The sequence below is a fragment of the Nicotiana tabacum genome, chromosome 6, assembly GCF_000715075.1.
Source record: "Nicotiana tabacum cultivar K326 chromosome 6, ASM71507v2, whole genome shotgun sequence".
In the NCBI taxonomy this organism is placed as follows: Eukaryota; Viridiplantae; Streptophyta; class Magnoliopsida; order Solanales; family Solanaceae; genus Nicotiana; species Nicotiana tabacum.
This window is the reverse complement of record NC_134085.1, coordinates 177,716,885-177,788,973: the sequence shown is the minus strand read 5'-3', so window position 1 is coordinate 177,788,973 and position 72,089 is coordinate 177,716,885. Positions and strand designations below refer to the sequence as shown.

Below are 72,089 nucleotides of genomic sequence, written 5' to 3'. Positions count from 1 at the left end.
TTCTGGACTGTCATGCTAAGATAGTTACATTGGCTATACCGGGTGTGTCATGGATCGAGCGGCGAGGTGTGACTGATTATGTTCCTAGTAGAGTGATCTCATTCTTGAAATCCCAGTATATGGTTGGGAAGAGTTTTCTTTCATATCCAGCGTTTGTGAGGGATGTCGGAGCTGAGGATCCCAGTATTGATTTTGTTCCAGCTAGCATGATTTACAACACATTTACTTAATCATATGATAGATGTAGACATGTGATTTTTGACTCTCCCCAAGATTTTTCATATTTTAGCGCGTAAATATTTAATTTAGGCATAATATATATATTTTAAGTAATTTTGACTCTTTTACTTTTTTTTATTACAAGAAAACAAAAAAATCACAAAATAGGTTCATTAATGTTTTGTAGTCATTTTAATCTTAAAAAAAATCCTAAAAAATATATAAAAATAGTATCGTATTTTTATTTTAATATGATATTTGAAAATACCAAAAATAGATTTGTTTTAATGGTTAGTTTTATTTTAATAATTATTTGAATAGTATGATTAATTAGGGCCCGTATTTTTAATCTCGGAAAGAATAGAACTTGGGCTCGAACAACCCATTTTTAGGCCTAATTTTGGACCTATCCCATAATTTCCAAGCCCATAATTCCTAGGTCCATACCTCTTAACCTAAAACCCTACCAAAAACCTAGACTATAAAATAAAGAAAGAATGAAAGAGGTGGAAAAACAAAAAAAACTGACGAGCAGCTGCGCAGGGAACGAACCCCACCCCCATGCGTCGTCTTCTTCACGACCCCCCACCCCCTTGCGTCTATCTTCTTCAAACCACCCCCGTTCTTCCCCTTCTTCAACCTAACAGAAGAGTTCTAACGCCCAAAAGCTGAAAGAGAGAACGTTGAAGACGTAGAACCATACAGACCCCCCTGCGCGTCATCGTCTTCAACCTTGCCTCCCCCCCACTCGTTTCTGATCTGGTTTTCTTTCAACAACAGTACAAAATGACCCCCCAGCCAAGCTTCATCATCTTCCTCAAAGAAAACCCTAGAGAAACCCAATCTTGAAGACTTGAAGCAACCATTAAAGACACCAAACAAAGAGTCGTCGTCGCCGGACCTCCGTTCACTGTAAAGCTGCCATCTCCGGCGAAGCTTCACATCACAAACGACCAGCCTACACTATGAACAGCCATGCACGACAGTAGCTGATCTCCTCCTTTCCATGCTGTCACGAAAAACATGACACTCATCTCCCTCTTGCCGGAAAACACTTACACATAGCCACATCCACGCACAGAACAGGAAAGGGACAGTAGCGAACTCGTCGAGTTTTTGTGAGCATGAGAGGCACGTGAATGTGGTTTCAAGCTTTGCTTGGTTTATTACAGATATCGTCCATTCAATCTGTTTCGAAATCGCGATTAAGGTACTGTTGGAGGTGAGGTTGTTCGTCGAGGTCTTCGTACGCGGTCCGCGAGATCCAAACGATTTGTTGTTGTACATTTGAGGTCCAACTCTTGTTCTGTTCCTCTAATCTCTTTTATCGTGCTGCTTGATCTTATAAATGGCTTGAATATTGAAATTAAATGTGTTATCTCTGTTGGTTGCCCTAAGTATCTTGATGTCATGAATATGATATTTTAGTAGATTGGACATTATTTGGTTTTGACTTTGTAAAATTCCTTTATAATTGAAAGAACGTCCAGATAATTAGAAATTCCTAGTGACAGAATACTGATTCTAACTTTGTGTAATTGAGCTTCTTGAGTTGTTATTTTATGTGTGTTTAAAGTGCTCCATGGGGATCTTTCTAACATGTATTTTCTGTGGAGGAGGAAAAAGCCAATAAAGACAAGTAATTGACTCTGTTTGCTTGATAATTCCTCTTTGTAATTGACAGCAAATTGAGTGTAAAAGCTTGATGACATAGGGATAGTTTCTTTAAAATCAGATTCGTTCTTTGTTTTTTTATGCATTGGACTTAATGGCCATTGCATTCGATTCTGCTCCTTTTATTCTAGCTGAATGTTAATTGGCTATGTGACGATTTGATGTTGTGATCTATTCGGTTATTATTTCCAGTTTTGAGTTTGTTCACATAGTTATCTACTTCCATGTCACTCGAATTGGTTATAGCTGAGCATGACTTTGTCACGGTACAGAGATTGAGTTGTTATTCGTTGACTGAACTACGTCAAATTAGACTAAAGAGACTCGGGTGTGCATTTCATGTGACTCGACTCTAATTTCCAACAAGGTTAAATAAAGCGTGTCGTGAACCGCAGGTGCATTTCATGTAGCGTGACTTACGATGTGTTTTAGATAACCTTGAATTTTTACAAAAAAAAACATAAAGCGGTTTTTAAAGTTAAAATCGGCACATAGGTTCATAATTGACTAAAATCAGATAATTAAGCTGAATATAACAGTTGAGCGACCGTGCTAGAACCACGGAACCTGGGAATGACTAATACCTTCTCCCGGGTTAACAGAATTCCTTACTCAGATTTTTGGTTCGCGGACTGTTAAACAGAGTCAGTATTTTCCTCGATTCGGGATTCAACCGGTGACTTGGGACACGATAAATCTCCCTAGTGGCGACTCTGAATCTTTATAATAAATCACGTTTCGATTGTCCTTTAATTGGAAAAACTCCCCTATATTTATGCCCTTTATGGGGTGTGAGTAAAAATGAGGTGTGACAGCTCTGACGACTCTACTAGGGATCGAACCCAGAATCTATGGTTCAGGGTTCAAGAATTCGAGCTTAGAATAATTGTTATAGTTGGCTTCATCTGATTTTGTTACAAGATTTGGGCCTAATGTGCTAATTGATTGCTTTTATCGCTTTGATATTCCGTGAACTGTATATAAACTGTTGCGAAATTCTTCTTCTCTCTGAGTTTTCTAAATCATGAAGAAGTGTGCACTTTATATGACTTCTTTTCTGTTAGAGTCATATTCCAAATTTAGAACGAGATTCGGACAAGTTGCAAAGCCGGTGAAGCTTCTGTATTCCCGGTACACTGCCCCCCCTCGGCTCGAGCTGTCCGCTCGGGTAAGCCAGGTCTAGAACAATAAACCCAGGTTTTGAACCTAGTATAACAAGACCTCATGCCGGATCCCTAGTAGGAACGTTTGCTTGCATCACGTGCATTTGACTTTGGGGACTCAACACAGGGGTTGGGTCCGTCTAGGACAGGTGTACCAAAAATAACAGACCATCTTGATGCATCCTATGTGCTACATGTTGCATTTCTTCAAGGGTAAAAGGGTCATTTGGCGAACCAATGATAATTGAGGGCGAATGAAATAAAATAGAAAAAAAAAGAGAAAAAAAGAGAGGCTGAAGTGTGAGTATGAAGCGAGTAGGGCCCAATTATATTTTTGTTACATTTTATTAAGAAACAAAGAGCACGGAAACTTCAAAAAGATTTTGCACTCTTTATCATTTTTCAAAAATAAAAAAAATCGAAAAAAAAAGAAAAGAAAATCCAAAAAGATTTTATATGTTTCATCATTTTTCGAAAAAAGAAAAGAAAAAAATTGTGTTTTCTATATGTCAGTTGTTTTTTTTATTATTCTCGCCCGTATCCAATCTGCACGAACTACGCATACCTGATTCTCGTCTTTCGGGGCGTGATATGTAGGCAACCCACATAGGGTTCGGTCTTCCTAGTAAATCTTAGGTTCTTGGCTTTGCGGGGTCTTAGCAAGATTTTGCACTTCTAGCCATCTTTTGGCCAAATAAGCCATTTTGCAAAAATAGCCTCAATCGCGTCTTGCATGTGTCTTAGGGAATGTTATTGTCTCACATAGTGTTGGTTTAAAGTTTTCTCATACAGGTGTGGATTTATTTACCGAAGTTTGAGCATGGCAGACACCCCGTGACCATACGGTCAGGATCGCTCAGTCAGGAGTTGCTTAAAGAGATTTGTTTTATTTTTATGTTTTGAGTTTGTTCCTCATTTTATGTCGTCTTTTACTTTATACTTTTGTACAGTAATGTCAAGTCTTTTTATTATTGTTATTTTCTGTTTTATATTTGAAAAAAATCCAAAAAAAGAGATGTTGCATTTTATATTTCGTTATAAATTTTCTTTAGAATGCTAATTCTAGAAATGAGAAAATTTTGAGGTTGTTTTTCCTTTAGGCAATTAATATCTAGGACTTAAAATGAATTGTTTTTAAGTTTCCTTTAGTATATTGGGACCAAATTAAAAAAAAGAATTTTCTTTTAGTACTTCTTTAAAAGCTTTCTTTAGGGTGTTAATTCCAAAATCCAAAAAGATTTTCTTTGAGGTGTCTCTTTGGGAAATTAGTGAAAAACGAGGAAGAAAAATTCTTTTATTTTCATTAGAACTTTAGGATATTGTACATAGAAAAAATATTTTATCTTTTGTTCATCATTAGAATTTTTTTTAGGTAATCAAAATTGAAATCCAAAAATATTTTGTTTTATCTTTTTCATTGCTTGTTTCGAAACCTTGCATCAGAATATCAAATGAAAATTCTAAATATTTTTCTGTGGTTCACTCTTCAGATTTTCTTCCTAAAAAAAAAGGAATCAAAAAATATCTTTCCCTTCTAGAGTTTTTCCTTAATAGAGTATTTGTTTCAAAGAAAATCCGTTAAGCTTGAGTGTACAATAGGTTATAGAACATTAAGTTTAGAAAATTCAAAAAAAAAAAGATTTGCTTCATTTATTTCTCTTTTCTCATCAGAGTAGTCATTAAGGTAAAAAGAAAAAGAACGTTAGTTTGTTTCCTTTATTCCATAACTACGCAAAGATCTGATTTATGTGGCGTCATGATACGTAGGCAACTTGCGTAGGGTTCGATCAAATCATTTTTTTTACTGTTAAAAGAAAAAAAAAGGAAAAAGGAAAAAAAAGAAGGAAACAAAAAAAAGATGTGAAATTGTGGGATGTGAGATATGAGAGAAAGAAAAGAGTGATGATAAAAAAAAGAAAAATGAAGTAAAATGGGCAAGCCAAGAGGTACTAGGAAGGCAAAGAAAAGAAAGGATTGAAATGAACAAATTGGGATGATGCCAACTGACCGTTGTACCCTCGAAGTCATTTTAGAACCGATAATTGTGGCTAGGTGCATTGCACATAAAGTGAGATTATCTTATGTTAAATGCCCTAACGCTAACGTGATAGCTTCATTTTGTTATATTCATAGCAGAAGGGTGGTTGGTTTGTGGTTTTTTTTAAAAGTGGTAACTCTTCTCTACAACATAAGGTCAAAAGGCAATGGCAGACAACAACAGAACTGAGGTGGTTGATACCGGTGCCCGCAAGCAGTTGTTTGAACATGACAATGGGTTGGTTGAAGAGGTAAAGATGTTAAGACAACACATGGCGGACATGTATCAGGCTTGGATGACTGGGAAGGCACCACCGCCGCCACCACCTAGCTTCCTAAATACTACTCTTACCCAAACACCGGTCACAGTGCCAGATGATCCCCCATATTCTCCAGATCCACCCGCTTATCATGGATTTCCCAACCACCCTAGTAGATCCATCACTCATCTTCCAATTAACTTTCCCAAAAATTGCCTTCCTATCTTATCCACCATCCCCAACAATGAACACCCACTCAAAGCTCACGAGGCCCAATATTACCCCTCAGAGGTTGCCCACAAGGCTCCCAACTCATACAAGTCGGGTCCGCGGAATGGGCCTCATGTTGAAAATGAAAAGTTCACAGGAAGAAAAGGGCGAGATAAGATACCTAGGAGGCCAAAAGGCATAGAATAGTCCTTAAAGAACAAGCAAGGAATGTGAGACCAGGGTAGCATGACTTACAAAGAACTATCTGTGTCCCCTGATGTTCGTCTGCCCGCGGGATTCAAAGTGCCAAGATTTAACTTGTATGATGGGTGTGGAGATCCGGTAGCCTATTTGAGGGATTATTGCAGTGGAATGAGAAGTGTTGGCGAGAAAGATGATTTGTTGATGGCATACTTCAGTGAAAGCCTGACCGGGGTAGCTTTGGAATGGCATAATCGTCAAGATGTTAGTAAGTGGCCTACATTGGGTGACATGGCTCAAGATTTTGTTCGATACTTTCAATACAGATCAGGTGTTGTCCCAGACCACTCCTCCCTATCTCAAATGGATAAGAAACCCAAGAAAAGTTTTAGGGATTTTTGGCTCAGATGGAACGAACAAATTGCTCGGGATAGTCTTCCCATTGATAGAAAAGATGTTGGTGAGCCCCGCCGACGACAGGGTCCAGTGGCCGTTCTTGCTAAATGCTTTCAGCCTCAATGTCGACCTCCTGGATATACTTGTAATCCTCCCCAATGCTACTTCTCCCTACAGAACTCCCAAAGTCGTACATCACTTTCCCAGTACCTTGTCCACAATGCACCACCATATGCTCCACACCCACAAGGCTCGCAATGGCTCACACCACTTCCCTAAATGTCTTACCCACCCCCACGAGCCTGCCGAAAACCCCCTGGATCAGGTTTCCGGCCCAATCAAGCATTTAAAAATGAGAGGCTGCTGAAAAAAAGAAAAGGCTTTCACCCCTATTAGAGAATCATATGCCAGTTTGTTCCAAAAGTTGAAGCAATTGGACATGTTGAAGTCGATTCATAAAAAAATGCCAAACCCTCTTTCAAAGAGGTTGGATATTTCTCAAAGGTGCGCATATTGCTCAGATGCCCCGGGGCATGACATAGAGAAGTGTTGGAATTTGAAGAAAGCAATTTAGAAGCTTATTGATGCAGGTGACATTGTCGTGCAAAATCCAGATGCAGCAGACACTAGCCAAAGTTCATCGCATGTTCATAATGAGACGCATATGGTGAGTATGATTTGTTTTGAAAAAGAATATGAGAATTCTTCTGAGATCCTCGAAGGTCCACGCACTGCAAAGTTTTCATTGCTATCAGAGGTTGATCTTAAGAACGATCCAGCAAAGGGAACCCAAAAGCAATTTGTTAAGAGCAATGTGATGGAAGTTTGTGAAGGTCCTAGTAATGTTGATGCAGAATTCAGTGGCTAAGATGTCGAGCTTGGAAATTGGAAAGACGTTCCTATCTTGGTTAGCCAGGGAGGAGTTTTGGTGGTTTATTTTGTTGTCATTTCTGTTGTTCGGGTTATTTCAGGGTTGTAATCCAGACATTGTCTCGTGGCTCAAACTCTTCTATCCTTTTATCTTACCTAGTTTGTTTAGTCATAGTAGCTCGTTTAGTGTTGTCTAGGTTTGTGACCCCAATTTTGTTTGTTTTGTTGTCCAAACCCTTTCACCATCTGTCTTATGCAATTTTCCATTTTCTATAATTTCTAATCATTTTCATTTAGTTCTCTTTTCTTTTTATAGTTCTTTTCCTGATTGACTCTAGTGACATGACATGCACGCATAATTCTCAGCCTGGTTTTAAAAGTCAGTTTAGTCACAAAGCAACGAAAACAATGTTGAAGATGTAGGGACATTTGAGGGAAATAAGTGAAGGCATTTTGGGATCACTTCAAGCTCGAGTTGTGTGAAACTGGGGCAGATAGAACATAAAAATACACCATTAAAATGCATCATGCTACATCGGGTGAAGATAACGGCAAGTTTTCCCAAATTTGTAGGGGGTCGTTCGTGGTAATGAGAGTAAGAGTATTGTCCAATGGGGCTTGGTAACTAACAGATGTAGAAGGCAAATGCATGGATATGGTTATCAAATCTAGTGCAATCAAAAGATGTTACAAATGTTTTCCTTGGTTTGTTTAAATTGTGTAGTTTGCACTTGGCATGTTTGGGAGATTGGAACGACGAAGGCATTTTGTTCTGCTATCTAAACACTTTATCCTTTGTTACCCCTTTGAGCCTCATTTATTTTCTTTCATACCCCTCTTTCGGAATCAGTAGCAAAGATCAGAAACATAAGCGTGAAAGACAAGTAAAGGAAAAGGAGAAAAGAAAAGAACGAAAAGGGAGATAAGAAAAAATGAAAGAGAAGAAAAAAAAGATAAGAAAAGAAAAGAAGAGAGAAAGAGAAAAGAAAAATCACAACAATAGAGCAATTCCTATGTCATGAACTACGTTCGACCTGATTCTTTTTAAGGATACGTAGGCAGCCTCACGGTTCGGTCTCATCAAAATAAAAATCCAAAAGTCCCTAAGCAAGAAAGTGGGGCAGAAGTTGTGGTTGTTGTAAGAAATCTGATTTCGAAAGTTGTAATTTGGAACCCATGTGAATTGTTTTAAGCCTTTGATATCCTTTCTTTTTAACCCTATCCAAAAGCCCATGTTACGGTCCAAAGAAAGACCTTCCGATCAGTCTTCGAGAGATGCCAAGTCAAGCAAGGAGAGGTAATTCATATCAGGTGCAACACTCTGGTCCAAGCAGAAAAAATAATGAAAATGAGAGAGTCTTATTGGTGAAAACCCTCACGGACACCGTATGGCGATGAGAGCTAAGAGAAATCCAAAAATGAGAGAGTCATATTGGTGAAAACCCTCGCGGGCACTGTAAAGCGACGATAAGTTGACAGAAAGAACAGAATGAGAGAGGCTTGATGGTGAAAACCCTTCGGGCACTACAAGTCGAATAAGGATTGTGAATCAGATTGGATAATCGGAGCATTGAAGTCTAGTTTCACGGTTCAGGGATATAATAGGAGTTGAACATCAGACCTGCTTGACAGAATAGGCCACATGTGCATGTCATGGTCATTAGAGTTGGTATCCACATCTGATAGGTTTCTACTTTGTAGTTTTCTTGTTAGGAATCATCTCTTTCCTTTGTCCTTTACTCTGTTGCTTTTGTTTTGTTTACTTCTTCTTCCTGAGTCCGTTTGGTCAGAATAAGTGAGAAATGACTTCAAATTTGCCACCAGCTTTCCAATTGCACAAAACAGGATCTGGCCAGCACATCAAAGTGGCATTAGTTAGGAAAGAACAATAAGCGCACTGAGTTGGTAGCAATCAACATGTTTTGGGGTCCATGAGAAATACAAAGGTTTGGTATATTTCAATTCGTGAATAGTGCAACAGATGGAGGGTGTAGGGTGAACGGGTCAAAGGTATTTTTTATGATAAGATTGATAAAGAAAGTGGTTAACCAGTGATAAGCAAGGTCTTCCAAGCAGAAATCAAAATTATCATGGCAAGTGAAGGAGCAATAGACCTCAAGTCCAAGGCTAGTGGTTTAAGCAAGAAAAACATACGTACTGAGTGGGTGGCAATTGGCGCACTTTGGGATTCATGTGGGACACAAAGGTTTGGTAAATGTCAGTTCATGAGCAATGCAATAGATAGAAGGTATTGGGTCTGCACGGAGAAGAGGTATTTTCTGTGATAAGGATGACAGAGAAAGTGGTTAGCAAGGTCCTCGAGTGGAAATCAAAGTCATCATGGCAAGTGAAGGAGCAATAGACCTCAAGGCCAATGCTAGTGGGTTAAGTGAGGAAAGAACAACATGCACATTGAGTGGACGGTAATTGACGTGCTTTGGGATTCATGTGAAACACAAAGGTTGGTAAATGTCAGTCCATGAGCAATGCAACAGATAAAGGGAATTGGGTCTGAACGGAGAAGTGGTATTTTCCGTGATAAGGATGACAGAGAAAGTGGTTAGTCCATAAGCAAGCAAGGTCCTCGAGCGGAAATCAGTTATCATAGGAAGCGAAGGAGCAACCGCCCTCAAAGTCAAGGCCACAAACCAACCACCACATTTTTAAACTGATAAGATTTTTCTTTAATTTGAAACAGGGGCAGAAATCTCGTTTGTTTCGGAGAAACCCTCCGTGGAGAAAGGCAGTCATCAAACAGGTTTGATTTTTTATTTTCAGGACCCTCCTAGAAAATGGGACCTAGTTTAAATGTTTGAAATAGTATAATCTAGCATAAATGCATCCCAAAGGAATATAAGTTGGCTTAGAAGTTTGCATGTTTGAGATAGAATTCAATTAGGAGTTTTTTAGGACCCTCATGGATAATGGGACCTAGCTTTAAAATTTTGATTAGATAACAATATTTAGCGTAAAGTTTGCCGTATGGTAGTATAATTCAGCCAAAAAAGTTGTCACTCTTAAGATAAAACTTGACTTTTGATTTTCAGGACCCTCCTGGATAATGAGAAGTAGTTTAAAGACCCTCTTAGATAACAAGATTTAGCATAAGTCACACCTGTAGAAGATATAACTTAGATTTTAAATTGTCATTTAGCTAAGAGTTCTCAGTACCCCCCTGAATAATGGGACCTAGCTTTGAAATCATTAGTAATACTTGGTAATATGATTTAATTTTACAATCACATCTGTCCCCAGCCACCAAACTGGCTTCCCAAATTTTCTGTGTTTTTGTCTGTTTTGTTGAAGTCAGGAGCCCGCCTGGAGAGCAGGGAATACATTTCAAGTTAAAGTCAGGAGTCCGCCTAGAGAGCAGAGAATACATTCAAGCGTAGCAGTCAGGAGCCCGCCTAGAGAACAAGGGAGTACAATTTAAATTTTAGCTTTCAAATTCCTTGTTTTGTCTATTATGAAGTCAGGAGCCTGCTTGGAGAGCAGAGAATACATTTCAAGTTGAAGTCAGGAGCCCGCATGGAGAGCAGGAAATACATTCAAGCGTAGCAGTCAGGAGCCCGCCTGGAGAACAAGGGAGTACAATTTAAGTTTTAGCTTTCAAATTCTTTGTTTTGTCTATTTGAAGTCAGGAGCCCGCCTGGAGAGCAAGGAATACATTTCAAGTTGAAGTCAGGAGCCCACCTGGAGAGTAGGGAATACTTTCAAGTGCAGCAGTCAGGAGCCCGCCTAGAGAATAAGGGAGTACAATTTAAATTTTAGCTTTCAAATTCCTTGTTTTGTCTATTATGAAGTCAGGAGCCTGCCTGGAGAGCAGGGAATACATTTCCAGTTGAAGTCAGGAGCCCGCCTGGAGAGCAGGGAATACATTCAAGCGTAGCAGTCAGGAGCCCGCCTGGAGAACAAGGGAGTACAATTTAATTTTAGCTTTCAAATTCTTTGTTTTGTTTATGTTGAAGTCAGGAGCCCGCCTGGAGAACAAGGGAGTACAATTTAAATTTTAGCTTTCAAATTCTTTGTTTTGTCTATGTTGAAGTCAGGAGCCCGCCTGGAGAGTAGGGAATACTTTCAAGCCAGCAGTAAGGAGCCCGCCTGGAGAGAAGGGAATACTTTCAAGCGCAGCAGTCAGGAGCCCCCCTGGAGAACAAGGGAGTACAATTTAAATTTTATCTTTCAAATTCTTTGTTTTGTCGATGTTGAAGTCAGGAGCCCGTCTGGAGAGCAGGGAATACATTTCAAGTCAGCAGTCAGGAGCCCGCCTGGAGAGCAAGGAATACATTTCAAGTTAGCGGTCAGGAGCCCACCTGGAGAGCAGGGAATACATTTCAAGTTAGCAGTCAGGGAGCCCCACCTGAAGAATAGGGTTAGTTTTTACTTTAGTCAAGCTTAGTTTATAGTTTTCTTAGTTTATTCTTTAGTTTAATTTCATCATTGCATCAATAGTACAAGTGGTTTACAATTTTGCTAACAACTCACAAATCTTCCTTGTGCAAACTGGGGCAGAAAAATTTCTTTGCTTTGTCTATTTTGTTGTAATCAGGCGCCCACCTGGAGAACAAGGGGGAACAACTCAAGTTTCTAGGGAAAGCAGTTTCGAAGGAAAACAATTCAAGTTTCAGGGGAAAATGGTTCAATGTGCAGAGGAAAATAGTGTCAAGTAACAAGAGAAGACGGTTCGAGTTCAACAGTCAAGCGTCCACCTGAAGAAAAGGAAAAGCATCTCAGATTGCAATTCAAGTCAGCAACCAAAGAATATCGCGGCAAGAATGCGAGTCAACAGTCCGAGGTGATCAACAGAAGTTAGTCACAATAAAGAAAAGAGAGAAAGGCAAGAAGTGAATCCAAATGCAGAAGTTGATAAAAGATGTGAACTGCTTAAGACGTGGTGGAAGTCACAAGCACTACATGTCCGGTCCTGACCCAAAAGCTATAGAAGAACGAGCTAGCACCTGCAGCTAACAAGCGTCAAGGTTCAGATCTAAAGTCTGCATGAAGAACCATTCAAGACTCAAGATCAAGCTTCAGAAGACTTATAGATATGAATCTTGTAACTTGTAGTTGATAGGCTTAGCTAGTCTTTTTCATGTTTTGATTTTGATGTAATAGCAGGACTGCGAACCGGAACCTCGACAGAACGGCACCTCAACCGGCTCTCCACCTCGGTATACTCCATCACCTCACTCATCTCTGAACTACACGTGGCCTGATTCCTTTATAGCCAAGGATATGTAGGCAACCCAGATACCAAGGCTTGGTCACATTCCCCTTTTCTCTTAGTTTTAGTCTCTCCAAATAGGGGTTGGGTCAAAAACCTGTCTAGTCAGTCTTTGTCTGAAAACTCTGTACGTTTCTAGTCAAAGAGGGGCAGCTATAGACATGTGATTTTTGATCCTCCCCAAGGTTTTTCATATTTTAGCGCGTAAATATTTAATTTAGGCATAATATAGATATTTTAAGTAATTTTGACTCTTTTACTTTATTTTATTACAAGAAAACAAAAAAATCACAAAATAGGTTCATTAATGTTTTGTAGTCATTTTAATCTTAAAAAAATCCTAAAAAATATATATAAATAGTATCGTATTTTTATTTTAATATGATATTTGAAAATACCAAAAACAGATTTGTTTTAATGGTTAGTTTTATTTTAATAATTATTTGAATAGTAGAATTAATTAATAAATGGGTCTGTATTTTTAATCTCGGAAAGAATAGAACTTGGGCTCGAGCAACCCATTTTTAGGCCTAATTTTGGACATATCCCATAATTTCCAAGCCCATAATTCCTAGGCCCATACCTCCTAACCTGAAACCCTACCAAAAACCTAGACTATAAAATAAAAAAAAAGAACGAAAGAGGCGGAAAAACAAAAAAAGTTGACGAGCAGCTGCGCAGGGAACGAAACCCACCCCCCTGCATCGTCTTCTTCATGACCCACCACCCCCTTGCGTTTATCTTCTTCAAACCACCCCCGTTCTGCCCCTTCTTCAACCTAACAAAAGAGTTCTAACGCCCAAAAGCTGAAAGAGAGAACATTGAAGACACAGAACCATACAGACCCCCCTGCGCGTCATCGTCTTCAACCTTGCCTCCCCCCCACCCGTTTCTGATCTGGTTTTCTTTCCACAGCAGTACAAAACGACCCCCAGCCAAGCTTCATCATCTTCCTCAAAGAAAACCCTAGAGGACCCCAATCTTGAATACTTGAAGCAACCATTAGAGACACCAAACAAACAGTCGCCGTCGTCGGACCTCCGTTCACTGTAAAGCTGCCATCTCCGGCGAAGCTTCACGTCACAAACGACCAGCCTACACCATGAACAACCATGCACGATAGTAGCTGATCTCCTCCTTTCCATGCTGTCACGAAAAACAGGACACTCATTTCCCTCTCGGCGGAAAACACTTACACATAGCCACATCCACGCACAGAATGGGAAAGGGACAGTAGAGAACTCATCGAGTTTTTGTGAGCATGAGAGGCACGTGAATATGGTTTCAAGCTTCTCTTGGTTTATTACAGAATATCGTCCATTCAGTCTATTTTGAAATCGTGATTAAGGTATTGTCGGAGGTGAAGTTGTTCGTCGAGGTCTTCGTACGCGGTCCGCGAGATCCAAACGATTTGTTGCTGTACATTTGAGGTCCAACTCTTGCTCTGTTCCTCTAATCTCTTTTATCGTGCTGCTTGATCTTATAAATGGCTTGAATATTGAAATTAAATGTGTTATCTCTGTTGGTTGCCCAAAGTAGCTTGATGTCATGAATATGATATTTTAGTAGATTGGACATTATTTGGTTTTGACTTTGTGAAATTCCTTTATAATTGAAAGAATGTCCAAATAATTAGAAATTCCTAGTGACAGAATATTGATTCTAACTTTGTGTAATTGAGCTTCTTGAGTTGTTATTTTATGTGTGTTTAAAGTGCTCCATGGGGATCTTTCTAACGTGTATTTTCTGTGGAGGAGGAAAAAGCCAATAAAGACATGTAATTGACTCTGTTTTTTTGATAATTCCTCTTTGTAATTGACAGTAAATTGAGTGTAAAAGCTTGATGACATAGGGATAGTTTCTTTAAAATCAGATTTGTTCTTTGTTTTTTATGCATTGGACTTAATGGTCATTGCATTCGATTCTGCTCTTTTATTCTAGCTGAATGTTAATTCGCTATGTGACGATTTGATGTTGTGATCTATTCGGTTATTATTTTGTTTTGAGTTTGTTCACATAATTATCTACTTCCATGTCACTCGAATTGGTTATAGCTGAACATGACTTTGTCACGGTGCAGAGATTGGGTTGTTATTCATTGACTGAACTACGTCAAATTAGATTAAAGAGACTCAGGTGTGCATTTCATGTGACCCGACTCTAATTTCCAATAATGTTAAATAAATCGTGTCGTGAACCGCAGGTGCATTTCATGTAGCGTGACTTGCGATGTGTTTTAGATAACCTTGAATTTTCACAAAAAAAAAACATAAAGCGGTTTTTAAAGTTAAAATCGGCACATAGGTTCATAATTGACTAAAATCAGATAATTAAGCTGAATATAATAGTTGAGCGACCGTGCTAGAACCACGGAACCTGGGAATGCCTAATACCTTCTCTCGGGTTAACAGAATTCCTTACTCAGATTTCTGGTTCGTGGACTGTTAAATAGAGTCAGTATTTTCTTCGATTCGGGATTCAACCGGTGACTTGGGACACCATAAATCTCCCAAGTGGCGACTCTAAATCTTTATAATAAATCCCGTTTCTATTGTCCTTTAATTGGAAAAACTCCCCTATATTTATCCCTTTACGGGGTGTGAGTAAAAAGGAGGTGTGACACTACCGGACAAGGATATTGATTTTGGTATTGACATGGTGCCGAGCACTCAGCCCATTTCTATTCCTCCGTATCGTATGGCACCAACAGAGTTGAAGGAATTGAAAGAACAACTTCAGAAACTCCTTGATAAAGGGTTCATTCGGCCTAGTGTGTCACCTTGGGGTGCACCGGTTCTGTTTGTCAAGAAAAAGGATGGAAAAATGAGAATGTGCATTTATTATAGGCAATTAAACAAGGTAAAAATTAAGAACAAGTATCATTTGCCTCGTATTAATGATTTATTTGACCAGCTTCAGGGAGCGAGGGTGTTCTCCAAGATTGATCTCAGTTTGGTTATCACCAGTTGAAGATCAGGGATTCAGATATTCTTAAGACGGCTTTCAGTACCCGATATGGTCATTATGAGTTCTTGGTGATGTCTTTTCGCTGACCAATGCCCCAGCAACGTTCATGCATTTGATGAACAACGTATTTCGGCCTTATCTCGATTCATTTGTCATAGTCTTCATTGATAATATTCTGGTATATTCACCTAGTCAGGAGGAGCACGCGGAGCATTTGAGAGTTCTGTTGCAGAGATTGAGGGAGGAGAAGTTGTATGCAAAGTTCTCTAAGTGTGAGTTTTGGCTCAGTTCAATGGCTTTCTTGGGGCACGTGGTGTCCAACGATGGTATTCAGGTTGATCCAAAGAAGATAGAGGCGATTCAGAATTGGCCCAGACTGTCCTCAGCCACAGAGATTCGTAGCTTTCTTGGTTTGGTAGGTTATTATCACCGGTTTGTTCAGGGATTCTCATCTATCGCATCGCCTTTGACCAAGTTGACTTAGAAGTGTACTTCATTTGTATGGTCGGACGAGTGTGAGGAGAGCTTTCAGAAGCTCAAGACAGTTTTGACCACAGCTCCAATGTTGGTTTTACCATCAGCTTCAGGTTCATATACCGTGTATTGTGATGCTTCGAGAGTTGAGATTGGTTGTGTATTGATGTAGGAGGGTAGAGTTATTGCTTATGTTTCTCGTCAATTGAAGCCCCATGAGAAGAATTACCTCGTTCACGATTTGGAGTTGGTTGCCATAGTTCACACTTTGAAAATTTAGAGGCATTACCTGTATGGCGTATCTTGTGAGGTGTTCACTGATCATCGCAATCTTCAACATTTGTTCAAGAAAAAGGATCTTAATTTGAGATAGCGTAGATGGTTGGAGTTGCTTAAGGATTATGATATCACTATATTGTACCATCTGGGAAAGGCCAACGTGGTGGTCGATGCTTTGAGCCAAAAGGAAATGAGTATGGGGAGTTTGGCATATATTCCAGTTGGGGAGAGACCTCCTACGGTTGATGTTCAGGCCTTGGCCAATCGATTTGTGAAGTTAGATATTTCGGAGCCCAGTCGGGTATTGGCATGTGTGGTCTCTCGGTCTTTTTTATAAGATCGCATCAGAGAGCGCCAGTATGATAATCCGCATTTTCTTGTCCTTAAGGACAGGTTCAGCATGATGATGCTAGAGATGTGACCATTGGTGATGATGGGGTGTTGAGTATGTAGGGCCGGATTTGTATGCCCAATGTGGATGGGTTTCGGGAGTTAATTCTGGAGGAGGCCCATAGCTCGCGGTATTCCATTCATCTGGGTGCCACGAATATATATCAGGATTTGAGGCAGCATTATTAGTGGAGAAGAATGAAGAAAGATATTATGGGATTCGTAGCTCGGTGTCTCAATTGTCTGCAGGTGAAATATGAGCATTAGAGACCGGGTGGTTTGCTTCAGCAGATGGATATTCCCGAGTGGAAGTGGGAGAGGATCACTATGGACTTTGTAGTTGGATTTCCACGGACTTTGAAGAAGTTTGATACAATTTGGGTGATTGTGGATTGACTGACCAAGTCCGCACACTTCATTCCTGTGTGTACTACCTATTCTTCAGAGCGGTTGGCAAGGATATATATCCGAGAGATTGTTCGCTTGCATGGTGTTCCGGTTTTTATCATTTCGGATAGAGGTACTCAGTTTACATCGCAGTTTTGAAGGTCTATGCAGCAAGAGTTGGGTACTCAGGTTGAGTTGAGCACAGCTTTTCATCCTCAGATGGACGGGCAGTCCGAGCGCACTATTCTGATATTGGAGGATATGTTGCATGCTTGTGTCATTGATTTCGGAGGGTCATGGGATCAGTTTCTACCGCTTGTAGAGTTTGCTTATAACAATAGCTACCAGTTGAATATTCAGATGGCTCTATATGAGGCTTTGTATGGGAGGCGGTGTAGATCTCCAGTTGGTTGGTTCGAGCCCGGTGAGGCTAGGCTATTGGTAATAGACTTGGTACAGGATGCTTTGAAACAGGTGAAAGTGATTCGGGAGAGGCTTCGTACAGCGCAATCGAGGCAAAAGAGTTATGCCGATATGAAAGTTTAAGATGTGTCCTATATGATTGTTGAGAAGGTTCTGTTGAAGGTTTCACCCATGAAGGGTGTTATAAGATTTGGGAAGAAAGGGAAATTGAGTCCTCGGTTCATTAGACCTTTTGAGGTGCTCCGGAGGATTGGGGAGGTGGCTTATGAGCTTGCTTTGCCACTCAGCTTGTCGAGTGTGCATCCGATATTTCATGTTTCTATGCTCCAGAAGTATATTGGGGATCCGTCTCGTGTTTTGGATTTCAGCACTTCAGTTGGATGATGATTTGACCTACGATGTGGAGCCAGTAGCTATTTTGGGTCGTCAGGTTCGAAAGTTGAGGTCAAAGGATATAGCTTCAGTGAAAGTGCAGTAGAGAGGTCGGCCCGTGGAGGAGGCTACATGGGAGACCGAGCGGGAAATGCGGAGCAGATATCCTCACTTGTTTGTGGCTTCAGGTATGTTTCTTGATTCGTTTGCGAACGAACGTTTGTTTAAGTTGGGGAAAATGTGATGACCCGGCCAGTCGTCTCATGAGTTACCACTCTGTTTCCTCCATTTATGCTTCATTATTCGTATTTTATGGTATCGGGTTGGTCGGATCGAATTCGGAATGATTTTGGTAAGGTTTGAGACACTATCTCTTTTAAGGGAGTTTGAGTTGGAAAAGTCAACTGGATGTTGACTTATGTGTTAGAGGACTCAGATGCAAGTTCCGATGGATCGGTTAGCTTTGGGAGGTGATTTAAGGCTTAGGATTGTGATCGGAATGGGTTTTGGAGGGTTGAGTAGTTTTAGGCTTGAATTGGCAAAGTTGATATTTTGGCGATTTCCGGTTGGTAGGCGAGATTTTGATATAGGGGTCGGAATGGGATTCCGAGAGTTGTATTAGCTCCGTCATGTCATTTGGGATGTGTGTGTAAGATTTCAGGTCATTCGAACGTGGTTTAGTTGGGTTTTTTATCGAAAGTATATTTCAGAAGAATTTTAGAAACTTAGGCTTGAATCCGATGTGATTTGGTAGATTTGATGTTGTTTGAAGCGTTTTGATGATTGGAACAAGTTTGAATAAGTTATTGGGTTATGTTTGTGCTTTTGGTTAAGACCCCAGGGGCCTCGGGATAATTTCGAGTGATCATCGGAGAAGTTGAGATGTCATTGCAGCTGCTGAGATTTTTCTGCTTCTGGTGTTTTCGCACCTGTGGTTTGGGGACCACAGGTGCGGCGCCGCACGTGCGGAAGGGGAGCCGCAAAAGTGGATTTGAGAGGAAGAGCCAGGAGCCACAGATATGGTAGTTGGACCGCACCTGCGACGTTAGATCGCAGATGCGGAAGAGCCCGTTAAGTGATTTCCGCAAAAACGGAAGAGAGACCGCTTATGCGGCACCGCAGAAGCGGCAATGGTGTCGTAAATGCGGAACAACTGGGCAAAAAGTATAAAAAGGTTTCTTCGGCTTTGGAGCTTTTTGGGCGATTTGAGAGGGGGATTTCAAGAGAACTTCATTGAGGTAAGGAATTTGGACGTAAAACTCGTTCCTACGCTATTATTTCATGGATTAGAGCTAGAAATTATGGAAATCAAAGGTTAAAATTGGGAAAACTAGGGCTTGAGAACTTAGGCCTTTAATTGTGGATTTGAATGACCATTTGGGGTCGGATTTGAGAACTTTTGATATGTATGAACTCATGGGGAGATAAGGAATCTATTGATGTGAAATTTTTTGATTTTGAGATGTGGGCCTAGGGGTCGGGTTTTGGTAATTTCGGGATTTGTGCCCTTTGTTGATTGTTTTCGCTTGGGCTTTGTTCCCTTAGCATATGTTGACGTCTCGTTCTGATTTTGGATAGATTCGACGCGTGTGGAGGCCAATTCAAGGGGAAAAGACATCGCGAGCTAGAGATTTAGCCGGTTCGAGGTGAGTAATGATTGTAAATGATGTTATGAGGGTTTGAAACCCCGGATTGCACATTGTAGTGCTATATTGAGGTGAGGCACATGCTTGATGACGAGCGTGGGGTCGTGTACTATTGGGGATAGTGACTTGGTCCGTCCCGATTGATGATTTTACCACGTATTTGATTGAAAACTATTTCTATCATCATTATTTGGGCTGAATGCCATATTTGGGCCTAGAGCCAACTATTTGAACCCTTCGGGGATTTTTATTGATATTTCCTCAATGTTTGACTTTATACTTAAACTCAGCCATGTTATTTTCCACTGTTTTACTACTCAACCATGTTTACTCAGTTTTTAATACTTAAATGATATTTTAAATGATGTTTGGGCTGAAAAATACTGTTTTACTATTGCTCGAGGGGGTTGTGAGGATTTTTGACTGAGTAAGGCCGAGGGCCTATGTTGCGAGGAAACACTGATACTGATTTGAGGCCGAGAGCCTGAGATATGTACGCCACGAGGTGGCTTGATTGATATGAGGTCGAGGGCCTAGTTTGATGCCACGAGATGGCTTGTTATTGCGCTTGGGCCGTGAGTCTGTACACCCCCAGTGAGCGCGGGTACCCATTGTGATGTGAGATTGAGCCCGATGGGCCGGTATTGTTCTATGTGATTTCCGAGGGGCTGGTACTGTTCTGCGATATTGCCCGAGGGGCGGATTTGTTGATACTGTGTCCGAGGGGCGAACTTCTACTTGTTTATGTTACCTTAATTACCTGTCAATTACTTGTTTACTTGTTGAAAGAGGATTTTTACTTGACTTTCCACTGTTTTACTGCTTTTAAATGGTTTTACGGCTTTATTATGGAATGCCTTGTGCCTTACGTGTTTTCTTACTTTCAGTCTTTATTTACATTTGTTACTCACTGAGTTGGAATACTCACTTTGCTCCATGCACCCTGTGTGCAGATTCAGGCGTAGCTGACACCGCTCTCGAGTGATGATACCTCCAGCTTCAGGCGGGTTTTCGAAGATTATGAGGTAGCTGTTGGCGTCCTCAGCCTCGTGTCTCTACTCCTGTATTGCTTCCATTTCCCTTCAGACAGTTGTTTTAGTTATGGATTTAGCATAATTGTACTATGACTTATAGATGCTCATGACTAGTGACATCCTGGTTAGGGCTGTGTTGGATTTTACTTCCGCACTTTATTGGCATTATTCGCTACTTAATATTACTATATCATGTTTTAGACTTCTTTTATGTTATTTAACTGTTTAAAAAGTGAATTGGGTTTAATTGGTTGTCCTTGTCTTCACAAGAGGCGCCATCACGACCGGGTTCGAGTTTAGGGTCGTGACAAGAAAGATAGCAAAAAAGTGAAGCTGCAAAAACAAGGAGGGAACCCAAGCAAAACAGAGGTTGTTTCATAATTTATTGGGCGATATCAGCTAACCAGTGCGGTAAAATGTCTGATATAACATTGAGGTTAAGAGCAAATATGCAGAAGCAAGGGGTACCAAAGTAAACAGACTTTAAGGATAATGTTAATTACAGATACCCACCAAAAACGTAGGTGGTGCAGAGCGAGAAGAACAGGTCACAGCGCCAAAAACAAGAACCAGTTTATCTTCCACATCGGAAATGGAGGAAATGACGAAAAGGCGCGCGTACCAAGAGAGAGAAACAGAGCACGGAGGGAAAGGAAAAGAATTCAGCGATTTTGCGTCCACAAAATCGGCTGTGTAAGACATGACAGAAAGACCAAAATAACCCCGAATTTTGATACAAAAAAAGGGAGTTTGTTGTAATTGCAGAAGCGGGACGACGAAAAGCACCTTAACTCCCGCTTCTAAATAAGTAGAAAATATTACAGTCACCGTGAAATCCAAGTAAAAATTAGATTCTCAAAAGATTTAGGTTTATAAGCTATTTTTAAAAACAAAAGAGTGTTGTAGGGTACCTTTTTATTGTAAGACTTGGAATCTTTCTAAATTTACATTACTCCTATTCTCAAATCTCAATTATCCATGAAGGCTTTCTTTTAGCTTTTTTTTTGTGTGTGTGTCTTATTTGGTATCTAGTATCCGTATTAGAGCCCGATTATATATATTCGGATTCGTGTCGCATAGGGCTCCATTCGGAGGAAGCGTTCCCTATCAAAAAAAATTTCATAACCAGGGTTCAAACCCGAGACCTATAATTAAGGGAAGAGAAGGCTCATTTGTTGCGCCATATCCTTTGGTGTTCTTTTTAACTTCTTTGTTGGTTAAGCACTTAAGTGCAATTATCAACTCATTACATGAATCTATTTAAAGAAGTTTAGGTTCATGTAAGTTATATTGTGTCTAATTCGAAGTTGATTATCTTCAAGTTTCTTTGAACTTTATTTTCTCTTCCTCCTATTGCACTTATTTGCATCATCTAAATGAACATATATGTATAATTTGATTGAAGTATTTAAATATAGTTCAAAAGCATTTTGTTCACGAAGGTCTTAGCGAAATGTCGTTCGTCTTATTTACCCTTTTAAAATAAAGTTCACACTAGACAAAATAATCATTTCATTATTCTTCTAGCTAATATCTAGGATTTTGAAATTAAATAATATTTATTATTTATTATACATTTCCTTACTTGAATTAAGTAAGAAGTCCTTATATTTAATAAAATAAAGAAAAAATTAAAAGATAGAGGAGGTAGTTTACTTTATCCTTTATTCAAATCAGTATTTAACCTATAAATGCTATGAGTATTCTATGTGAGATTGGGTCATTGACTATTAATTTTATTCATCAATCAATAATTTGCTTAGATATATAAATTTTATTCATAGATCAATAATTTGCTTAGATATATAAATATTAATATAGATTTTAAAATATTATTAGAAAAAATAATTATGAAAATATTTAATAATAGCAAGAGAGAGAGAAAAGTGATTGGCAAAAGTCATCTACTAACGCTATGACAAACATAAAGTGTAAAAGTTTGGTTTTTTATCATTTGACAAAAAAAATTGGATAAAAATATTGTTATAATTAAATACTTATTTTATGCTATGCGCTAATATTAATAATTTAAATTCTCAAAAAATAAATTATTTCGATTAGTGATTAAAAAAGATAATTAAGTATTTGAATTGACTTTTTTTCCGGATTTGAATTAACTAACTAGAAAAATAATCTAATTTTATTCCTTTTCAAATTCATCATATAAGTAAAATTATTTTTCAAGTTTACACAAATCTTAGAGTACATAAACTATTTTTCAGAAAAAGACCATCGACGATAAAAGAAATAAGAATATAAAATAAATTTAATTAAATTATTAAGAATTAAATTCGTTAAATGCAAACTTTAAGAAATAAGGATGAAATAGTAGAAGCAAAAATATATTCATAAAGAGATGTCAGGTGAGATACAATTTAACATATTTGTAAATAATATTATAAGATATGTATAATTACAAAATAATGTACAACTAATTAACTAAATTCATCTTCTATGCATATTCAAAAGATATTTAATACAATTACTATGGAAAAAAATATTTTTATCATCTAAACAAATATTGTAGTTTATTTTAACGTCATGTATATATTTTTAATTGATAGACACTATACACATGTGCAACGCACGTATACAAAAACTAGTAGTCTTAAAAATGCAAATAAGATATTTGAACACTTATATGAGTATAAATGATGAATTTAGATGATTAAATCATCGTAAAGTAATATGAGGGATAATTATTGAATATTTATATAATTAAAAAATATAGAAATAAATTGATTTAAGGTCTTTAAAAATTATAGAAAAATTATAAAAATACTTGTGCATGTTTGTAAATGCATGTACAATATTTTAAATGTATTTATGCATATTTAAAATATATGAGGGAAAAATTGGGTATCAACACCGGTCCCTTCAGGCACATCCACGGATTGCTCATCACGGATGGAGGCATCTTCAGCCTCCGACGACTCGGGGACTTTGCTCGGGCTATCTTTCTAGATCTCCTCGGTCCGAGGCTAAACCTCTTCGATCATCACAGGCTCAGCAGCCTTTGGGGCCTCGGCGCTCCTCTTTCGGGCTACTAGCTCGAAGCCAGCATCTTCATTTTCCTCTTCTTCATACCTTAGTCACTGAGCTACATCAGCAGGCAGGGCGGCGGTGTCTTTCTTCGACCTGCGAGCCTTGCTCTTCTTGGGCTTTGGAATATCGGAGGTGTAACACTCCTCAAATTTATAAAAGTTTCGAGACACGCTAACTATAAAACTAAATTATTACTATTTTTATTATTTTTATCTTGCCTATAGTGAAATATATATATATATATATATATATATATATATATATATATATATATATATATATATATATATAATTGGATATACAATTAGAAAAATATTAATAATTTAATATTTCTAATTATTAAAAGTGAGTATCATTAATAATTAGTTAAGTAAAAAAAAATAACAAAAGAAAATTGGAGGGACATTCCTAAGCCCATAAAGGGCTGTTGGAAGAAAAGGTTTAAGGCCTTAAAAGCCTAACCTTGGACGTAAAGGAGATCCAAAGAAAGAAAGCAGCAGGAGTAAAAATCGCACAAGGAACAGAACATTGTTCTGTTATGCAGCAAACGCAGCAAACACAAGCAACAAAAAGAAAATTTAGGGTTCTTTACAAATCATTAATTCTTGAACTTAGGTATATAAAATTTCCTATTGTCAATTACCCTAAAGTAATAGTAGGTAAGAATTGTATAGTTAATCCCCTTCTTCCTCTATATCAACAATAAATTTTATTTTTAGGTGTGAAACTTTAAAATTGATTAAAATACACTGGTTGTTGTAGAATCGATTGTTTGACTAGTGTCAATTGGACTGGGGCCTACGTATTGGCTCGAGAAGTTTTGAGGTGAGTTGATATAACTCTTTACTAAAGTGGTTTTAACTCACAAAAGTAGTGTTTGATGAATTGCTTAAAAGAGTTTATATTTACTTAATTGGAGCGAGTGAATACCCATTAACTTAGAATTATTCTAGCAAAAGTTTAGATGATCTATTATGATATATGTGCTTAAATTTTCAGATTTTTGTGTTATTCTTATATGCTATTTTCATGTTGAAATTGAAGAAGAAAGAATCTTTAGAAATATTTTTACATGTTTATTTCATTCTTATGCCATGCTTTACATTTAAGGATACCAATATGAGAATGTACATGATGTTCTATAAAGAAAAGATTTAGACTTGAAAAGTCACAAGAAGAAGTTTTAGAAAGAAAAGATTTTTGTGAGTATCCTTTATTCTAAGAAGGGTTCATTGTCCAGGCCGAGGGTCCTGACCAAGGCATTGACTTCCTGAAACTACTTGTGCCAAAGTAGGGAGCACACGAGTCGAGGGTTTTGTTGCTGAGAATTTACTTAGCCATGCTAAGGTATGATACATGAGCGCTGAGAACCATGAAGCGAGTGACACCTCGTGTATTGGGCCTATTCGATCAGGTTGGGATCGAACCCGTGCCGATCACACGGGGACTAAGACAGAATTAAGTCAAGATAGTTGGAACTCCCAAAGTATAAAATGAAGTATTTTTTTATAAGAAAGAAAAAGAAAAGAATTTCTTTAGAATATTCATAAACTGCTATTATGCAATTATTTGAGAATTATTCTTATAAGCTTTATGTTTTACATGCATTTAGAACTTTTGCTCGTAATGTATATGTTATTAAAGTTTCGACCCCTGTTGTTGAGAATCACTGAGTACAATGGATGGTACTGACGTTCTCTTTTGGGAACCTATGTTGGTCTGCGGTACAACGTAGGAACCGGTTTTGCATGCGAGCAGGCTACTGGTTAGGACTTCTTTCTCTTCCAGTGCTATTGGTGAGCTCTGCTTTTGTTCGTAGAGTATTCCTTAGAGTTATCTTTATTTAGTTATTTCTTTGTTTACTTAGAGAACTAGCCAGGAAATCTCATGTCCCGAGCAGTGCATCAGTTTATCAGTAGAGGCTTCATAGACATAGTCGTTGGGTTAAGATTTGGATGTTTTTTTGATAATAACTTAGCAGTAATTCAGTAGTTACTACGAATAAAGTTTTGGAGTGGATTTATTTAAATATTTAAATTAATCAGAAGTATTTGGTTAGAGTATTGTCATGTTGCATATAAAGTTTGGAGTTATAATAGATTTGATAAGCAGAGATAGTTCGCTCGGTCATATTTAGTGATCAAGTGTCAGTCCCGGCTTGTTCAGAAAATGGGTCGTGACAGGAGGGCGAGACCCTTTTTCTTTTCTTTTCCTTTGACGGCTTCGGGACTGGGGGCAAAACTTCCTCCTCCCCGGACAGGAGAACTCATGACGGCATCTTTCCCGAGGCCTGTATGAAAGGAAGTAAAGTGAGTATAAGAGGGAAACATTTTTAAGGCAATCAGATACATAAAGAAAAGGCTTACCGTGATTTTTGGCCTCCTATCGGCCCCTTGCTAAATCGCGCCATGAGCGCTCAGCGTACGAGGAGTTCGAAGTTAGAGTTCGAACCCGACTTTCAAGGTTCAGAATCTCACCAGTCATCCAAGTGACCGCTACATCATAGAAAAGGATGTCAATGAAGAGAAGTAAAGGAAACAAAACAGTAAATGGAAGCTAAAGGAAGGATTGAACTTACGCTTCATATTCCATTTCTCGGGAAATGGCATCTTCTCGGCTAGAATAAGGTCGGAAGTCTTCACTCGAACGAACCAACCCATCCACCCTCGATCCTTATCCTCTCCTATGCTCGAGAACAACACCTTGGTGGCCCTACACTGAAGCTTTATCAACCCACCTCGAAAAAGACGGGGCCTATACAACCTGATGAGGTGGTCGAGGGTTAACGACGTCCCTTCTTTTTTGCTCGCGAAAAATCGGAACATAATGACAATCCGCCAAAAGGAAGGGTGGATCTGACTTAGGGTTATTTGGTATTGGTGGCAGAAGTCGATGATGACGGGATCGATAGGGCCCAGCGTGAAAGGGTAAGTACAAACACTTAGAAACCCTTTCATGTGGGTAGTGATATCTTCCTCGGGGGTCGAAATCACCACCTTTTTCTTCTCCCAATGGCAGTCTTTCTTGACCTATTCAAGGTCGCTCTTAGTTATCGAGCACATGTATTTCGACATCGGCTCGCACCGGCCAGGGACAGATGAAGTTTTCTCGATTTTGAAGTCAGAAGTAAGATCATACCCCCCCCCCCTCCTCGGGAAAGCACTCCTCAGGGTGCGACTCCAGCGACGTTTTATCGCCGGCCGACCGCGATGAAGAGGCAGCCTCCTTTTGTGGAATGGTTTTAGACGTTTTTGCCGCTTCTGCAAGTTGAAAGAATGAAGAAGGGAATAAGGTTTGGTGTTTTGAGGAAAGGTTGATAACAAAACCTAGAGTATGCAGCACGAGAAAGCTTAAAGGAAGTGAAAAGCTTTGAAGATTAGAGCAGAGATTAAGAGTAAGGTTTGGACAAAAGAGAAATAAAGCACATTTATAGGAAGACGGTGATGGTTCAAAATCAATAATGGCGGACAGCAACTGACAGGCATTTAATGCCTCGATATGCGAACCGGGGTGATGTTTCGGTCACTTCTGTCGCTTACATCATGAAGATGATGACATGACAGGTCAAGATACCAAATCGAAGGCTCAATTCGTTTCTTGGAGTGTACTATCTATATATGGTTAAAATCGGGGCTATCCGATTTTACTATTTGATCGAGGCTAGGGAATTGCGTCAAAGGTCAGCCTTGCAACGGACCAGCCTGAGGTTCGAAAACTGAGGCACTTATCGAAGATCGAGGCCAGTAGCGATCGAGACCAAAAGAGACATACATCGAGCAAATCACAATAACGGAAAGGCGGGATATCCGTGATTGGCCGAAGATCATGGCGTAAATCTCAGAAGAGATCAAATCAAGAGCGGTTATTTAGTTAATCATGGGATTTACCTCCGTAATTAGAATTGTACCATAAATAGGATTCCTCTACTATATAAAGAGGGTCTTAATCATCTTGTAACCATCTTACATTCACGCATATCAAAGCAATACAATACTTTTTAGCTTATATTCTTGTTTATCAGTGTTGCTTCTTAACTATTTTGGGCACCGATCAGTTCAAGGGCACTTAAGCTCGAAGGCTGAATCACGTTTTAAAACTAGTTTGCTTTATCTCATTGTTAATCTTTATTGCTAATTTTTACATTTATTAATTGGTATTAGGTAAAATCACGTGTCCTTAAAACCACACTATAAGTTTAATTGTTATTCAATTTTTAGGATAAACATAGATGATTAAGACATTCACGCACCGTTAGGAGAAAGGTTGTACCCTATTATTTCGTGATAAATAAAAGAATATAAATTTGCTTTTCTTAAAGAAAACGATACTATAAGAAAAGTTAGTCTTTCCAAAAGTGGGAATATAATTAATCCCTTATATATTTGACACTCCAGATGTCCGGAAGGAACCGAACAGAATTTTGACACTCCAGTAAGTTTATAAGGAACTAAGCAGTGTCCTTTCTTGTGTTGAAGGTCACAACAGCAAGCCAAGAGCATGGAGAAGAGCACAGACGAGATATCATATGTGAGCCAGCAAGAAGCTATAGAAATTGATGAGATGTTGATGGGTCCTCTTGGTTCTAGTGTGGATCAGCTCATGGTTTGTCTTCTTAATTTTGTTCTTATACTTCTCTAAATTTCTACTTATCCCCTGAAATTGGGTTTACTTGTTTTGAGTTTAGGAATTGGCGGGCTTGAGTGTTGCCTCTGCTATTGGAGAGGTAAGTGGCTATCGTAGCATACTGCTATAAAAATGTTTTACGTAGGCTAGTTCCACTTGTATCTAGTTTTCTATACTGCGCAGAGTCCATCTGAACTCTCCGTTTATTTTCGACTCTGGCACCAGTGGGAAAACAATATGTTTGCAAGAGGGTGAGTTTTAGTCCGAGTAGTGGTGGCAACATGTTTCAAAGAAAATAATTAACCACTCATATTATCCCCTAAAAAAATGGGTTGGATAATGAACTTTTTAAAAACGGGTCAAATATGGATAAGAACCATATTATCCATTTAGACCAATGGGTCTAACTTTTACATCTGTAAAGCCTAAAAAATAGGGTTCCTCAAGTTGGGGAGACTAAGAATTCTCCCGAAAATGATCATATGCAAGAAGTCATGTTATCCGCCGGTTAACCCTTTTTATCCGTATTAAATATGGGTCGGGTCGGATAATTTATCCGTCTTTTCATTACCCATTTTCGACCCGAACCATATCCGACCTGACCCGCCCGTTTGTCGCTCTTAAGCTCGAGGTAGAGCCAGGATTTGAGTTTTATAGGTTCTAAGTTTTAGGAGAAAATTAGGTGTTAGTGACTTGGTTCTGAAGTTAATTTTTATGTATATTTAGTGGATTTCTTAGTACAAATATAGGGTTTAGACTAAAGCTAGCGGGTTTGGCCAAACCTGTGGCTTACCTTCTAGCTCGGCACCTAGTTTTAGTATATTGAAAGTGGAACATTCTTGACGTGATTGTTCGATATTGGAAATCCTCAGCTCGTGCTTTTGGCTGTAATAGATTATCATTGTTCGGCTGTGCAGACAAATTTGTCGACTAGAGCTCATGTAGTCACCGACTGCAGCTATATAACCTTTTTGATAAAACTAGATGACAATAACTGTTTTCATATATCAATTCATTTATCACCTCATTGAAATAAAAGCATATGTGTGCATAGTGTTATAGAAGCCATGGTTAAAGATCATTTGTTTGTGATAGGGTTAGTTAAGGAAGAAATTAACATGAAAAGAAGTAACCTAGGGAGAATTTGGCATCTGCGATAAGTAAAGCCTTGACAGGAAAGGCATAACATATGGTAGTGTATAAACAAGTAATCGCTTGATTTGTGAAAGTATCGCTTCTTTATTTCTTTGCTCTCTGCGGGATGATGATAAGACTAAATACATGTTATCTCTCCAGGTCTATAGTTCAAGTGACTATACTCGCGTGCTAGTTATATGTGGTCCTGGTAACAATGGCGGGGATGGTCTTGTAGCTGCTCGACACCTGCATCACTTTGGTTATAAGCCTTCCATTTGTTATCCAAAACGAAATACTAAACCTCTTTTTGCTGCTTTGGTCACCCAGGTAAAGGATATGGCATGAAATTCTTGAACCTCAATATTTCTAGTTTATTGAGATGTTAATGGATGTGGGAATTTTTGTAGCTTGAATCACTGTCAATTCCATTCCTATCGGAGGAACAACTATCCGTACAACTTTCAAGTGACTATGATATTATTGTGGATGCAATTTTTGGATTCTCATTCCATGGTAATACTTTCTTCTCACTTTCTATTTGACCTTCCCATTAATTTTTCTCTTTGCTGCGAAGGCTAAGACTGCCATTGGAAGCTCTATAAACTTTCTAGCTAATATAGCAAACTTTTTAGTCTTATTTTCTGCATAAGTTGGTTTTGATCACTCTTTATCCACCATTCAACGCTTCTGTGCAGCATTGGAAGTAATTTGTTGTTATGGATGATGTTGATCATTATTCTAAGCCTTTATAGAATATAGTGCTTCTTCTTTCCTTGCGGATCTTGTATCCTTCTCTCTTTTCCCTTTTCCGTTTAATTTATTTAGGATTGTTTCACATGGAGTAGTCAGTTTAATTGTGCCTGGGGCTAGCTAGTTATGTCTTTCCTTCAAACACAAAAGTCATCTGTCATTATGAGGATAAACTCTAGGTCTTGAAGTATGTAAAAAGTCATTTGAGCACATTGATTTTATCCAGGCACCCCAAGGCTACCGTTTGACAGCCTCATTAGAAAGCTGGTCTCTGTAAGAAACCAGCAGTGCACACATCAGAAAGCAGCTGTTATTATATCTGTAGATGTGCCTTCAGGGTGGCATGTTGAAGACGGAGACGTTTTTGGTGACGGCATTAAACCTGATATGTTGGTATGCAGCTGTTAAGTACTCACATTACATTATTATCATGCTGTAGTTCCATTGACGACTCTTTTTGTCCTCTGTTTATCAAGTGAAATACCTAAGAAAATTTTGGACATTTACTGTGTAGGTCTCTTTGACTGCTCCAAAATTGTGCGCCAAAATGTTTTTTGGCACACATCATTTTTTAGGAGGAAGATTCGTTCCACAGTCTATCATAGACAAATTCAAGTTAAAACTCCCTCCTTATCCTGGCACTTCCATGTGTGTTCGAATTGGAAATCTTCCACAAACCAATTTATCGGCACAAAAAGGAATATTTGCATCTTCTGAATCACTTGAGGAGGTGGAGGAAGATCCAATTTATCAGGTTGAGTTTGTCTAAAAAGCAGAGGCTTAACATCTATCATACCATATTTTTGACTCCCTTGTTAGTTTTTTTTGCAACTTTGTTCCATAATCCAGATATGTATGCACACTTCTTTTCTTAAAAGCAATGCAGTATAGTTATATTTATTGTGGTAAGCCTCATTTTTTCTGCAGTTTCAAAAGTGGCTTAGTGATGCATTGGCAGCTGGAATCAAAGAACCCCATTATATGGTCCTATCAACAGCTGATAAAGATGCAAAACCGTAACTCTTTCTAGCTTCAATTTTCTCATTTTTACATGGTGTGCAAGTATTGTGCAATCAAGTGATTTTTTGCCTGATATCGAGAATGTGGTATTTCTTCTTCCCAGTTCATCGCGAATGATGTCATTAGAAGGAGTAAATAAAGATGGTTTTGTCTGGTGAGCTCCATAACTATTTCTGACGTATATGGTTGGATGGCTATCTCTATATGCCTTTAGTATATATAGTTTATTTAATGAAATCCTTCTTGTTTCTGCAGGCAAACCAACTATGGGAGCCGAAAAGCTCGTGAAATTCTTGAAAATCCTCAAGCATCACTTCTCTTTTATTGGGGTCCTTTGAAGCGCCAGGTTAAAACTGATTCCACCTCTAACACTTCCTGCATTTTGGGAAAGCACTTATATCTACTGACATTGTGTTATATTGGTGTGTGACCATTAGTCATAATTGACATAGACTTCTTTTAGAATATTCATAATTAACATATATATGGAAATGTCAAATTGCTGGTTCAGAAATCCTGTCCTAAATATGCATTCAGTTACTTAAGAGTGATCTGCAGGATTGTGATAGTCTCGATGAGTTGCTGAAGAGGTGCATTTTGACTAGATGAGGTGCTGAAGAGTGATCTGCAGGATTGTGGTATTTCGTGCTCAGAGTCCAAGGTTCAGTTTCCCATGATTAAGATAAAATGTGAAGAGAGAGAATGAAGTTAAAGAGGAAGTGCCATGATTACTTTGATGACTCTCATAAAACCTCAAATTGGCAGGAAGAATAAAAAAACAAAAGAAAGAAACCTGAAACGAACATTTGCTTTCTGTGATATGGACTTACAGCTTTATTCCCAACAATCCAATAGCTCATATAATGCTGCACAATCCAACTCCAGCACCTAGAAATAGCTTGTAGATGATATTTCCTTCACTCTCTGAAATATTATAATTAAATAACTGACTACATAATGCACCTACATTTATATAGTTGTCTTGCTATGCTTCATTACAAAGTCATTTGTAGGTAAGAGTGGAGGGATTTGTGGAGCAAGTTTCTGAGGAGGAATCTGAACAATACTTCTCTAGTCTTTCTCGAGATAACCAGATTAGACCAATAGTTAGTAAGCAGGTTTGTCTAGTATTTACACAAATGGAATTTCTAAATTCCAATATTTTTATGATTTTGTATACATGCATCAACAGCTAATTTTCCATCTCCTCTGCAAGTACAGAGCAGACCGATTCATGAAAGAGAGGTTCTCCGTCAACAGTACAGAGAATTAGAGGAGAAGTACCATGATAGGTCAGTAATTTTACACATTGCTGAAATCTTCTTTGTTTGTCCTAATCTGTGACTAGCTCTGCTCTGGTTTCAATATTCCATCTATGCTAGTGCCTATGCTGCTCAGATTCTTCAAAATCCTTGCCACACCTGTGTCGATCCGACACAATTTGGGTTTGGGTGTGACTTTGTGTGTGATTCTGGAATTCACACTGGATCTGGTCAACCTAACTTGGGTGCTTTGACTACATCTATGACCAAGAAATATAGGTTGATTGGGTATTTGGTTTGATTTATGTCATATATATATATACACGCACACACACACATTATGTACTTGAACACTTGGCTATTATATGAGATACCTTATGTATAACATATTAAGCGTTCACAAAGATTTAATTACAGACTAGCTTTAATTTGCTAACTTTTAATTAATTGTCGAAACATAAACTTAGATATGTGACAATATACATTTATTGGTTATATCTTGGTGTGCATGTCCATACTACTATCCGTATCCCGAATCCTAATAATTAGGTGATGAAGAATCCAACTTTTAGATCCGCATCCTTGTCGGGTTACCACACCCGTATCCGACCAACATAGCCTAGCGGAAGTATTCTATTGATTGGGATACAGGTAAAATGCATTGAGTCATGTGATTGCTATCCCATGCCAAGAATAAAAGGATGTCTTTTTGAATTTACAATCTTCAGATAGAATTCTTCAATAGTTGCAATTGTCTCCTTGTTCGAACATGTAAAAGTTATACCTTTAGTGTATATGTTCTTGGAAAAGTATCTGACTAAGATCTGTTGAAAACAACCTATTCATACTTTTGTTTTCCATTCTCAGGAAAAAATGTGATTGTCTTGATTCATGTGAAACCCCAAAGTAATCCTTTTTTCCTAACATGCAGAACTTCCATACCAAGACCCAAACACTGGGGTGGTTACCGGCTTATTCCAGAGTTTTTCGAGTTTTGGCAGGGAGAGGAATCTCAGGTGCACCTCAAGTAGGTCCCAGTTCCATCTTTGTTGTATTTCAACATAATGGATTGTATTGGGCTTAAATTGATCGCTCTTTAAATTCAATTAATCATGAATCTGCAAATAAAGTGATTTGGTTTCAACAGAAAGATCACTAAAAATTTTGGGATCATGAATGTTAAACACTTGACTACCTCTTCTAAGTGTTCATATATTGCATTGGAATGGGTACTTGTAGATTTATTTAAAAACTAGTCAGAATCTTTGTCCAGAAATATGAAAGAATAGATCTTCTGCATTCCTGTATTAATAGAAGAGAACAGAATTATACAGGCATAAATGGGAAAATCCTTCACCATTATCTCTATAATTGCTCCTACCAACTTTACGAGTAGTACTAAAGTCGTTTTTCAACGGATCTGCCTTTGACAATTCAGAAATGATTTCTGATATTAATTGCTGTTGACCTATGCATGTAAGTGTGCTGTTGTTAACAGATTGCGCTATTCTGTGGAGGAGATTGATGGAAGAAGAGTATGGAGAATTCATAGATTGGTACCACAATTAGCAGAATCAGCATCTTCATTGTGAGTTGCCCTCGTTGAAAGTTGGCAACTTATGCATCAGGGCATGACAGGCAGCTAGCAACTAGATCTTTCCTTTTCTCGTCTCCCCTTCTAATTACAGCGGTAATATTTCTGGGGTGGTGTGTATATATCTACTTCTATTTTGGACGAGTCTTTTGTTTCCTTTTCCTTTTCAGGTCATTAAGATTTGTGTAAAATGGCTTTCTACGTCTGTTCCACCTGACATTTTTAGATGATGTAAACTTTGAGCAGAAATGGAGTACCAGACATCAGTGCAGGAAAAGTAATTGAAAATGTTCTATACCTTTTTTATTCTTTTTGTTACTTGTGCCTCTCAGCTGCAAAAAAGCGATACTAAGTGGGCGTTTGGACATAAAAATTGTAAAATTCCAAAATAGGGGGAATTTTTTTACCGAAAATGGTATTTGAAAGTTGTGTTTGGACATGAATATGATTTTGGGTTGTTTTTTAAGTTTTGTGAGTGATTTGAGTGAAAATTTTGAAAAACAGCTTTTTGGAGTTTTTCAAATTTTCGAAAATTTACAAAATGCATCTTCAAGTGAAAATTGGAAATTTTATGACCAGACGCTGATTTCGAAAAAAAAAAGTGAATTTTTTGAAGAAAAAAAAGGAAAAATTTCTTATGTCCAAACGGGCTCTAAGTAAGACAGAAACTTCTAACCAAGCAGGCAAGGTTCAAAATGATCTAGTTCCTGGGTTTTAGCACATAATCTTGTGCTTGAGTCCCACTAGATTCTGAAGTTGCATAGGTAGTAAAGCATGAAAACTAGAGCCAGTCAATATGGGCTTGGACCGTAGGACCGGGCCAGCCCAGCCCATGATTTAGTAGGATTGGGTTGGAGTTTTTGGAGCCTATTTAAAAACGAGGCATTTAAGCTCGGTCCGAGTAAGCCCGTTGCCAATGAGACTTGACTGAGGTTGGGCTGGGCCGGGCTGGGAGCCTAATAAAAATATTTACTTAAAATATATAAAATATAAAAAGTATACTGCCTCTAGTGATGGAAAGTCAAAATTAGATCTTTACTTAAAGGAACCAAAGCTTGATCTTGAGAAGTTTCAAGAGATGGATGTTGTTATATATTAGAAGAACCATTCTAGAAAATATCCCGATTTTTCAGTGATGGCACGTGATGTACTTAGTATTCCTATTACCATTGTAGCATCGGAATCAACATAGCATTGATGAGCGTGTTCTAACAAAGTACAGAAGTTGCATCCGTCATGAAAATGTCCAAACACTTTTTACTACTCGAAATTGGATGCGCAGCTTTTCCCAAACTCTAACTGGTGATATTTTTTATGCGAATTTGAATATTATTAATTTTTAAAATTTTATTATTCTTAATATTTAACTAATTAATATTGCATATGAATTATAAATGTAGATGAAAGTAAAAACGTTAAGACAATCTTGTAACAAGCGGATCCAAATGTGTTTCATTAAGATGATTTGTTGGATATCTCATAAGCATCATAGATGTTCTCTTGAATTGTTTGTTTTGAATTTTAACTTTTAGTGAATAAAATATAGTCTTGTCTATTACTTTTTTAGTGTTATTGTGATATATTTGAATGGTATAAAAAGTTATTAAGTTTTGTTAAATTTTAATAAGATATTTTTTAATTTTGAAATATTTATCTTTTTTAAGGTTAGAACTTAAAAAAAAAATATAAAATTATATTTTTAAAAATGATTGGCTGGTCCGTGAGGGCCCGCAGCTCACCTAGGGCTGGGTGGGCTAACCATTATATAGCCTATCAAAATGGGGGACTAGCCCAACCCAGCCCATCAATTGCTAAAGCCCATATGGTATGGGCTAGGCTAACCCAGCCCAACCCATATTGACAACTCTAGTGAAAGCCATAATCCTTGCTTTTTCGTCCAAGGATGCGAGAATTCATTCACTTAAGTAAAATACCCACCCATTGCCCTTGCCATCCCCCTTTGCATTCTGCCTCAATCACTCCCAAATGTATCCAATTTGATCTAACTTCTTTTTTCCTTTTTCACTTTCAAAGGGAAGCACACGAATAGCTTATAGATTCAAAGGTCTAAATACAGGTGTATCCTCGCCAAAAGATAAGTTGCTGGAGCTCATCAAGTATACAAGTCGGTTGGTTTGAGATATTTGGGGGCAGAAGGGGTTACGTTGGCAGCATCACAGTAGATACACTGAGCAAAAAGCATTTGAACCCTCCTCAAAGAATCATATTAACTGAACAAGTACCAAAAAATGTACATTCAATTAGTGTTGGTCTACATTTGAACTCAATAATCTGCCAATAAGCCAACAGAGTACTGAATATGGCAACTATTTTTTCATTGAAAGTTGATGCAACGAGAATGTGCATTCGACGTCAGACCATCTCTCGTATGCGAAGGCAGTTTTATCTTCGAAATTCTGTTCTTATCTAGAAAGAGCACATCAAGAAATCAGCTGAATTGGGTTCTTCCCAGCAACTTCCAAGTACCATGATTTCCATGCTTCCACGTAATGTGCAAAAAGATCTTTCAGTGCTGAAACATATCAGACAAACCAAATTTGCCAGTGAGTTTTTGCTTAAGCTCAAGAACATCAAATAAGCAACGATATAAGAACCAATTATTAAGGATGTACTGAGCCATGTGAAAACGGAACCCATTATTTGTTTGAGCCAAGATATTGAATGCTTCATCCTCGTGTTAAATTAAACAGTAAATGCAATTGGAAAAGGTGAATATTGGATCATTTGCAAAAGACTTAGCCAAAGAAGATAAACTGGTGTACACATCAAATTGCACACGCATGGAGCAAGTAATCAGTCAGCAAATTAAGAATAGAACAGACACTAAATTACATAAGTGGCTGTTTCAGTGCACTAGGAAAAAGTGATTCAACATATTAATCCAAGTAGCCCTGGTAGATAGATCACATTAAAAGGTAGACACCACTTTGATATTTACAAGCATATCCCTAGTAGAACACATTGGGGCCTGCCTTTTGGTGTTTAACATCTTCTTAATGATAATCAATTGAATCATTAATGTATTTGAGGAAGTGAAAATCAACATACCTTGGTTGTGATACTGAGGACGGTAAGTGGAGGCTAGACTTTCCCAGTCATGAACCCGTTTCATCCTGTCAGCATCAGACGCTTCAGCCTGGGCCAGGCTTGGAGGAGCAAAAGGACCAAAGTGGTAACTCTTTTTGCTTGCTGTTAAACCAGGTTCCTGTTTAGGACAGTGAATCTCATTTTCCAGGTTTTCACATTTGACTTCAGTTAGCAATTGTTTCCTAGTTGCTTCATCTGAAATACCATCCATAGGTAGTGCTACTCTGTTCCTCTTGATAGTTGTATTTGTAAGCTCAGTCCCAAATACCCTCTTCTTGGACTCATTAGCACCAAGAGTATCAACTGACTTATCATTTGATCTTTCTCTCATCCCCAACCATCTAAAAGCAGGTTTCCTTGTCTCTGGGTGATGGGTCTGCAGCAAGTCATGCGAGCAGCAATATTATTAACTAGAGTTTCTTAAACAAAATTTTAGGTATATTTTTAGTTTTCTGCTTAATTAATTTTTTTCAATGAATAACAGTTAAGGATGATTACCTTCTCAATAAATTTCATAGAAGACAAAACGTTTGCAATATCGTATAGCCTCCTAACCTTGGCTGCATAGGTAAGAAAAGACAAAGTTACTTGAAGGAGCATCGATAGGCAGCACAGTGGTGTTAAAAGATACTAACAGTTCATTCATCTACATAAGTATTTCAGTTATTCTTAACCAAGAAAAAATAAGGTGTGGATTTTTACTTCTTGTCATCGCAGGAGGTCTCCCATCTCCTAACAGTATTTTTGCTGCCTCATCAAGACAAATCATATCAACCTGAACAGAATCACCACAAAGAATTAAATATATAGAAACCAAATAGAGAAACAAGTTATTGATAGTGGAAAGTTTTTTGCTTACATCGGTGCAGAGGAAGAGCTTGACAAAATTCTGTGTAAGTAGTCCCAATGATTTTTCTCTTCTATTGTCTGTTAAAACATACCCCAAGATGTCTCAGAAAGTACTCCCAAAGGGTAGCTGTATTAATTAAAACAATTGAATGTCATTTACAAGCAACACTTAAAGGAAGGAACAAAGCAAACACACCAGATTTGGACGCTGCTGCAAAGTTGGAATTGGGGTTTAGTGTCTCCGTCTGACTCGAAACAATTGGTTTGGAATCTGAATCTGAATCATCATCATCTGAACCCTGATATTACATGGAGCAAAAATAAGGAAAATATAGCATCTCACTAGACAAAGGACTTAAACTAAACAATACTTAAAAATGAGAGCAGTCCAGAACTTACCTTGGCAGAGCTAGATCCATCAAATCCACTGACATTCTCTTTTAGACCCTCTTCCTAACGAATTATTAATTGAGACCAAAAAGAAAACAATTAGGTAAGCCAAAAATTGAAGAGTTTATGGTCTAAGCATTAACAATCTAAAAGAATTTACACAATCATACCACTTAAAGAATAATTGAAAGTAACTATATTTAATTTTACATTGATTGATATCCTAAAACAAATGGTAAGTAACATGTTCTATCATGTTAAATTACATTGATAGTGTAAAAAATAAATGTCACTGTGTATAACTTAATTCAGAACTCTAAACTAGTGCATGTACCTTCAATTGTTGCAATGTCCAAGGAATTGCTCCGAACCCTTTCCATGAATACCTATTCTTAGCCTTCCTTGCAAGAACCTGAATTAACAAAAACCTAGAAATATAAGATTTAAAAAAATAGAACCTTACAATTAACAAAACTCGAATTGTTACGAGTTTTAATATATAAGTAGATCTTACACCAATGCTTTCCAGTACATTCACAATATCATAGATCCGCCGTCTTTCCACCCCTATATATAAAAGGGCCCAAAAAAACCCATAAGTATCAAAAAAACCCAAAATAAATAAAGTTAAAGAAGATATAAGTACCTAATCTCCGTGCAGCATCATCAAGCCCTATGGTTTCAATACCTTCCCGATTGTATAAGCTCAAAAAACTGCACCAATTCACAAAATAGATTTTTTTAAAAAAATCAGCAAATGTTCAGATTCATACTCAAAATAAAATTAACAAAACCTCAGATTCATACTTGGAACATAGGAGACCGAGAGACTTCTGTTTACGACAATAAGTAGATCTAGAATCTTTTGAAGGATCTGAAGCTAACGACATAATTGTTTTCTTTGAGAAAATTAATTCAACTGTGTGTGCGTGTATGGCCAAACTTTGTAAGGATTCTGAAATGGAATCGATATAAAAGAGAGAAAAGTCGTGCTTTAGGAAGAAGAAGGAGCCGTTAAGAAAGGGTTTGTTGACTTTGGCGGGGTGAAAATGAGCCATTGGAGGGTTTTTGAAAGTTTGAAATTCAGATTCCACAGCGGGAATTTGAATCCCATTTTGTTAAGGAGCGCGCCTGTACTATATGAATTGACTCTTTTGACCTCACTTTGCATCTCTGGTCCGCGCGCTTCAATGAGGATAGATTTGGAAATTCGTAGGGAAATCTGATGATGACCACATGCATAATCACGTGATTAGATTTGCTTTTTTGGCGTTATTTGAGTAATAATTTAAAAGAGCTACCTTAGGGATCATTTAAAAATTTCTGATCTTTCCAATCATATTGAAGTACTATTTTATTAAGGAAAATTTAATTTGATTAAGTTTGGTCACAAATTGATTTTTCAACAATAACTCGAGATTTAAACTTTCAATAGTTAACTTGAAAGCATTTAAGTTATTGAAATTGGGTTTGATTCCTGGGAATGAAATCGTGAAAATGAGATTTTTTGGCTCTTTACCTTTTAAGTGAGATTTTCTTATGCGAATTCAGACTATTCGGATCCTAAAGCGAGTTCCAGGCACTAGAGTTAAAAAAAGGATTCTTCTTTAACATTTGTTCATATTTGGCATAGACAACTTTAATTCATTGAATTCAATAATCAATGTGTTACTTGAAATTTTTTGTCTAGGATAACGAGTTTTCTGTAATGGCATTCCTGAAATGACACACATAATCACATAAACAAACACATTAATCATTTTATTTCTGAGATTTCAACTGAAGACACCAATAGTCCTTTTATATTTCGAAACAACAAAAAACTCAGCGTGATTCCGCAAGTGAGGTCTGGGGTGGGTAAATGTATGCAGACTTTATCCCTGCCTTCAAGAAATGCTTTTTATATTTTCAAAATACAAAAATAAAAAATAAAAAACTCGGCATATAAGCTGAATAAGGTATTGCTTACATAGTTCATAAGATCCCTTTAAATCTTATATAGTATATTTCGCCTTGATTTTAATCTCTATCTTCAATTTTATTTGAAGCCTCTATCTTCACTATTTTAAGTAAAGCGAGCTTGCGGTACTGGTAAATTGGCATTAACTCCTACTTATATATTAAAAGTGAATAGATGGAAGAGGAATATATGCAAACTTCTCCTCCTCAAGTCTAATATGAATATTGGACAGGTCCAAACATGAAATTAAACACCTTATATTTGTGAAGCTTACAAAAGTAAAGGACTAACATGTTGCAATTGTTCCTCAAATCTCTATCTTCAGTTATTCAGTCACAGATTATGGGTGTTTGAACTCTCTTTTTTTGTTTATCTGGCTTCCAAAAAAATAGATAAACAACTTCAACTGAATTCCCAACAAGTTAATTAGGAGCGTCGACATTAATAACTTGTTACCTTGTCCAAAAAATAAGAACACAAAGGTATATTTCGAATAGAATTGAAAATGTTCATCATTTTATATTACATAAAATCACTATATTCTGAACCTAGCTACGTCCTAGAAAACATATTAAAATGGGCAAAAGTCTTACTTGCGAATAATTCAACGGGTATTCAAGCTTGTTCACTTTATCAGTGTTTAACAACACCTAAATACCGTAAAGTACTAACCATATTTGGTTGCTAGATGGGCTTGTGATGCACAAATTCATTCTTTTATTGTTGTTTTTAGAGTACATCTATTTCTGTAGGTACGCCCAGCTAATGGCGGCTTAGGAGTAAAGCAACTCAAGCGAGTGCTTTAGGCCCCTTACATTTTGGGGCCTCAATTTTCTAATAGATTTAAAATTGTATTACTGTACATGTTAGTTTCTTGCCTTAATTTTCCTTAAAAGTTACTTAGTAATTAAAGGAGAAGTACAATAACGTGGGACTATTTAACATAACTTGAAAAAAAGAATTTTTCTTTTGCTAAATAAATTTTATGGTAATCACTCTAATTGTATGGGTCAAAATCTGATCACACGTGGATTAGTGCTAACAGGAATGGTAAGAGGTCAACTAAGCCGTGGTCGTACCCATAAGGTGTAATAACAATGAATATCTCAGTCACTGCCGAGATCGAGCCATCAAAAAGCCTGTATGGTGAAGTAAATATCGTGGTATTTGAGGGAGGCAACGTGAAGTATAATCAAGGGATGAATGCGTTATGGTTAAGGACCGATAGACAAAAGGGAATACTGATAATACATATAGGAGGTAAGAAGACAAGAAAAGGGGGCTTCCTCTCCTAGAGAAAGGAGAAGAACATAAGACCAAGAAAAGGCTTAAATAGCCAGTACAAATCCCTGTAATCGTGATTATTGAATCAAGGAAGATAGATCTCGTTACTCTCAACGGCATTCCATCTTTTCCGTTTTTATCACCACATTACGGGATGATATGTCAAGAATGTAAGCGTATTATCTATATTTGATATCTTATATGATACCGAAAAATTTATAAGTTTTATTATATCTGATTCTCTTACCTGATGTGCTTAGATCTAGAGTTAATTATCTTTGGCTAAGATGTATCCTCTATTTTCTTCATTAATTAGTTTAACAAAAAGTTTGACACTTTTTGGTCAAACAATTTGGCGTCGCTTGCGGAAATTTCTTAGCCAAAATTTTAGTTTCCTTTAGATCTAAAACCAACCAAGTATCACTTCCAGGCTATCATAGCATCACCATCTCAGTATAAACATCAACTCGAAAAAGTGATAGATAAGCTTTTGAGATAACCGAACCAATTTAGGTCAGATCTCTATATGAAATCGAAATTATGTCTGATGTCTATGCAAAACCCACGCCTCATCTGTAGTGATGGGTTTGGCAAGTCATATGCATGTTTAAAGTAGGGTCATCATTATGTACTTAGCATGACCGTAATCTTATTTGACGTATTCACCTTATATGTCGGTCTGTACTCCCACCTCTTAGGAAGGGTCAATAGCCTACTGTGTGATTCTTTGAAATAACGGGCATGTCCTGCCTTATTTTCGTACCCACACACACTATGTGATTTATGAACAAAGTATGACATATTTCCCTTATTGTTTGCGCATATCGGATGGGATCGTATTGGGACTCGGTCTTGATATACCAACGGGCAAGGTAAGTCCAACCCACGACGTGACTAACGATGAAGCCAAACACGGACGCGGAATCTGAAACCGCCATTCGAGCACGGGGCAAAGCGAGTGACCCAGAGCGTCTTCCCCCTTTCATCGACTTACCAGGCCAAGGTAACATGCAATTTTGTTTGGGTTTAACTTATCACACTCTCTTTTTGGTTCAGAATAGGAACATGAACATTCTCACAGATACGTGAACAAGGAACGAACGCCACCAAACACACCGGGAAAATGTTTTATACCATCTTTAAGCAATGACCGAGCCAAGCCCTCTAAGTCGTGCCATACTACAAATAACAGAAATAGCTCAGAACGAGTTGAAATTATTAAGAAACAATCTCCAGAACCAGGGACTGAGCGATGGGCCCATAAAATGCACGTTATTCTCCAATAAAAGCAAAGTTAAACAAACCAGGACTCACCCCGACGAACAGTACTCTCCAATGAAAGCGAAATTAAGCAAATCGGAACTCACCCCAATGCGCAATACTCTCCAATGAAAGCGAAGTTAAGTGAACCGGGACTCACCTCGACGCACGGTACTCTCTAATGAAAGCGAAATTAAGCAAACCGGGACTTACCCCGACGCACGCATAAACAATACGGCGATGGGTTCTCCAATACAAGTAATGCAATAGGTTACAATTTCGACCTCGCTCGAATTAACACCCTTACGGCCATCGTCCATCGCCAAACGAAAGGAAAGTTTGACCTCGCTCGAATTTACAACGGGTTACAATTTTAACCAAGCTCGAATTAAGACCCTTATGGCCATCGACCATCGCCAAACGAAAGGGAAGTTCGACCTCGCTAGATTTACAACGGGTTACAATTTTGACCTCGCTCGAATTAACACCCTTACGGCCATCGGCCATTGCCAAATGAAAGGAAAGTTTGACCTCGCTCGAATTTACAACGGGTTACAATTTCGACCTCTCTTGAATTAACACCCTTACGTCCATCGTCCATCGCCAAAAGAAAGGAAAGTTCGATCTCGCTCAAATTTATAACGGGTAACAATTTTGACCTCGCTCGAATTAACACCCTTATGGACATCGGCCATCGCTGAATGAAAGGAAAGTTCAACCTCGCTCGAATTTACAAAAGGTTACAATTTCGATCTTGCTCGAACTAACACCTTTATGTCCATCGGCCATCGCCAAACGAAAGGAAATTTTGACCTTGCTCGAATTTAAAACGGGTTACAATTTCGACCTCGCTCGAATTAACACCCTTACGGCCATCGTCCATCACCAAACGAAAAGAAAGTTTGACCTCACTCAAATTTACAATGGGTTACAATTTTGACCTTGCTTGAATTAACACCCTTACGGTCGTCGACCATCGCTGAGGGGAAGTAAAAATTTTCCCACCCAAATCAACAAATCAATGCTTGACCCCGTCAAACTTATAACGGGTCATAGTTTGATCTCGTGCGAGCTCGCCCCTACCATCGCTAAACTCGCCATGAAAAATTAACTTCGCCTAAGTTAGCAAGTCTAAATTCGACCTCGTTCGAATATATAAGTCAAGATTGACTTCGCCTAAATTGGCAACTCTAAGTTTGACCTCGCTCAAATATACAAGTCAAAACTGACTTTGCCAAAGCTGGCAAGTCTAAATTCGACCTCGTTCGAATACAAATCAAGGTTGACTCCGCCCCGAGTTGAAAATCAAAAGTCAACCTCGCCCCAACTTTCAAATCCGAAGTGACTTCATTCGAACTTACACAATGGAATACGAATTCACTCGGATCAAGCAAACTAGACCCCCCTTCATTTGAATTCCCAATTAAAAGATCAGGGACTCATCACGGAGAAATCCAAAAATCTTCTCCCCAAGAAAGAAAAAACAAAAACAAAAATGGGAGAAAAGGAGAAAGAAAGTCAAGAGATACATAAACAAAGGGGAAGCAACTATTTTATTCAAATGTACATGCGCAACAGCCATACCTTACAAAAGGCCGAAACAGGCCTTCAAGAAAAAGGTAAAAATAAACAAAAAAGGAACAAAAAGAAAAAAACTAAGTACAAAGCTGCAACAAAGTTTCACTCATCGTCATCTCCACCACCGTTCTCTCCAGCATCCTCATCATCAGAAAGTCCATCCTCAACCTCAACGCCCTCACTAGCCTCCAGTGTCGCAGGGTTGTAACCGAAGGAAATACGAGCCTCGCGTGCCTTCGCCTGAGCATCTTCAAAGGCAGCCTCAGGAACACTCCCCGCCTCCCACAAACCCTTGTGTATATCTTGTTGGGCCTCATCATGAACCCATAACTCATACAAGCGGCGGGGGACAGCAGCATAGGCATATTTGGCCTGAACCAACAATTGCGCCTTCTCAGCCTCAAGAGTTGCGACCCGGTCTTCCAGGCTGGAAGCTTCCCGATAAATTTCACCAATACGCTCCTTAAGACGTGCCTCCCTTAGTGTGGTCTTCACCCTCTCAGATTCGTGCTCGAACTTGAGGATACCGATAATGTCCTCTAGCGCTGCCGCCCTCGCCAAAGCCGACAATCGAGCATCCTCGGCTCTCTCCATCTCGGCCACTTTCTTTTCTAGCTCAGCCACCTTCTCCGTCCAATCTGCACTCAGAGTGTCAACCCTAGCAGCAGTTTGCTCAAGCTCAGCTCGTAAAGACAGCCCCTTCGCCTGAAGGTCCTCGCACTCCGCGACAACCCCTTTGCCCACCTCAAGCTCTTCGTCCTTGGCATGAAGCAGTTTCTCAAGCTCACTGCATTTGTGGATAGACCACATCAGTTCCTCATCTTTTTTCTCCAACTCCTCCCTAATGGACTAGGTACTAGCGCCCGCTCTGAGCTGATCATGTATCTCACAACATTTGTTTCGATACTGCCGATACTTCTTGGCCATTTTTAGAAAACTCTCGGCCCGCGTCTCAGCCCTACGAGAACTCTTGATCTATAGCATGTAAGTATAAAAAAGAGAGGGAAGAAAGACTCAGTGTAAAAACAAAGGTCACAAAATGAAGAAAGCAAAAGGGAACTTACCCTTAAGGCCATCGCTGCTATACCGCGTGACAACCCAGAACCGTTGACCTCCTGAAGAGATTCGCTCTCAGTGGTGAAGCATAGAAGATCGAATTATGGCACCAAATTGATAGTGTCTTGCAATAGGTTGAGATCCGGCAAAATTTTGAGTATTCGGGAAGGGCCTTCCGCCCTTACCACGGTTCGGGTAAATCCCTCCTCGAATATCCTCATGTCTTCAGGGTCAATGTCGGATTCAGATTCATAATCCTCAACCATGACGCCCTTCCCCCTCTCGTTGGCTGAAGAAGGGGTGCAGTTCGGCCAAGATGATAATGGCTTGCTCGGAACAACAACAGAAGCCTCGAAACTCCGTCCCTCCATCACAATAACCTCTTGAACGCTCACAACGGGTGTCGCCTCCGTATCCAGGCTGGCACCACCGCCAGTCTCGTGTGTTGATAACTAGGGATTCTAGTATATTTTATGCTCATTTTTTCTTGAGTTTTAGATTAAAAGTGCATACAAGTATTCCTAAAAGGTAACTTATTGTGCTTGTTTGTAGTGTTTGGTCAAAAAAAGACAAGAAAGTCAAAATCAGCTCAAAAAGGAGTGAAACCTCTACAAGTCAAAGCTGAGTCAATTGAGTGTTGACAACGAAAAAACAACTGCGGATGCGGAGGTTCCACCGCTGAGACGGTCTTGATCTCGCAGTTCGTAGTGGCAAGGTTCAGAGAGCTGCATTTTTGGGACTGTAAGTTACCGCTGTCCGTGGTGCTTTTGTGCGGCAGCGGTGCCTTTACCGCGCCAGCGGTCCTTTTATCGCGGTCAACGGAGGAGAGATTCAGAGAGTTTGAAGTTGAACTGAAAGTTGAAGACCACGGTCTGCACTTGGTTTTATGCGGCCACGGTAGCTTCACCGCTGCAACGGTCCATTTTTCGCTATCTGCGGTATCTCCGTCAGGGGCATTTTTGTCCGAAAAATTTAGCTATGTATAAATACTTTTTTTTTTAGATTTTTAGGGCATCTTTTGTTTAGCTGAGCATGTGAAACCACTATTTTTACTTTTTTGAGTAATCTTAGAACTTGTTTAACAATTAATCTTAGATTCGTATGTTGTAATTACATTTTATGGCTTCTATTTCATCTTAATCTATGATTTCTTCTTCATTATAAGTAGCTAAACCCATTAGTTAGGGTTGTGGCTCAACCCTAGTATGGGTATTTAATGGGTATCCTATTTTACAGCTTAGATGTTTATGGGTGATTGATATTTGGCCTGATTTGTGCTTTAAATGTTGAATTGGTGGTTGCAAATACTAATTTGTGCCTTTTTGACTTAGGCTCTTCTTGATAAAGAGAGGTTAAGTCTAGGAAATTCAGGCCAACAAGGAATTAGGGTATATTCAAGAGATTGATAGTCCCAATTAAAGGGTTAAACCTAGAGATAGTAATTCCCGACTTGAGCCAACTTTGCTTGCATAAAATGAACAATAGGGTGAGTAGCTACGTGCATTGGCTATATTACGATCCCAACTATAACATTATTTCCCTAAGTTTTAGATCCCGTTAGATACTCACCTAGGAGAAAGTCATTTCACTAGTGCCTTTTTACCAATTTAGAAAACCCTACAAAAATCTCTAGTTAGCTTAATTTTGTGCATAATTAGTATAAAATTAGAAATAGCAAACAAACAAAAGAATGATTGGAAGTGCAATCAAGAGCTTTACACATTGCTAGATTAGATAGGAATCCAACTCCAAATATATCTTAGCTCCCTGTGGATTCGATCTCGACCTTTTCGGGTAAAAGCTGCATCGACCGCTCTTGCCACTCTATAATGGTGTAGGGTTGGAGCCTATCAGGTGCCATCGAAGCAAGGTCGCCCCTCGAGGGTTTTTAGGCTAAAAAATCCCCTTCCAACACTACCCTTCGCCTCTTCGATGGGGCCTCTCCACTACCGATGCGGGAAGATTCGCTCGTTGAACGGACTGCTGGAACCCGAGTCTCCGATTGAGGAGTAACCTCAAGTGTACGGCTTCGGCTGCGGGCACGGTTCAACGAGCGTCCAGACTTTCTGTGCCCTCGCATGCAGTAGCTCTTGGTGCGGGCTGGGCAGAGGGCACCAGTTGATAGAACGCGAGCGGAGGAGCTCTCGTCCTTCTCACTCCTCTTCGACCTGTCAGTAAGGAGGGATTTGATCACATAACAACAAGGTAAAAAAATAACACTGTGAAGTGGAGAACAAAGCAAAACCACAACGAACCAACTCACCAGTAAGCGGCTTGCGCCCAAACTTCTCATGGAAAGACTCCCACTTACGAATCCCCGCTGTGTGGGGGATAATTGCGCTCACCCACTCGCGGATATCGACAACTAGGGGGGAGGTAGTCTCTTGGATACAAAAACAAAAGAAAATCCTCAATGAAGTCATTAAAGGGAGATGACCAACGACCATCTTAAGGAAAATTGCACAAAGTAAACGGAATGGAAAACTTACGAGCGAAATTCCACGTCTCAGGAAAACCCATCGGGTTCGATACGACATGCTCTGTTCAGACATAGAAGTAGTTTTCCCAGAAATGGCGGTTGGTCTTGTCATCCATCTTTACCACCAAAATCTTGGTTCCTCGATGACGCATATGAATCATCGTTCCTCAAAGAAAATGGGGGGCGAAGAGGTGGAGCATGTGCCCTAGAGACATTCCTCGCCCAACTAGCTCTGCGTACTTGATGAGCATGATGAAAAGCTTATACGTATACAGAGAGAGTTGAGCCGGACAGACATCATAAAAATAGCAGAAATTAACCATCAAGGAAGGAAGGGGAAGCGTGTACCCAATGACAAAGGGATACGCGTAAAATGCATAGTAGCCGGGGCGATGTAAATGCGCTATATCCTTATCTGCCGACACAATTTCAATATGATCGAGGATCCCTCATTTGGCTTTGAACGCCGTGATCAACGCAGCATCTATCGTGCAAGGAATAGGCTTTGGTTCATCTCTGGAATGGCTGTTAAAATCGGTCCTCGCCTTCCCGGGGGGGACCACCTCATCCATTGTCGGAAACCCCTCATCTTCTACCACTTCTACTCCCTCTTCGAATAGGGGTACGTCGTTCTCCGACACTGGAGCACCTACAGCTTTATTAGAGTGGGAAGAAGTACTAGCTATATGTTTCCTTTGATCAAAAGAAGCAAAGATGATAAGGAAAAGACAATGGTCGCTGAAAATCCTAGCAGAAGCAGAGATATGAGAGATTAAGGAAAGAGGAGAAGACTTGTGAAATTCTCTCTTAAGCAATTGAAAAATGTAATGTTCAAATGAGGAGCTCCCCCCTTATTTATAGGGATATAAATGCCTTGAGCGGGAAAACCAAGAGCCGCTAGTTAGAAAATAGAAAGGGCATGGTAAAACGACACAATACCTAGAAAACGTGCGCCATAATGATGCATGGGGAATATTGATGACACCCTGAACTGACGTGACGGTCCAATCTTGAACTGATGTAACAGTCCAACGCGATTCTCGAAGCGTCACATCTCTACCTCGCCATGAGGTTCTCACCCCTCGCATTAAGCATTCAGATTTCTCCCAGTTTTTGAATCAACAGGGTCCGCCCATCGAGCTTGCCAATAGGCGACCCCAACGGGCGGAGGGACTAACTGTATGGGTCAAAATATGACTATACGTGGATTAGCGCTAAGAGGAATGATAAGAGGTCAACTAAGCCATGGTCGTACCCACAAGGTGTAATAACAATGAATATCTCAGCCACTACCGAGATCGAGCCATCAAATTGCCTGTATGGTGAAGTAAATATCGTGGTATTTGATGAAGGCGATGTGAAGTACAATCAAGGGATTAAGGCATTCTGCTTAAGGACCGATAGACAAAGGGGAATATTGATAATATATATAGGAGGTAAGAAGACAATAAAAGGGGGCTTTCTCTCCGAGAGAAAGGAGAAGAACAGAAGACCAAGAAAAGGCTTCGATAGCCAGTACAAATCCCTGTAATGGTGATTATTGAATCAAGGAAGATAGATCTCATTATTCTCAATGACATTCCATCTTTTCCGTTTTTATCACCACATTACGGGATGATATGTCAAGAATGTAAGCCCATCATCTGTATTTAATATCTTATATGATAACAAAAAATTTATAAATTTATTATATCTGATTCTCTTACCTGATGTGCTTGGATCTAGAGTTAATTATCCTTGGCTAAGATTTATCCTCTATTTTTTTATTAATTAGTTTAACAAAAAGCTTGACATTTTTTGGTCAAACACTAATGACAAATATTTTCTTGCCTTATTTACACTTTGACCACTAACTTCAATAGTGGACGCACTTTTTTAAAATGCTTTTTAGATTTCTCTTCAAAGAATTGGTATTATACTTTCATATTCTTTTTATCCAAGTTTTGGGAGTACGATTCTTAAAAACTAGAGTCAAGAACCGAAAATATCTTCTTACCGAGTCTCTTCTTTATTTTTCTCTACGTTTTAACCATTGCTAAGGAGCGTCAAATCAATTATGACATCAAGATTAACTTCTTGAATCAAAATTTTTTGTTTTAATTTATATTATTTTTACAGCTAAAATGGAATAAAAACTGACTGTTCTTTGAAACGTATACTTTAATTGATGTATTCAACCAGAGAAAAAATTAGTTATTTCCAAATTCCTATATTACTTATAGAATAATGTCAACAGTTTCTATAACAATCGCCACAACGGAAAAGAGTTTTTTAAAATTAAAATTAATAAAATCTATACTTAAGATCAATATTGTCTAAAAAATTAAATAGATTAACTATATCATCAAATGAAAAAGAATTATTAGAAGAAATCAGTTAAAAAAATTAATTTTGCATTTAAAAATTTTAAGACAAATTTAAGACCTCTTATTGAAATTTGGCTTTAGGCCACCGACTTCATTGTGTTTTTCCCTGCGCCCAGCCTAAAGACAAAACAAGAGCTAGTGAGATAAAAAAGATGGCTCAAGGCAAAAAAAGGTAGGTTACAGAGTCATAAAATATCAAATAATTAACATGTCTAGAAAATGATTTTCATGAAATATTCTTATTCTTATTATATTCGGCAGATAGCCACCCTATTTGAAGTACTCTATTAATTAAGGAAAAATAGAAAAGGTTGTTTGGGCGCCAAATCATAGGAATTTTGATTAACTCTTGTAACAAAATGAGTAAAGTCTTTAGACACAGTACATTAAATAAAGATATTTTTTTTTCAAGAATAACCCGGGACTTAAAGTTTTCACAACTAACTTGAAAGAAGAATAACGGAGTCGGGTTTTGAGCTATGGGAATACGGTCATTGTTACCTTATTGGTATGGACCGCTTTATACCTAAAGTGAGATGTCATTGACGCGAATATGAATTAGTCCAAAAACTGGTAAAACATATATATCTTATACAAGGGAAAGGAAACTCCAACGTGTGTGGAAGAAAATCAAAAGCCTCTGAAATGCAAACGGAAAATATAATGATAAAGTGAAAACCTGGTATTGCTACATTTCTCTGTTTTAGCCTTTATTGATTCTGAGGAAGATATATAGAAAAATTCTTTGGCAAAATGGACCACTTATTCTTTCCATATGTAGTATCTATTGTACTCCAGTATTTAATTACTTGGCTAGGATTGAAACTTCGACCTCTAAAATATATATATCTGAGAAAAAAAAGACTACTGAAATTGTATATGTTTTCATTTAAGCGAGTTTTTGCTCTTCAACTAAAATATGAACCAAAAGAAATTACAAAGAGATTTGCACCCATAGTCGGTTAAGAACTAAGCAATAAATTAAGGAAAGAGAAGTTCTCCTACTTCTCTCTAAAACTAAAGGAAAGCACTGGTATTCAAAGACTCCCTCATCCAGTTAACATAGCAAGAACACCTCAAGGAACCCCAAAGATCTCTTAATGAACATAGACAAAAACAAGTCTACAGATGCAGAAACACGCCCCCAGGACCTAACCATGAAAATGGACCAAGATGTAACCACAAAACCCACCAGCCCCAGAACCATACAAGGCATAGCAGGGAAAATCATGGACAAACTAACTCATTCCTCCACAAGCTGAAGGGAAATCTGGCTGAAGCTGTCACGACCCCAGTTCGCCCTCCGTCGTCACGACCCCGGTTCGCCCTCCGTCGTCACGACCCGGATTTTCCATCCTCGAGAGTTGTGATGGCACCTACTGATGTGAGTTAGGCAAGCCAATTATGGAATAAATTACCCTTTTAACCCATTTTATACACTTTAACATTTATAAAACAATAACGTGTAAACAATGGAAATTTAGAATAAGCGGAAGAAAAGCAATAAAATATCTAAAATATGAATCTAATACAACTGTTAAAGCTTAATCACCTAAAACTGGTGTCACAGTACCACAAACGGTCTAAGAGTGCTAAATACAAAGTCAGAAAATAAAGATACACTGTTTCCGAATCAAAGAAATGAAACAGGAAATAAAGGATAGAGGAGACGTCGGGGCCTGCAGACGCCTGCAGGTCTACCTTGGATCTCCGCGTGGACTGAAGGTAGCCACCCAAATCTACGATCCAAAAGCTGCTCCGGGATCTGCATATAGTGCAGAGTGTAGAATCAGCACAACCATCCCCATGTGCTGGTAAGTGTCTAGCCTAACCTCGACGAAGTAGTGACGAGGCTAGGACCAGACTACCAAATAAACCTGTGCAATTCAACTATATACATCAGAAAAGAAGAACATAAATAAATAGTCAAATATGGGAGGGGTAGAATACTGTGGGGAAGATATCAATTCAAAATAGAAAGATAACAGGTAACTGAAAGAAACAGTAAATCCCGGATATCAACAAAGAACCAGAAATCAATAAGTGCACGGCATCACCCTTCGTGCTTTTACTCTCGTCCTCACCATATAATCAATATAATCGAAACGGAATGATACATCGTGCGGTACGACATCACCTTTCGTGCTTTACACTCTTTCCTCACAAATCATAAATGGCATCACCCTTCGTGCTTTAACACTCTCTCACCAAAACAATACACGGAATCACCCTTCGTGCTTTAACACTCATCCTCACCCAAACAACAATCACAAATAATAGGGCAAGGGAATAAATGAAATTACAATAAGAATCCCGGCAGGGAAAAATAGCTCAACAATCAAGTCCCGGCAAGAGAATAACATCAAAAGAAGCATCAACATCCCGGCTAGGGAGATAACATCAAAAACAACAAATTCCCGACAAGGGACATAATATAATGATTCTCTCCTCCTTTCTTACTTTTACTTCACAACTCACTTCACAACTTTGAGTCAATGCTCTAAAAGGTTCAATTCTACTTATACTTTCGCATCTCATTGTACAACTTGAGCCAACACTCTTCAATAATCAAATGTCACACTTACTTCCACAAACTTTGCCCAACAATAGAAATCATCATCAAAGCATGAATAATACAACGAAGCCATAATAATCACAATTTAAGACTCACGGGCATGCTTGACACCAATGTATAGATACTCGTCACCATGCCTATACGTCGTACTCGACAAACACCACATAGCAAGTAGGACTCGACTCTTGATCCCTCAAGCTAATGTTAGATCAAACACTTACTTCGATGCCACGAACACAATTCACGTCTCAATTATCACTTTACCCCTTGATTCCACCACCAATTCGCTCGTATCTAGCCACAAGTTACTTAATTACATCAATAAACGCTAAATGAATCAATTCCAATGCATAAAATGAGTTTTCCAAAGCTTTACCCAAAAAGTCAAAAATCGCCCCGGGCCCACATGGTCAAAACCCGAGGTTCGGACCAAAACCCGATTACCCATTCCCCCACTAATCCAATATATAATTTGTTTTGAAATCAGACCTCAAATCGAGGTCCAAATCCTCAATTTTTGAAAAACCTAGGTTCTACCCAAAACACCAATTTCCCCCCCATGAAAATCATTGATTTTGAGTTGAAATCATGTTAAAAGAAGTTAATGATTGAAGGAAACGAGGTAAAATTGACTTACAATCGATTTGGAAGAAGATTTATTCTTGAAAAATCGCCCTAGGGAGTTTGTGTTTTGAAAAGATGTGAAAAATGGTTGATTTTCGGCTAAGTATAAAAATTGCAGGTTGTAGATATGGGAATTGCGACCAGGGTTCGCAATCTTCAGAAAATTGAACCTTTCGTATTTGCAAAACATATGTCGCATTTGCGATACACTCAGTATTCCATGCATCATTGCATTTCCGAGAGGCTGTTCGCAAATGCGAAATCGCATTTGCGAGAATACAGTCGAATTTGCGACTCAGGCTGCCAGGTCTACCCTTCGCATTTGCGAACGTTTGTTGCATTTGCGAGACAATGCGAAGCCTGCAGACCTGATCACACCAGCTGAGAATCTGCAATTTCCCAAGTCCAAAATCCACCCCCTGGCCTATCCAAAAATCACCCGAGCCCTCGTGGCTACAAACTAAACATGCACACCAACCTAAAAACATCATACAGACTCACTCGTGCATTTAAATCGCTAAAATAACATCAACAACTAGGAATTTAGCATCAAAATCATGAAATTTTCACAAGAACTTCCAATTTCCAATTTTTTCAAAAATGATCCGATTCACGTCGTTTCAAGTCTGTTTCTTACCAAATTTTACAGATTTATCTCAAATCACATATAAGACCTGTACGAGGCACCGAAACCAAAATACGGGCCCGATACCATCGAGTTCTAATCACAATTCATTTCCAAATCTCATAAACAATTTCAGAAAATAATTTTCTTTAAAAATTAATTCTCAAGTTTGGGACCTCGAAATTCGATTCCGGGCATACGCTCAAGTCTCATATTTTCCTACGGACCCTACGGGACCGTCAAATCATGGGTCTGGGTCCGTTTACCCAAAATGTTGACCTAAGTCAAATTAATTCATTTTATAGTCAAAATTTATCATTTTTCACAGATTTTCACAAAAATGACTTTCCGGCTACGCGCCCGGACTGTACACGCAAATCGAGGTAATACCGAAAGAGGTTTTTAAGGCCTCGAAACACATAACTCATTTTTAAAACAAGTGAAAAGGTCATCACATCCTCCACCTCTAAAACAACTGTTCGTCCTCGAACGAATAGAAGAAGGAAGTACCTGAGTCGGGGAAAAGATGGTGATAATGGCTCCGCATATCAGACTCGGACTCCCAGGTCGATGCTTCAGCAGGCTGACCTCTCCACTAAACACGAACAGAAGGAAAACTCTTCGATCTCAACTGACGAACCTGTCTAGAATAGCTACCGGCTCCTCCTCATAAGACAAGTCCTTGTCCAACTGGACAGTGCTGAAATCTAATATGTGGGATGGATCGTCGTGATATTTCCGAAGCATGGACACATGAAACACTGGATCCACGGCTGATACGCTCGGCGGAAATGCAAGTCTATAAGCCACCTCTCCTACTCGATTAAGAATGCCAAACGGGCCAATAAACCTAGGGCTAAGCTTGCCCTTCTTCCCAAATCTCATCACGCCCTTCATAGGCGACATTCGAAGCAATACCCGCTCACCGACCATGAATGCCACATCACGAACCTTGCGGTCAGCATAACTCTTTTTCCTGGACTGAGCTGTATGAAGCCTATCCTGGATAATCCTGACCTTGTCCTAGGCATCCTAAACCAGATCCATACCCAACAACCGAGCCTCTCCCGACTCAAACCATCCAAGTGGAGACCGACACCGCCTACCATATAAAGCCTCATAAGGTGTCATATGGATACTCGACTGATAGCTGTTGTTGTAGGAAAACTCTGCTAAAGGCAAAAACTGATCCCACGAGCCTCCAAGGTCAATGAAACAAGCTCGGGAGCATATCTTCCAAATCTGAATAGTCCGCTCGGATTGCCCGTCCGTCTGAGGATGAAACGCTGTGCTCAACTCAACCCATGTGGCCAATTCTTGCTGAACTGCTCTCCAAAAATGGGAGGTAAACTGCGTACCTCGATCTGAAATGATAGACTCGGGCACACCATGAAGACGAACAATCTCCCAGATATAAATCTCAGCTAACCTCTCGGAAGAGTAGGAGACTGCCACAAGAATGAAATATGCTGACTTGGTCAGCCTATCAACAATAACCCACACTGCATCGAACTTCCTCTGAGTCCGTGGGAGTCTAACAACGAAGTCCATAGTGATACGCTCCCACTTCCACTCAGGAATCTCAATCTTCTGGCACAAACTATCGGGCCTCTATGCTCGTACTTAACCTGCTAACAATTCAAACACCGATCCACATATGCAACGATATCTGTCTTTATTCTCCTCCACCAATAATGCTGCCGCAAATCTTGATACATCTTCGCGGTGCCCGGATGAATAGAGTACCGGAAACTATAGGCCTCCTCTAAAATCAACTCTCGGAGTCCATCCACATTAGGCACACAAATTCGACCCTGCAATCTCAAAACTCCATCATCACCTAAGGTGACCTACTTGGCACCTCCGTGCTGCACCGTGTCTCTAAGGACACACAAATGAGGATCATCATACTGCCGATCTCGGATACGCTCCAATAGAGAAGAACGAGCGACTGTGCAAGCTAACACACGGCTGGGCTCAGAAACATCCAATCTCATGAATTGATTGTCCAAAGCCTAAACATCCAAAGCAAGCGGTCTCTTACCGACCGAAATATAAGCAAGACTGCCCATACTGACTGACTTTCTACTCAAAGCATCGGCCACCACATTGGTCTTTCCCGGATGATATAAGATGGTGATATCATAGTCTTTCAACAACTCCAACCACCTTCTTTGCCTTAAATTCAACTCCTTTTGCTTGAACAAATACTGCAGACTCTTGTGATTCGTGAACACCTCACATGCCACGCCATACAGATAATGCCTCCAAATCTTCAACGCGTGAACAATGGCTGCCAACTCCAAATCATGAACTGGATAGTTCTTCTCATGAATCTTCAACTGCCACTAAGCATAGGCACCGAGTCTAATATGAGATGCATTACAATAGACTGTATAAGGCCCTGAACTTATGGGCAAAACCAACACTAGTGCCGTAGTCAGAGCTGTCTTGAGCTTCTAAAAGTTCGCCTCACACTCGTCCGACCATCTGAACTGGGCACCCTTCTGGGTCAACCTGGTCATCGGGGCTGCGATAGATGAGAACCCCTCCACAAACCGATGATAGTAGCCTGTCAATCCCAAGAAACTTCGAATCTCTATAGCTGATGCTGGTCTAGGCTAGTTCTTGACTGCCTCAATCTTCTTCGGATCAACCTGAACACCCTCTGATGATACAGCATGACCCAGTAATGCAACTGAACTCAACCAGAACTCACACTTCGAAAACTTAGCATACAACTGACTATCCCTCAAAGTCTGAAGAACCAATCTAAGATGCTGCTTGTTCTCCTCCTGGCTACGACAATAGATCAAAATATCATCACTATCATGAACGAATCCAAGTAAGGACTGAACACCCGGTTCATCAAATCCATAAAAGTTGTTGGGGCATTTGTCAACCCAAATAACATCACCAAGAACTCATAATGCCCGTACTGAGTGCGGAAAGCTGTCTTAGGGATATCAGATGCCCTAATCCTCAACTGATGGTAGCCAGATCTCAAGTCAATCTTCGAAAATATGTTGACACCTTGAAGCTGATCAAACAAATCATCAATCCTCGGCAATGGATACTTATTCTTGATTGTAACCTTGTTCAACTGTCGGTAATCAATACACATTCTCATCGATCCGTCCTTCTTCTTAACAAACAACACTGGCGCACCCCAAGGTGAAACACTAGGTCTAATGAAACCCTTTTCAAGCAAGTCTTGCAACTGCTCTTTCAACTCAGGCGGGGCCATACGATACGACAAGATAGAAATGGGCTGGGTGCTTGGAGCCAAATCAATGCAAAAATCAATATTCCTGTCGGGTGGCATACCTGGTAGATCTAAAGGGCATACCTCATGGAACTCATGAACAACGGTCACAGAATCAATAGAAGGAACCTCAGCACTAGAATCACGAACATAGGCCAAATAGGCCAAACACCCCTTCTCGACCATACACCGAGCCTTCACATACGCGATAACACTATGGGTAGAATGACCAAGAGTCCCTCTCCACTCTAAACGAGGTAAACCCGGCAAGGCTAAGGTCACAGTCTTGGCATGACAGTCCAAGATAGCGTGATAAGGTGATAACTAGTCCATCCCTAATATGACATTGAAATCAACCATGTCCAGAAGAAGCAAATCTGCACGAGTCTCAAGACCCCCAATCGCAACTACACATGAACGATGGACTCGATCTACCACGATAGAATCACCCATTGGTGTAGACACATAAACAGTAGCACTTAAAAAATCACTAGGCATAACCAGATACGGTGCGAAATAAGATGACACGTAGGAGTATGTAGATCCTAGATCAAATAAAACTGAAGCATCTCTGCTACAAACCAGAACAGTACCTGTAATAACTGAATCGAAAGCCTCAGCCTCAGACCTAGCTAGAAGAGCATAACATCGGGGGTGGGCCCCACCACCCTGAACTACATCTCTGGGACAGCCTGCTGCTGGCTGGCCTCCACCTCTAGCAGCCTGGGCTCCACCTCTAATACCTCTACCTCCACCTCTAGCACCTCTACCCCCACCTCTAGCTGGCTGGGCGGGTTGTGGAACACTCAGTGCCTGAACTATGGCACAAGAACCCTGATGCTGAGAGCTACTCGGTGCTCGAGGGCAAAACCTAGCAATGTGACCCATATCATCACAAGTGTAACAAGCCTCCGGCTGCTGAGATTGCTAACCCTAACGACCTGAATGACCATCCCGAAAACTCTGAAGCGGCGGTGAACTAACAGGAGCTGGTGGTGCACTGTAGGACTGCTAATCAAAATACTGTGTATGGGAACCACGACCACCTAAAGCACCGTGATAAACCTGAAGTGCTGACTGGAAAGGCCTAGGAGGATGGCCTCTACCATACGAATCCCTACCTCTAGACGAGGTACCACTGAATCGGCCTGAATGACGAGGCCTCTTGTTAGACCCCTGACCACCTCCCTGCGACAGAACCATCTCTACTCTCCTGGCCACATTGGCCGCCTCCTGGAAGGAAATCTCACTCCCAGTCTCCCTGGCCATCTGAAGTCGAATTGGCTGAATACACCCCTCGATGAACCTCCTCACCCTCTCTCTCTCGGTGGGAAGTATGATAAGAGCATAACGGGCCAAGTCGATGAATCTGGTCTCATACTGAGTAACATTCATATAACCCTACTGGAGACGCTCAAACTACCTCCGATAGATCTTTCTATGAGTAATAGGGAGAAATTTATCCAGAAATAGCTGAGCAAACTACTCCCAAGTCAAGGCTAGTAATCCGGCTGGTATATCCAAGCAATAAGCTCTCCACCAAGTCTTGGCGGATCCAGACAAGCAAAAAGTAGAAAAATCGACCCTATTGGTCTCAACTATCCCCATGTTCCTGAGAACCTCATTACAGCTGTCTAGATAATCCTAGGGATCCTCGGAAGATGCGTCGTTGAAAGTAGTAGTAAAGAGCTTGGTGAACCTATCCAACCTCCACAAAGCATCGACAGACATAGCTGCTCCATCACCGGTCTGAGCTACCATACCCGGCTGAATTGCTCCAACTGGCTAAACTGCTGGAGTTTGAAACTGGGGAGCTACCTGCTCCGGAGTGCAAGTAGCAGGAGTCTAGGCTCCTCTTCCAGCCTGAGAGATGGTTGGTGCTACAGGAAGCAAGCCTGCCCGGGTGACACTCTCCATAAGTCCCACTAGATGGACCAGATCATCCTAGAGTACGGGGGTAGCAATAAACCCCTCTAGGACCTGAGCTGGGCCCACCGAAACTATCTGGGCCGGAGCCTTATCAGCAAAGTCAACCTGACGCTCCACCGCTGGTGCTACTACTCTAGGCTGAGCTCTGCCCCTACCTCGGCCTCTAGCACGGCCTCGGCCTCGCCCTCTGCCCCTCGTGGGAGCTGCTGCTGGGGGTTTGGGCTGCTGGTCAGTGGATGAGGAAGCGTGTGTTCTCTCCATCTACGAAAGAACAGAGTAAAAATTCAATTAGCATTGAGAAACCAAATCGCATGATAAGAGAGAATAAATGTGAAGTTTTTCCTAACTCTCTGGGGGATAAATATAGACATCTCTGTACCGATCCCTCAGACTCTACTAAGCTTGTCTGTGAACTGTGAGACCCATGTAACCTAGAGCTCTGATACCAACTTGTCATGACCCGGATTTCCCACCCTCGGGAGTCGTGATGGTGCCTACTGACATGAGCTAGGCAAGCCAATTATTGAACAAATTACCCTTTTTACCCATTTTATACACTTTAACATTTATGAAACAATAACGTGTAAATAACGGAAATTTAGAATAAGCATAAGAAAAGCAATAAAATATCTGAAATATGAATCTAATACAACTGTTTAAGCCTTAATCACCCAGAACTGGTGTCACAGTACCACAGACGGTCTAAAAGTGCTAAATACAAAGTCTGAAAATAAAGATACACTATTTCCAAATCAAAGAAATGAAACAGGAAATAAAGGATAGAGGAGACGCTAGGGCCTGCGGACACCTGCAGGTCTACCTTGGATCTCCGCGTGGACAAAAGGTAGCCACCCAAATCTACGGTCCAAAAGCTGCTCTGGGATCTGCACATAGTATAGAGTGTAGTATCAGCACAACCGACCCCATGTGCTGGTAAATGTCTAGCCTAACCTCGGCAAAGTAGTGACGAGGCTAGGACTAGACTACCAAATAAACCTATGCAATTCAACTATATACAACAGAAAAGAAGAACAAAAATAAATAGTCAAATATAGGAGGGGTAGCATGTTGTGGGGGAGATATCAATTCAGAACAGAAAGACAATAGGTAACTGAAAGAAACAGTAAATCCCGGATATCAACAAAAACCATAAATCAATAAGTGCACGGCATCACCCTTCGTGCTTTTACTCTCGTCCTTACCAAAGCAAGCAAGTAATGAAAATGTGCACGACATCACCCTTCGTGCTTTTACTCTCGTCCTCACCATATAATCAATATAATCGGCACAAAATGGTACATCATGCGGCACAACATCACCTTTCGTGCTTTACACTCTTTCCTCACAAATCATACATGACATCACCTCTCGTACTTTAACACTCTCTCACCAAAACAATACGTGGTATCACCCTTTGTGCTTTAACACTCACCCTCACCCAAACAAAAATCACAATAATAGGGCAGGGGAATAAATGAAATTACAATAAGAATCCCGACAAGGGAACAATAGCTCAACAATCAAGTCCAGGCAAGGGAATAACATCAAAAGAAGCATCAACATCCCGGCTAGGGAGATAACATCAAAATCTATAAATTCCCGATAAGGGAGATAATATAATGATTATCTTCTCTTTTCTCTCTTTTACTTCATAACTCACTATACAACTTTGAGCCAATGCTCTAAAAGGTTCAATTCCACATATACTTTCACATCTCATTGTACAACTTGAGCCAACGCTCTTCAATATTCAAATGTCACAATTACTTCCACAAACTTTGCCCAACAATAGAAATCATCATCAAAGCATGAATAATACAATGAAGCCATAATAATCACAATTTAAGACTCACAGGCATGCTTGACACCAACGTATAGATACTCGTCACCATGCCTATACATCGTACTCGACAAACACCACATAGCAAGTAGGACTCGACTTCTAATCCCTCAAGCTAAGGTTAGACCAAACACTTACCTCAATGCCACAAACACAATTCACGTCTCAATTATCGCTTTAACCCTTGATTCCACCACCAATTCGCTTGTATCTAGCCATACGTTACTTAATTACATCAATAAACGCTAAATGAATCAACTGCAATGCATGAAAATGCGTTTTCTAAAGTTTTACCCAAAAAGTCAAAAATCACCCCGGGCCCACATGGTCAAACCCGAGGTTTGAACCAAAACTCGATTACCCATTCCCCCACGAACCCAAATATATAATTTGTTTTGAAATCGGACCTCAAATTGAGGTCCAAATCCCCAATTTTTGAAAAACCTAGGTTCTACCCAAAACACCCAATTTCCCGCATTAAAATCATTGATTTTGAGTGAAATCATGTTAAAAGATGTAAATGATTAAAGTAAACAAGTTAAAATTGACTTACAATCGATTTGGAAGAAGAGTTGTTCTTGAAAAATCGCCCTAGGGAGTTTGTGTTTTGAAAAGATGTGAAAAATGGTTGATTTTCGACTAAGTATAAAAATTGCAGGTTGCAGATATGGGAATTGCTCCTTCCGCATTTGCGAAACATATGTCGCATTTGCGATACACTCAACATTCCAACCATCATTGCATTTCCGAGAGGCTGTTCGCAAATGCCAAATCGCATTTGCGAGAATACAGTCGAATTTGCGACTCAGGCTGCCAGGTCTACCCTTCGCATTTGCGAACGTTTGTTGCATTTGCGAGCCAATGCGAAGCCTGCAGACCTGATCACACCAGCTGAGAATCTGCAATTTTCCAAGTCCAAAATCTACCCCGTGGCCTATCCAAAACTCACCCGAGCTCTCGGGGCTCCAAACCAAACATGCACTCCAACCTAAAAATATCATACGGACTCGCTCGTACATTCAAATCACTAAAATAACATCAACAACTAGGAATTTAGCATGAAAATCATGAAATTTTCTTAAGAATTTCCAATTTCTAATTTTCTCAAAAATAATTTGATTCACATCGTTTCAATTCCGTTTCATACCAAATTTCACAGACTTATCTTAAATCATATATAAGACCTTTACCGGGCGCCGGAACCAAAATACGGGCCCGATACCATCGAGTTCTAATCACAATTCATTTCCAAATCTCATAAACAATTTCAAAAAACTATTTTCTTTAAAAATTCATTTCACGGGATTGGGACCTCGGAATTCGATTCCGGGCATACGTCCAAGTCCCATATTTTTCTACGGACCCTCCGGGACCGTCAAATCATGGGTCCGGGTCCGTTTACACAAAATATTGACCGAAGTCAAATTAATTCATTTTATAGTCAAAATTTATCATTTTTCACAGATTTTCACAAAAATGGATTTCCAGCTACGCGCCCGAACTGCGCACGCAAATTGAGGTGATGCCGAAAGAGGTTTTTAAGGCCTTGAAACACAGAATTCACTTTTAAAACAAGTGATGACCCAAAGTGATGACCTTTTGGGTCATCACATCCGTGAGCCTAAATTGCGGAAGATTAACCAAATTTACAGAAGAAGACAATTTAAAATAGAAATAGAGTAATGAAACAGTGATTAAAAATGTCACTCGACATACACAATGTTAACTCTTAAAACTAATATATTTTCCCAAAACCCGAAAACCCATGAATCACAAGCTACGAACATAATAAAAATACTCTAACTATGGAATGTCTACATCAACAGAAGAAAATAGAAGGGACATCACTACAAGATAGAATGGAAAGGGACTCCTCGGTCTGCGGACACGACAGATATACCTCGAAGCCTCTGGAGCAGTCGCCTCGCCTCAAGGGTGATAGGACTAAGTCAAAGTACCTGGATCTGCACATGAAAAACGTGTGCAGAAAGGGCATGAGTACACCACAACGGTACTCAGTAAGTGTCAAGCCTAACCTCAGTCGGGTAGTGACGAGAAAGGTCAGGGCCCTACTGAGATAAAATAAAAATATAAGGTATGACAGTATAAGATAAGCAGAATAGTTGAAAGCTAACAATAAGAATTTAATACAAGAAAACGAGGAATTCAATAACTGAAACAGAGGGAAAAAATCATAAGGAAATAACCGGGGATCTCTCAGTATCCCGAGGATCTCTTAGTACCCTCAATATATGCTAGGGATCTCTTGGTATCCCGAGGATCTCTCGGTATCCTCAATATATGCTAGGGATATCTTGGTATCCTAAATATATGCTAGGGATCTCTTGGTATCCCGCACCTCAGCTCAAATCATAAATACGTGCAGGGATCTCCCGGGATGCCATCCCTTAGTCCCAAAGTAAACACGCAGCAACAACACAAGGAATACTCATTTAAGCTTAATTTTGTACCAAGTAAACATGTAATTCTAACCTAACATGCTTCACATGATACAATTAAGGCAGTTTAAGCAAGTAAGCAATTAAGTCAGTTAAACATGTTTTTCTAGGCTAACAACAGATTTAAATTGCAAGTAGTATAAGACAGGAAAAAGGAACACAAAAAATTACTTAAAGAAAACCAGATTTTCAACAATTAGCTCAAGTACGTACTCGCCACCTCACGTACAAGGTATTTCAATTATCAAATATACCAAATCCTAAGGGGAAGGTCCCCCACATAAGGTTAGGCAAGCCACTTACCTCGAACCAGCTCAAATCAATCCAAAACCACGCTCTTGCCACGAGTACTCGACTCCAAATGACCCAAATCTATACAATTCAATTGCATAATATAAATAACACTTCAAGTAACTGATTCTACAAAGAAATTCTAAGCTAATACGCAAAATTAGGGAAAATGACCAAAATGCCCCTTAGGCCCTCATCTCGGAAACGGGTAAAATTTACATTTCCAGAATCCTCACACCCTCACGAGTTCAGTCATACCAAAAGTACCAAAATCGGACCTCAAAGGGTCCTTCAAATCATCACTCAAAAGTCTCTAATTAGTCAAGCCCTAACCTCAATTTACCACTGGTTTTCCTTAATTTTTCATGCTTAAATTGATAAAACTCATTCCAATAAGGAGTTTAGGGACCAAAGACCTTACCCCAATGAACACCTTTGAAAATCCCTCTTGAAAAATGCTCCCCAAACTTCTTCCCGTTTGAAAAGAGGTGAAAAATGGCTAAATTTCGCGAAGGCAGGTATTTATATGTTTCTGCCCAATGATTACTGGCATCTGCGGTCAAGGGAGTGCACCTGTGGTCCCGCACCTACGGAAGAATGCATCGCAGGTGCGAAAAGTCACTTAACGGGCTGGGTCCGCATCTGCGGTTGTTTGGCCACATCTGCGGCACCGCATTTGCAAAAACCCATCCGCACCTGCGGATCCTGGAGCTCTGGGCCTATCTTACTTCTGCGGCCACATAGCGGCTTCTACGGAGCTGTACCTACGGTCCCACACTCGTAGGTGCAATTATGATAGAAAACCAGCAGCAGAAGCTACAACTCCAAACTCCAAAATCCTTCCGTCAATCATCCGAAATCATCCCGAGGCCCCCTGAACGTCAACCAAAGGCACCAACAAGTCTAATACCACTGTCCAAACTTATACCAATCTTTGAAACACCTAAAACAACATTGAAATGATGAATCAACCACATATTCAAGCCTAGAAATTCCAAAACTCTAAAAATATGTTTTCGATCAAAAAGTTTATCAAACCTCGTCCGAATGACCTAAAATTTTTCACATACGTTACATTCAACACTACGGAGCTATTCCAACTTCCGGAATTCCATTCCGATCCTCGGATCAAAATCTCACTATCAAATTGAAAACTTCAAAATTCGACATTTCGGCATTTCAAGCCTAAATTAGCTACAGACCTCCAAAACACAATCCGAACACGCCCCTAAGCCCGAAATCACCTAATAGAGCTAATGGAACTATCAGAATTCCATTCTGAGGCCATCTTTACACTGTTCTGACTACGGTCAACTTTCCAACACTTAAGCTCTCATTTAGGGACTAAGTATCCCAAAACTCTCCGAAACTCAAAACCGAACATTCCGGCAAATCAAAATAGCAGAAATAAACACGGGGAAAGCAGTTAATAAAGGATCGGGGCATAAATTCTTAAGACGACCAACCGGGTCATCACATCCTCCTACACTTAAACATTCATTCGTCCTCGAACAAGCATAAAGACATACCTGAAGTAGTGAAAAAATGAGGGTAATGGCTGTACATATCCTACTCGGTCTCCTAGGTCGCGTCCTCGACCGGCTGACTCCGCCACTGAACCTTTACTGATGCAATGTTCTTTGACCTTAGCTTTTTAACCTGCATGTCCAATATTGCCACTGGCTCCTCAACATATGATAGATCCTTGTCCAACTGGACTGAACTGAAATCCAACACGTGCGACGGATCACCGTGATACCTCCGGAGCATCGAAACATGAAATACCGGATGAACTCATGCCAAGCTGGGAGTTAAGGAAAGCTCATAAGCAACCTCCCCAACATGCCTCAATATCTCAAAAAGGCCAATAAATCTCGGACTCAACTTCCCTTTCTTTCCATATCTCATAACTCCCTTCATAGGCGAAACCCGAAGCAGAACCCGCTCTCCAATCATATAGGAAACATCACGAACCTTCCGGTCCACGTAACTCTTCTGTCTGGACTGGGCTGTACGGAGTCTATCCTGAATCACCTTAACCTTCTCTAGAGCATCCTGAACCAAGTCTCTGCCCAACAATCTAGCCTCACCCGGCTCAAACCAACCCACCGGGGATATACACCGCCTACCATATAAAGCCTCGTACGATGCCATCTGAATGCTGGACTGATAACTGTTGTTGTAGGCAAACTCCGCCAATGACAAAAACTGATCCCAAGACCCTCCAAACTTAATCACACGCGCACAGAGCATATCCTCAAGAATCTGAATAGTACACTCGTACTGTCAGTCCGTTTGAGGGTGAAATGTTGTACTCAACTCCACCCGAGTACCCAACTCATGTTGAACGGCCTTCCAGAACCGTGATGTGAACTGAGTACCTCTATCTGAAATGATGGAAACTGGAATACTGTAGACGAACAATCTCCCGGATATAAATCTCTACTAGATGCTCCGAAGAATAGGTAGTACACACAGGAATGAAGTGCGCGGACTTGGTCAGTCGATCGATGAATCACCCAAATAGCATCGAACTTTCTCAACGTCCGTAGGAGCCCAACTACAAAATGCATGGTGATCCGCTCCCACTTCCACTCTGGAATCTCTATCTGCTGAAGCAACCCACCCGGTCTTTGGTGCTCATACTTCACCTGCTGACAGTTGAGGCACCGAGCTACAAATCCAACTATATCTTTCTTCATTTTCCTCCACCAATAGTGCTGCCTCAAATCCTGATACATCTTTGCGGCACCCGGATGAATGGAATACCGCGAATTATGGGCCTCATCTAGAATCAACTCCTGAAGTCCATCAACATTGGGTACACAAATCCGACCCTGCATCCTCAATACCCCGTCATCACCAATAGTCACATCTCTGGCATCATCATGTTGAACCTTTTCCTCGAGGACAAGAAAATGAGGGTCATCATACTGACACTCGCTGATACGATCAAATAAGGAAGACTGAGAAACCACGCAAGCTAGAATCCATCTCACAAACTGGTTGGCTAAGGCCTAAACATTCATCGCCACATGCCTCTCCAATGTTGGTAAATAAGCCAAACTCCCCAAACTCTCTGTCCGACGACTCAAGTCATCAGCCACCATATTGGCCTTGCCCAGGTGATACAAAATGGTAATATCATAGTCCTTCAGTAACTCTAACCATCTCCCTTGGCACAAATTTAGATCCTTTTGCTTGAACAGGTGATGCAAGCTCCGATGATCAGTATAAATCTCACAGGGGACACCGTACAAATAATGATGCCAGATCTTCAGCGCGTGAACAATGGTAGATAACTCTAGATCATGGACAGGGTAATTCTTCTCATGTACCTTTAACTGTCTGGACGCTTAGGCAATCACCCTACCATCCTGCATCAAAACTGCTCTAAGGCTAATCCTCGAGGCATCACAATAGATAGTGTAAGACCCCGAACCTACAAGCAATATCAAAATTGGGGCTGTAGTCAAAGCTGTCTTGAGCTTCTGAAAGCTCACCTCACACTCTTCCATCCACTGGAACAGAGCACACTTCTGGGTCAGTCTAGTCATAGGGGCTGCAATCGATGAAAACCCCTCAACAAAATGACGGTAGTAACCCACCAAGCCAAGGAAACTGCGGATCTCTGTAGCTAAGGATGGTCTGGGCCAACTCTACACAACCTCTACTTCTTCAAATCCACCTAAATACCCTCACTCGATACCACGTGGCCTAAGAATGCCACAGAATCCAACCAAAACTCACATTTTGGGAACTTAGCATATAACTTCTTCTCTATTAGAGTTTGAAGCACAGTCCTCAGGTGCTGCTCATGATTTTCCCGACTCTGAGAATACACCAGAATATCATCAATAAAGACAATGATGAACGAGTCAAGATATGACCGGAACACACTGTGCATCAAATGCATAAAGGCTGCTGAGGCGTTGGTCAGCCCAAATGACATAACAAGGAACTCGTAATACCATACCGAGTCCTGAAAGCAATCTTCAGGATATCTGGCTCTTGAATCTTCAACTGATGGTAACTTGAGCGCAAATCAATCTTAGAAAACACTTGTGCACCCTGAAGCTGGTCAAATAGATCATCAATACGAGGCAAAGGATAACGGTTCTTCATTATAACCTTGTTCAACTGGTGGTAATCAATACACATACGCATAAAACCATCTTTTTTCTTCAAAAACAAGATAGGAGCACCCCAAGGTGATACACTGGGCCAAATAAAACCCTTATCAAGCAATTCCTGTAATTGATCCTTCAACTCCTTCAACTCAGGAGGAGCCATACGATACGGAGGAATAGAAATGGGCTGAGTGCCCGGCAATAGATCAATGCCAAAATCAATATCTCTATCAGGCGGCATGCCCAGAAGTTCAGCTGGAAACATATCGAGAAAATCCCATACTACTAGGACTGAATCAACTGAAGGGGTATCAATACTGACATCTCTCACATAAGCTAAATACACATCACACCCCTTCTCAAACATACTCTGAGCTTTAAAAAAAGAAATAACTCTACTGGGAGTGTGATCTAAAGTACCCCTCCACTCAACACAATGTACACCTGGCATAGCTAGCATCACGATTTTGGCGTGACAATCAAGAATAGAAAAATGGGGTGATAACCAGTCCATTCCCAAGATAATATCAAAATCTACCATGCTGAGCAATAATAAATTGGCTCTGGTTTGAAAACCACTAAGAGCAACCAAACACGATCGAGAAATACGGTCCACAACAAGAGAATCTCCCATAGGAGTAGAAACATAAATAGAGGAACTCAAAGAATCCCGAGGTACATACAAATGCAAAGCAAAATAAAAAGACACATAAGAGTAAGTGGAGCCTGGATCGAATAGAACCGATGCATCTTTGTGACAAACTAGTATAATACTTGTGATGATAGAATCGGAGGCAACAACCTCGGTACGGGCAGGAAGGGCATAGTATCGGGCCTAACCTCCCCCTCTAGGGCGACCTCTACCTCCTCGACCTCCTCCTTTGGCTGGCTGAGCAGGTGGGGTAGCAACTGGAGCTGTAACCATAGCCTGAGAACTTTGTGGGCGTGCTGTAGCTGAGAAGTCTATGGAGGCGCACTCCTCTTAAGTCTAGGGTAATACCTCACCACATGGCGTATGTCACCATACTCAAAACAAGATTTAGGAGGACGTGGTGGTTGCGACTGGCTCGGGCCAGGTCTGCTGGACTAACCTCTGAAAGCACCCCGCGCAGGAGGCGCGCTTGATACCGGGGTGCATAATAAGGCTTCTGAGGTCTAGGAGGAGCTGGAATACCACTGGCTACTGGAAGAGTTGAATGAACAGGGCGGCTCATATAACCCCTACCATGACGACCTGTATCTTGGGCACGGGCACCAGAATAATGGCCCGACTCTCGAGACCTCTTGGCCTCCCTCTCCTCTCTTTTCCTAGCATGCATACCTTCAATCCTTCTAGCAATGCTCACCACCTGCTGATAAGAAATATCCATCTACAACTCAGATTTGATGCTGGGAATAAGCCCCTCAATAAACCGGCGAACCCTCTCACGAACAGTAGAAACCAAGGCTAGGGCATGTCTAGCCAAGCTAATGTAACGGACAGCATACTCCGGGACAGTCATGGCATCCTAGCGCAAATGCTCAAACTCTGCGGGCCATGCTCCCTCAGGCTCTGAGGAACATACTCTCTCAGGAACATATCTAAAAACTGAGTCCAAGTTAGTGAAGCAGCATCATCCGGACAGTCTAACTCATAGGTGTGCCACCACTCATAGGCGGCTCCTCGAAGCTGGAAAGTAGTGAAGGAAACCTTGCTCGATCTTGATATACCAATGGTATGGAGAATATGGTAACTCTCATCTAGAAATTCCAGAGCATCCTCTGATGCTAGGCCGCTGAATACATGAGGCTTGTACCTCTTGAACCTCTCAAGCTTCAGTTGTTCATCCTCGGAAACCATTGCCCTGTCCTCGGGCTGATCTCGGACTGCCGGTTGTACAGGAATAATCTTAGAGACCTGCTCAATATGCACTCGCTGCTCAGGAGTGTGGGCGGTGGGAGCTTGTGCTCTTCCCCCGGCCTAAGATGTAGCTGCAGCAAGGGGAAGAAACCCTACTTGAGCCAAAGTGGTGTACATGCTCATGAACTGTGCCAGAGTCTCCTGAAGTGCTGGAGTAGTAGTAGCAGTAGGCATATCAGGTGTCTGAACTCTAGCTAGAACTGCTGGTGGTACCTCAGTGGCAGCTCACGCAGGTGCTCTGACTGCACCACGTGCACGTCCTCAGCCTCTACCCCGGCCCCGGCCTCTGACGGCTATAGTAGGGGGCGCGGGTGCCTGATCATCTCGGGTAGCGCATGTCCTCACCATCTGTGAGAGAATAGAAGATAGAAGTTTAGAATAGTGATATCAAAATCTCGCACGACAAGGAAATCAAATGAAGTGAAATTTTCCTAACAGTTACATAGCCTCTCGTAGATAAGTACAGACGTCTCCGTACCGATCAACGAGACTCTAATAAACCGGCTTGTGATTCATGACTCCTATGAACCTAGAACTCTGATACCAACTTGTCACGATACCAGTTTGTCCTCCGTGAACCATCGTGACGGCACCTAGTCTCTACGACTAGGTAAGCCTAAATTGCGGAAGATAAACCAAATTTGCGGAAGAAGACAATTTAAAACAGAAATAGAGTAATGAAACAACGATTAAAAGTGCCGCCTGACATACACAATATTAACTCTAACCAATACATTTTTCCAAAACCCGGAAACCCATGAATCACAAGCTACGAATATAATAAAAATTCTCTAACTCCGAATGTCTACATCAATAGAAGAAAATAGAAGGGCTATCACTACAAGATAGAATGGAAAGGGACTTCTCGGTCTGCGGACGCGGCAGATATACCTCGAAGTCTCTGGAGCAGTCGCCTCGCCTCAAGGATGATAGGACTGAGTCAAAGTACCTGGATCTGCACATGAAAAACATGCGCAGAAAGGGCATGATTACACCACAGCGGTACTCAGTAAGTGCCAAGCCCAACCTCAGTCGGGTAGTTATGAGGAAGGTCAGGGCCCTACTGAGATCAAATGAAAATATAAGGTATGACAGTGTAAGATAAGCAGTACAGTTGAAAGCTAACAATAAGAATTTAATACAAAAAAATGAGGAATTCAATAACAAAAACAGAGGCAAAAACAATCACAAGGAAATAACTGGGGATCTCTCAGTATCCCGAGGATCTCTTAGTACTCTCAATATATGCCAGGGATCTCTTGGTATCCCGAGGATCTCTTTGTATCCTCAATATATGCCAGGGATCTCTTGGTTTCCTGAGGATCTCTCGGTATCCTCAATATATTCTAGGGATCTCTTGGTATCCCGCACCTCAGCTCAAATCATAAATACGTGCAAGGGATCTCCGGGGATGCCGTCCCGTAGTCCCAAAGTAAAACACGTAGCAACAACACAAGGAATACTCATTTAAGCTCAATTTCGTACCAAGTAAACATGTAATTTTAACCTAACATGCTTCACATAATACAATTAAGGAAGTTTAAGCAAGTAAGCAATTAAGTCAGTTAAACATGCTTTTCTAGGCTAACAACAGACTTAAATTGCAAGTAGTATAAGACAGGAAAAAGGAACACAATTAAAATTACTTAAAGAAAACCGGATTTTCAACAATTAGCTCAAGTACGTACTCGTCACCTCACGTACAAGGCATTTCAATTATTAAATATACCTAATCCTAAGGGAAAGGTCCCCCACACAAGGTTAGGTAAGCCACTTACCTCGAACCAGCTCAAATCAATCCGAAACCATGCTCTTGCCACGAGTACTCGACTCCAAATAGCCCAAATCTATTCAATTCAATCGCATAATATAAATAACACTTCAAGTAACTGATTCTACAAAGAAATTCTAAGCTAATACGCGAAATTAGAAAAAATGACCAAAACGCCCCTCGGGACCATGCCTCGGAATCGGAAAAAATTTATATTTCCAGAATCCTCACACTCTCACGAGTTCAGTCATATCAAAAGTACCAAAATCGGACCTCAAAGGGTCACCTCAAATTATCACTCAAAGGTCTCTAATTAGTCAAGCCCTAACCCCCAATTTACCACTGATTTTCCTTAATTTTTCATGCTTAAATTGAAAAAAATCATTCCAATAACAAGTTTAGGGACCAAAGACCTTACCCCAATGAACTCCTCTGAAAATCCCTCTTGAAAAATGCTCCCCAAGCTTTTTCCCGTTTGAAAAAAGGTGAAAAATAACTAAATTTCGCGAAGGCAAGTATTTATATGTTTCTGCCCAGCGATTACCGCACCTGCGATCCCTCACATGCGGAAGAATGCATCGAAGGTGCGAAAAGTCACTTAACAGGCTGGGTCCACATTTGCGGTCGCTTCGTCGCATCTGCGGCACCACATTTGCAAAAACCAGCTGCACCTCCGGATCCTAGAGCTTTGGG

The 72,089-nt window shown here is 40.0% G+C and overlaps 2 protein-coding genes across 5 annotated transcripts; one reads left to right on the top strand and one right to left on the bottom strand.

Annotated features, from left to right (window-relative positions):
- The first annotated feature begins 27,627 nt into the window (after positions 1–27,627).
- On the top strand, positions 27,628–33,960 carry LOC107826837 (pyridoxine/pyridoxamine 5'-phosphate oxidase 1, chloroplastic). Of its 4 annotated transcripts, none has more exons than XM_016653866.2 (13): positions 27,628–27,873; positions 27,956–27,994; positions 29,191–29,358; positions 29,439–29,544; positions 30,008–30,174; positions 30,296–30,535; positions 30,709–30,797; positions 30,905–30,955; positions 31,057–31,147; positions 31,815–31,919; positions 32,023–32,093; positions 32,995–33,090; positions 33,545–33,960. In XM_016653866.2, exons 1-13 carry the CDS (start codon positions 27,769–27,771, stop codon positions 33,630–33,632), a joined length of 1,416 nt encoding a protein of 471 aa, XP_016509352.1. In that variant the 5' UTR covers positions 27,628–27,768; the 3' UTR covers positions 33,633–33,960. The 4 variants fall into 4 exon arrangements, with proteins under 4 accessions (XP_016509352.1, XP_016509355.1, XP_016509354.1 ...); XM_016653869.2 differs by having other exon boundaries at positions 27,629–27,873; positions 32,995–33,079; positions 33,562–33,960; XM_016653865.2 differs by having other exon boundaries at positions 27,630–27,873; positions 33,562–33,960.
- A 1,894-nt stretch (positions 33,961–35,854) lies between these two features.
- Positions 35,855–39,067, bottom strand: LOC107826836 (E2F transcription factor-like E2FE). Its single transcript, XM_016653864.2, has 11 exons — positions 38,812–39,067; positions 38,651–38,718; positions 38,519–38,571; positions 38,339–38,416; positions 38,014–38,067; positions 37,811–37,913; positions 37,625–37,692; positions 37,468–37,540; positions 37,264–37,325; positions 36,727–37,141; positions 35,855–36,190 (listed from the first exon to the last, which is right to left on the bottom strand). Exons 1-11 carry the CDS (start codon positions 39,060–39,062, stop codon positions 36,099–36,101), a joined length of 1,317 nt encoding a protein of 438 aa, XP_016509350.2. The 5' UTR covers positions 39,063–39,067; the 3' UTR covers positions 35,855–36,098.
- Positions 39,068–72,089: the final 33,022 nt, after the last annotated feature.

Bases quoted from the DNA above. Each gene is read 5' to 3' on its own strand.
- LOC107826837 (XM_016653865.2), top strand. From the start codon at position 27,769: ATGGAGAAGAGCACAGACGAGATATCATATGTGAGCCAGCAAGAAGCT. The intron at 27,874-27,955 runs GTTTGTCTTCTT...TTTTGAGTTTAG, and splicing joins CTAGTGTGGATCAGCTCATG to GAATTGGCGGGCTTGAGTGT. The intron at 29,359-29,438 runs GTAAAGGATATG...GAATTTTTGTAG, and splicing joins TTGCTGCTTTGGTCACCCAG to CTTGAATCACTGTCAATTCC.
- LOC107826836 (XM_016653864.2), bottom strand. From the start codon at position 39,062: ATGGCTCATTTTCACCCCGCCAAAGTCAACAAACCCTTTCTTAACGGC. The intron at 37,914-38,013 runs GTAAGTTCTGGA...ATGTAATATCAG, and splicing joins ATGGATCTAGCTCTGCCAAG to GGTTCAGATGATGATGATTC. The intron at 37,693-37,810 runs GTGTGTTTGCTT...ATGTTTTAACAG, and splicing joins TGCAGCAGCGTCCAAATCTG to ACAATAGAAGAGAAAAATCA.